The sequence below is a fragment of the Cygnus atratus genome, chromosome 3 (genome assembly GCF_013377495.2).
Source record: "Cygnus atratus isolate AKBS03 ecotype Queensland, Australia chromosome 3, CAtr_DNAZoo_HiC_assembly, whole genome shotgun sequence".
Taxonomy (NCBI): domain Eukaryota; kingdom Metazoa; phylum Chordata; class Aves; order Anseriformes; family Anatidae; genus Cygnus; species Cygnus atratus.
Genome location: NC_066364.1, coordinates 75,177,357 through 75,249,445, shown reverse-complemented (window position 1 = coordinate 75,249,445; position 72,089 = coordinate 75,177,357). Strand labels below are relative to the sequence as shown.

At 42.3% G+C, this 72,089-nt stretch overlaps 2 protein-coding genes and 2 long non-coding RNA genes across 4 annotated transcripts; 3 read left to right on the top strand and 1 right to left on the bottom strand.

Moving 5' to 3' along the window:
• Positions 1-6,142: 6,142 nt before the first annotated feature.
• Positions 6,143-7,525, bottom strand: LOC118244081 (uncharacterized). Its single transcript, XR_004777444.1, has 3 exons — positions 7,415-7,525; positions 6,945-6,988; positions 6,143-6,374 (listed from the first exon to the last, which is right to left on the bottom strand). It is a non-coding gene; the product is annotated as an uncharacterized LOC118244081 (long non-coding RNA).
• A 15,299-nt stretch (positions 7,526-22,824) lies between these two features.
• On the top strand, positions 22,825-32,497 carry LOC118244080 (uncharacterized). Its single transcript, XR_004777443.2, has 3 exons — positions 22,825-22,994; positions 23,737-23,834; positions 32,178-32,497. It is a non-coding gene; the product is annotated as an uncharacterized LOC118244080 (long non-coding RNA).
• Positions 32,498-45,077: 12,580 nt separating this feature from the next.
• Positions 45,078-62,083, top strand: UNC93A (unc-93 homolog A). Its single transcript, XM_035538799.1, has 8 exons — positions 45,078-45,164; positions 47,224-47,405; positions 48,191-48,420; positions 51,404-51,529; positions 54,095-54,312; positions 55,455-55,590; positions 57,109-57,240; positions 61,818-62,083. Exons 1-8 carry the CDS (start codon positions 45,078-45,080, stop codon positions 62,081-62,083), a joined length of 1,377 nt encoding a protein of 458 aa, XP_035394692.1.
• A 2,332-nt stretch (positions 62,084-64,415) lies between these two features.
• TTLL2 (tubulin tyrosine ligase like 2) lies at positions 64,416-68,447 on the top strand. The gene is made up of 4 exons (XM_035538722.1): positions 64,416-64,451; positions 64,833-64,877; positions 65,271-65,456; positions 66,784-68,447. The coding sequence occupies exon 4, from the start codon at positions 66,792-66,794 to the stop codon at positions 68,445-68,447; it is 1,656 nt and encodes a 551-aa protein (XP_035394615.1). The 5' UTR covers positions 64,416-64,451; positions 64,833-64,877; positions 65,271-65,456; positions 66,784-66,791.
• Positions 68,448-72,089: the final 3,642 nt, after the last annotated feature.

Genomic DNA, 72,089 nt, shown 5'->3' with positions numbered 1-72,089 from the left:
TTTTCATTAACATACTTTTTCATATGGACATCAGTGTATCCACTTAAGAAACTTTGGTTTTCTATTTTTGATTGCTTTGGTTTATCTTTCCAGGCAATGCAATACAAATAAACCAAAAATGAGTTTGTGTCCCTCCCTTCAGAGCACAGCTATGACTCATGAAGTTTGTGCATTCACTTGGAAATACAGTGCTGCATCATTCTCACTAGTTAACAGCAATAACATACAGAAACCCCACTGATGCTCCAGGCACCAAATAACCCATTTACCGGCAGGGAGGCATTATACGTGCACTGTGTTTTCTCTTGCTCCTGACTCAGAATACAACAGGGACCAACAGCAGACTCGGGAACCACTTAAATGTTTATTACCCTGGTCAAACCCATTATTTATGTTCTTTTCTCTTCATTAAAGAAAATGACAATGCCAGAAGTGCATTAACATCATTAGATACACAACACTCTATGAAATGCCTGGGAAACCACTTACAACATCCCTCGAGATCCTGTACTTGGGTCATCATGACAATATCCAAAATAATGCAGTTGCTGGTACCAGCAAGAACTTTCTACCATAGACCTTGTAGGAACAGATATTGATACAAAAAGTAATTTTTCTGAGGTACTAACATCCCTGTAATTCAAGAACCAAATATTGCTTTTTCCTTCAGATTATTCCATGTCAAAGTCAGGTGCATGCTTCTCTATGTGTGGTCACCTTTTTGCCTATGATACAATCTGAGCATAAAGCTACCTCACCAGGAACATGAGCAAGTTTTCATGAGAAAAGCCATTGGGTACAAAGAACAATATGGAATGAGTATTTCTACCCTAATCTACACTACTTTGGAGAAGAAAGCTGTAAAATTTCAAATATCAGCACAGGCTGGTGCTTTATTCCAGGCCTGACCACTAACTCAATTTTGCAAAGAAAAAGAGCCTAAGATAGGTCAGAAACTGCACTGTAAGTTATAGCCAAACTGTCAGTGGAATGGGTTATTCTCTACCTTCTTTTGGTGGCAGGCAGTTTGTTTTGTCCTAGCTGTTTGCATTTGGATTGCATTTCCAGACATATGAAAGTTATGTGGGAATAAGGCAGCTGAACAGGTGGTCCTCTTTAAAACTCTTTTCTATTTCGATGGTATTTCAAAGTAGAGATGAGCATGGAGCACTGGTTGAGGTAGCATCTCTTGCTGTAGCTCACCATCTGCCATTGCACAGTGCATTACAACATTTATTGGCTTTACTTAACTGTTAATGAAAAACTACCATCAACAGCTGCCATCACTCCCACTACAGATTGTAATAAATAATAGTCTCTTTGGCTCACAGCCCTCTTTCTCATGCTGTAGAGAAATAAGAGCTAGGGAGTCCACAAAGTTTCAGTAGAACCAGGGGCAAGGAAAGATGGTTGGAACTCTGTGATCAATTTGATTTTTATTGAAATTGTGTTTTGCCCAGCCTTGACAACCATTTAAAAATATACATATGCTTATAAATGGGTAATTAAGAGGATCCCAATTCTGCTTTTCCCCAAGGTCTTTTGCATTGATTACAGTGGGAGAAGAGATAATCCACTGGCCTATTACAGCAAATCCACTGGTCTGTTAAAAATGTTAACAGTTATAATTGGTTATGCACTCCATATCAGACTCCAGAATTTTGTCTTGTTTTGATGTTTTTTCATAAATTGGCTTTGTTTTGCCCCATTTTTAATTAAGTTAAGAAATCCTCTGCTTCATTATCTCTGGGGTTTATTGACTAGATTTTGAAAAGACCTCTACTTCTCTTTGAGTGTCTCAAAAAAAGTCGCTAGGATCCCAAGGGTTCTCCAGAATTTCTACTGGAAATTTGGTTGACCAATATCAATTTGGCTGGTCTCATTTTCAGACTGAGGAAATCCAACTTTTGAAAATATGTCTCCAAACATCTGCTTATAGGTGTTGTTTCTAATCCTAAACTGGAGTCCTTTGTTATTCACACTTAGAAAAGTAATATAAGTGAGTGGGTCATGGTCAGTGTATTAAAATAATAGTATTTAGTTACATATGAAGTCACCATAAGATTAGCAATAGAGACATATTCATGGCTCAACATCTCCTCCAAGTGAAAAGCTCCACCTATGTTCTCTACAGATCAGTGAAAAGATGAGAGATTGGATAACTGGAACAACCAGCAGCAGTGAAGTGACATGCATGTAAGTATAAATCCCAATGAAGATGGAGACACAGAAAGCACAGAGCTGACTGGTACCCTGCAGTAGGAGCACATTGTAGACTTCACTTAGACTTCCCTTAAGGAAGAAAGGGTTGAGAGAAGTACACTATGAGTTCATCCAGTAAAAAGCCAGCCTAAGAATAAGTTTAGAGATATGGGAAATGAGCTATTTCGCGGCTATTCTAGAACAGGTGACTATTTTCAGACTCTCATCTTATTTTCTTTACCTATCAAGTATTATATTTTCATTTTCTACTATGATAAATCCACACCATGTAATTCCAAACAATTAGCTATATTTGGAGTTAGAAAAAAAAATAAAAATTTCACTTTCATTTCCATGGCTCTTGACACTACAAGAAGAGAGCAGTATCTAAACAGAGGAGGAGTGAGCAGATGAACAATTTTATCAGCGTATGCGAGACTGGCAAGATCAATGCTGGAACACCACAGACAAATCTGTTATCTAAGTTGTGAAAAAGATACTTAAAATTGAAAGATAATCAGAAACAATGAAGAAGTATTTTCCATGGGCCAGAGAAAACGTGCTACAGTAGGAGAATGAAGAAGCTCATCCTGCTTAGAACAGGGAATTCAAGAAAAGGGCAAATATCAAGAACTGACTTGACAAAGTACATACATATAAATGATTTTCCGGGGATAAACAAGCAGCTAATAAACCTCTAGACTAAATTACATCTTTTCAAAGATATAAATAAACCTTATTTCTTCTCCTTTACCTTACTGGGCTCATCCCCACCCCCTCCAGTAAGAGAGTATTGGTATTTTACTCATGCAGTAAAATACCAACAGCAATGGTGACTCCATCTCTGACATCATCAAACCAGGATCAAATTTTTATTGGCCAAGCAGAAGTTACTGAAATCAGTACACAGATACCATGATGAATTTAGTGGCCACTAAGGGGGAGGAAGTCAAAAACAGGATATTTCATGTTTTTTTTTTTTTTAAATAATTATTTTATTTTTATTTTTTTTATTTTTTTTAATTAAATATAATTAAGTGCTTTATTGATAACCTGAAATGATAAACATATTTCTTTCCAAATTTCCTTCTTTTGGCACAGAAGGGGCTTCCAATAGGTAGCAGGGAAACAAGCTGATTACATCACTGTCTCCAGCTCATTTGCCACCCTGCATCTGCTCTCCTAAGCTTGGGACATCCTTAGATACAGTGAACATGGGATCGGATCCTATTCCCACCTCTTCCAGCCCTCTCTTCAGCCAATTCTAGTATGTCTGTCCTGGCTTTACACCTCTCACTTTTGTGAGAATAGGGAAGGAATATCTTCTCACCTTTGTAATATACTTGGAGAAATTCAAGTGAGGGTTGATATTCAGTTGCCACACATCCATACTTAAAAAAAAAAAAAGAGAGAGAGAGAGAGAGAGAAGTAATCTGTGTTGAACATCAGAAACACCCAAGGCAGGAACAGATTTAATAGGAAAATTACTTCTCCCTTCATCCAGACCAGACCATCTGGTTAAAGGCATGAACTACTTCATGTAACACAGTCCTAGATCCACAGCTGGGTCACATCTGCCCACAGCACTAAGGAAACTTCTTATTTCTGTGAAGTTATTCTGAGTGAAAGCACCCACACATTTGCTTTCACAACACTACAGATGAGTAGCACTACTCTAGAAATGCAGCCACCATCCACACACTCCCCCGTGTGATGCTGGGCTCAGACAGTAGGTCTGTAAACGGTTGGACCCCTAGTTATCTAACATAAAATGGGCTCTTTCAAATATGTTTGAGATATCACTCATTACTAGAAAGACTATTGACACCTGTCTTTCCTTGGTATTTCAGTCACAGATTTGGCATCAGAACTGCCAGAGCATGTTGCAATGACTCAGATGACTAATGCATTAAGGTATTTTTGTGGCAGAGAGCTGGAATACTTCCCACATTTCCCCTTTTGTCTTTCAATAGAGACAGATTATCCCTTCCTTTGTCATTTCCCATTAAGTCCCTATAAACATATACTTCATCAAATCACAATGTCTGAGGATGTTAAAAGCTATGTACTCTCCACCCTATACTGGCCACTCTATGTAATCTCCTTTTCTGAGGGTTCATTGTCTGAGGATGAACCAGGAATCAGCTTATAGGAACCAGGTTCTGTATGTTTGATGCTCCAAGACCAGCACTGTTTGAGCTCTTCATCTGCAAAACAAGAAGCTGAGGCCAGAGGGCTTTGAGGTCTCAAAGCTCAGAGGCCAGGGGCCCTTCAGGTTTGCAACACACAGAACAGGGGGCTTGTGAGATTTCTCCACTCCAGGAAAAACGCCCAGTTTCCTATATAGAATTCAGATTGGTGTAATCTCAGAAGCAACAAAACGTATCTCCATGAAAACAGATTCCTAGAGGGACATTAGAGATGTAATTTTTTACCCATGTGAGAATCAAGTTTCAAAGCTGTGCCTAGGAAACCAAAATTCCAATTCTAAAATAGTCAAAATTTCCAAATAGTGAAAATTCTCTCTTATATCTTTTCCCCCAGATCATCAATGACCTTTGAGGATGGGACATGTGTAAGTTGTCCTGAAACAGGCAAGCCATCTTTATTTTAAAGCCTGCACAACCCTCCATTTGGTATGAGCTGTAAGCACATAAATCAATGACCATTTCAATTGTCTGAGGACTTGTCCCTGTCTGCAAGGTAGTTCAGCTCCTACACCTCCTCTCAAGGATGAAGGCCTGCACCAACCTCCCGGCAGGTCCCCTCCCCACCAAGAGAGCTGCTGCCTCTCTAGTTGTGGAGGACATGGGCTTTGTAGGGTGAACAGGGAGGTCCGTGGTTTATATAGCTTACACAAATGCAATTGAACCAACTGGGATAAAACCTTAAATCAGTCTTGGGCTTGCTTCCAGGATCCACAAGTTTTTGGATTTTTGGATTATGGTTTAAGACTTTTAAGGATTGTGTTGTGATGAACAGAAGAGAAAATCTGTTCGTGCACATTCTTCTGTGGTTTCTTTCTGCTACTTCTCCAACAGCTTTCTCTAAAATACCTCACAAGCTGTTGCTTTCCTCTCCTCACCTTTCAACAGGACATGGGCAAAGCTATCTTTCATTTTATGGAGCCACGTAAGGCCACACAAATCCCTGTGTTTTCCGTGTTACATAATGAAACCTATGATAGTTGAAAAGTCTTTGGCATGAGTTACACAATTTCTGTCTATTCAGAGTGTCAATCATTTCTAAGGATTTGGTACTCTGCATGGACTTCACTGTTTGTGGTGATAGGACTATTTTTCATTCCCTTGCTTCTACATACCAAAGTTCCAATTTCACAGCCCTTCTGCACTCACTCAGGTGTGTGATCTTATCGACTTCTGCTGCAGTAAAGACAGTCATATGAACGAACATGCCAGGGCTTTACACTCATCTGACGTATTTTGGGCACAATGCTATCTCCTTTTGATATAAATCCAGAGTGAATCAGTTTAAAATAATAGATTTTTCCTTCTGTGTGAAGACAATGGAGATGGAAATAGTAAGTGGAATAATAAATAGCAGAGTACTAACTAATGCTGTTTAGCTATAAACACTTTACTTTGTAACACAGTGATTGATGTTTTTATTAGCAGCTTCAAATATAAATATTCCCCCTTTACTGTGATCAACAGCTTCAGAGACTTTTGATTATTACTATTTTGTATCCTCTCTGTTTTAATTATAATGTGCTTTGCACTTCTCTAGCAATTTTCATCTGAAATGTTAAATTACTTTGCAAGCATGAATTCATTAAACCTTACAACATCCCTCTGAGGAAGTTGTTTAATTAATACACCCAAGTTATGGATGGGAAAATTCAGGCACACAGATAGTAAGCAATTTTCCCAAGTCACAGAGTAAATCATCAAAAAGAACAGGAAGAGAATTTAAGGACCACATGCTGATAGGCCACATGGAGATGAAGCTGGAGAGATGTTCTGTAAAACTAACACTGACCTTGCAGGTTCCCACTGACCAGAAACCAGCTCAGGGTCCCCCCCTTCCCTGCTGCCAGACCACAGACTAGTGCACCATCCCTGTCTGCTTCAACCAAACTGGGCTCGAAGGCATCCTGGGATAACCATAGCTTGGCATCACTGAGGAGTGTCTTTGACCAAAGAAGAATAGGGCTGAAAAATAATAGAAATGAATGGTCACTGCCAAAGCCTCTGTCACCCCAGTGGAAATACTGCCACTACATGATCATCTGGTACGATGACAGGTTTTGGGGGACCTTGCTTTTGCTCAGAGATCTTTGTGTTTTAGGAATGGAACCCCACAAGCCAGGCAGCAAGGCAGGGGTCAGTGCCCATGCAGCATCACAAGTGCTGCACGTGCATGGTGCATGCAGCTCTGATATTCCTTACCCACAGCTCAATGGGTCCTAAAGGAGCTGGGTATCTTTCCAAACTGGATGAACATTGACAGCTAACTGCTTCAGGAATAATTGCAGCTATGTTAACAACGCTCCAAGCACTTTCAGGACTGGATTCATTCTCTTTATTTGAACCCTATTCTGAATTAAAAAAATAATTTACCTCAGTCCAACCCTCCCCCCTCCTTCCCCCCCCCCCCCACCTTATTTTCCTCTTAAATGCTACAGAAATTGCTTTCTTGGGACATGAAAACTAATGTATGCAAATTGTTACACAGCATTACCACTGACATGGTTCCACTATATTGCTGAGATAGTTAATTACCAGGATAATGCAGTTTGTCTGCTCTCTATCCCCTTGTGCTGCTCCTAAAAGGAAACAAAGAAAACAACATCAGAGAGACAAAGGAGGAGAGAATTCAGTCCCCTATTAGTATCTGCCGTAAAGGAAATAAGGATTAAAGGCCATTCACAGAACACATGGCATACAGCTTTGTATGGCACAGATGCTGAAGACCCTTGGAAACGGGTCTGCACCTGGCCATGTTATTCGCCAAGAGATAAACCTTGAGATCTTTTCTTAATTTACATAGAATTATTTTTATGCCAAAGGGTATTTCACAGGAATGGGATCTAAGAGAATAAAAACAAGGCCAGGGGCAAAAGCGTTGCTTGGATTCACACAACACCTCCGGTCTCAATTATGCCACTTCTGTCCAGACATCACAAGAGCAGGTGACTTGCACTGCTGTTGCCTTCCTTGCCTTCTACCCCAGAAAGTATTGTGGGATTTACCTTAGCATTGAAATTGTAATTCCCTGGTGTCTCCCAACAGGGCAATACGTTCTCAGCAGCCGTGAGAAGCCAGGTCCTCACAAGAGGTAAGTGATATTGTCATCACCATGCTTTTCATGCTCTTTGCAATCAGTGATGTCTTTTCTGAAAGCCAGCGACAGAGGGTGGTCCTGAAAAAAAATTACATGATTTGGCCTTAGGAAGCACACAGAGACTTAGCAAAATAAAAATCAAGAAGCCTTATGGATTCTAATGATCTCATCATTTTTAGAGCTGTTCTGTGGGATTTAATGGCAGTTTTAAAAGGATGGTTAAAATCGCCGTATCGAATACACAATTGTTTATTGCATTTATAGAGTTATTTATTTTTAAATTGTTTCTATTGATCCCATTTAATCTCTTTATGATCACATTTGTGCTGTTCCTCCCCGGTTGTATACGGTTGTATACGACACTTCCACAAAGGAGGGCTGTCCCTGTAGATGACATCCATTAAAAGGGTCAGCTGGTTTGAAAGAAAGAGAGAGAGATAATGAGAAAATCCGGCACTCAACAAGCGGGTAGGCAATAACACCCCACCTCCAGCTATCTCCAGCCAATAACACTATGTGGCGATGAGGTAATGCTTGCATTTGTTACCCTATGGCTGTGCTTGGGTGGTTTGTAATTCTCCTTAAACCAGACAAAACCGGGAAGCTTCTCTCTTTATTGTGCTGGTACAAATGAGCATCTGAATTCATATCTTCACAGCTACAGGGAAAGAGGGTGGTGGGAAGCATGCCAGTGCTCCAGCTCCTCTTCCCTTCCCTCTTTTGTAACATATAAGCAAGTTTGAAGTCTTTTACTCGCATAAGTTAAAGGAAATCTAAATTGGTGTTTCGGGTTGTGATACTGGCAAAACCCAGCATGGGCTGGTTCTGAAGGCTTCCAAATATATTTAGAAAACTGCCCTTTTTGTGTCACTCACATACCAGCTTACTCTCCTTTCATCATCCCAGTGCACCCAAGGGAAGAAAAAAAAAAAGATTTTGCAACTCAGTATTTAAAATATATCAGTAGGGGAAAAGACCAGAGAAATGGCTTTGTTTTCCTCTGCTGCTGTATTCCACATGCACTTCAGTCACGCCTGTGCACTTTCTGTGACAGGAGGACCAGCTTCTCCTGGTGAGGCCAGTGCTGCCAGGCAGCAGTTGGTAGGCAAGGGCTCCCCTAACAAGGCAACATGGTCAGCTATAGACCTCAAAAGCAGCTTGCCTGTTATGGGCAGCACCTGGGGATGGAGTGAATAATTCCCTTCTTCACTCCCAGGCCCAGGCTACCACTGTAGAGTTTGTGAGGCAGGAGAAACACCTTGCTACTGAGTGCATGTGGTGGGAAGTCACAGTGAGGAAGAGAGCAGCCGTGCATGGCAAACCCGGTCCAGGTATCACAGAAACCTTCCTGCCTGCACCCAGACCATGAGCCAGCCTGGTTGCATTTCCCAGTCACTCTCCTGACTGCAAGAGCAATTTAAAATGGATTAGCTGCCCTCTGTGCTTGTGCATCACCGGCTGGATAATTGTCCTCGGCTGGCCGAACATTTTTAAGTGCTTATTTTTCTGCTAGAAAAAGTATGTCTCCTTTCAATCAAGCACAATTACCCCAACCATCTCTTTTAATTGTCTTTCCAGAAGATATATTCGTTCCTTAGGGGCTTTCTTGCCAATACCAGTGGATGTTTTATTAGGGAATTATATTGAGCTGCTGGTGCTGGTGGCCATCTTTCATCTGCAGCGAGCCAGTGTTAAAACTGTATGGATATGGATACTGGGATGGCTTGTGGGCACGGGGGGATGGGGCAGGAACAGAAACCTAGGCACACACATGTGAGTAGCAGTTGTGCCTCTTGAATTAGAGCCAAAACGCCACAAATGCCCAGCTGGGAGAGTCCATATGGAGCCTCTGGGGCTGGGAGCCATGGGGATGTTACTTATTTTTGAGATGTCTTCCAATTTTAATTGCTGAAGTGGCCCCTTTTCTTTATCTCAACAGGACTTACAGTGGGAGACCAGAGATGCACAGCTTGGCTGTTATTCTAATATAAATCCACCTTGACAAGGGCACTGGGAATTCAAAATCCACTGCCACTTTACACAGCTCTCAGCTCCAGCCCATTTGGTTAGAAACAAAAGGAGAAATGGGAGCATGTTCTCTATTTGCAGTGCATCTGCTTCAGTGGACCAAGAAACATAGATGTTAAGTCCAGTGAGAAGAATGAACATTTCACCCTAAATGTTGGGTCCAATGAACCTTCTTCCTAAATGCAGGAATTACACTGGCTTTGTACAACATATTGGGAGAAGATTTAAATGCAAGGGACAAAAGCCTTTATAAAGAAAAAAAAGAAGGAAGGGAAAAAATATATTCATTTAACCTTGAAAAATTATTTAGAACTTAAAATATTTGTCATATGTACATTACAGTAGTCATTTTAATTTGTCTTCTCTCTATTTTAATTACCAGCATGTTAAAATATGTCATTGTTTGCACAGGTTTCTTCTTTGCCTCTTCCCTTTCTCCACAGCCAATAGAAAAGGCATTTTGAACAGATTTCCTTACTCATCTCCACGGCAGTTGTTTTGCAACATGAATGAAGCACCACTCTTGGCAATGACAGCTTGCCCTAGTTCTTCATCACTAAGCAATGCACAACAGATGAGCAAAGATGTGATGAGGATGCTCTTCAAGATGTTCATGGATATCTAAGTAGCATCATTTCAAATTGGTGAAAACACTTGTCCATCTACTTACTCCTTGTGGCCGTTATATTAAAGGACTCTGCCTTTGTGTGGATACTGGCTATGCAGGTGCTGCCATTTGCTAGTTCAGGATTGCTCTAGCATATCTGAGCTACGGGAGGCTGTAGGAAGCTGCCTGAAAGAGAGCAAGCAAGTACTGGAGAATACAAGAAGAGTTGGCCAAGACTGTCTCAATGCAGAAGAAAACTGGGAAACTTTGATATATAAAATAGCTTCCTCATGTCTGATGGAAAACACAACTTGATGCTGGGCAGTGCAGCTTCTAAAAATGGGACTTCGGGGAGGTTGAAGAGCTGTGTGCAGGCAGGGATGGCATGGAAAAGAACCACCAATATTTTTTAGCAGGGGAATGTTATGAGGCTACTGACAGGGAGACTACAGATATCACAGTGAGAAGGAGAAATAACAAGTCCTAATCCTAGCCATCAGTTGCTTGGTACATGAGTGTAAGGGCCTCCCTCACCCCATTACCCTACAACAAGTGTCTCTCCCACTAGACACAGCCCCACATGTCTGCCATGTGAGGTGGAAACAGCCATACCTCATCTCAGCTGTGTCACACCTGCATTCAACAACAAAATAAGACCTCTCCAAAAGGTGTCCTAGCATGTCACAATCTGGAACTAAGCTACAAGAAAATCTAAGCATTTTAGCTCTGTGTTTACAGCATTGCATCCAGCTGTCCTTATATAACTTCTTTTGCCACTGATGAAAATATTTTATCTTTTTCCCTAGCCCTTCAGCCTCCAAGTGCTGATTTAAATGCAGCTTTTCAGAGTCTGTTCATTAAGTGCTAAACTTTGTGTGTGCCTTTCCTTCAGCAAAACAATCCACCTTCTGAGAGCCTTTGCTCTGCAGAGGTGACTCTTGTATCCTTGAAAGATGAGGAGACAATACTACCAGAAAAGCTAATAAGCAACAAGGGGAAACTTGGTGACCGCAGAAATTGGACCTCTGTAATGAGATACAAACTGTAAATGAGACAGCACTGACACCACATTCTTCTACGCATAGAGACAACATCATTCACCTTGCCTAATAATCAGTGTGCCACAAAAACAGGCAAAAACTGGGGTTTAGCTACACTGCATAATCTCTAGTGCAAGCTGAACTAAAAGGTAAGCTTCATCTAGAGGAGGGTGAACATGCTAAGCAAGAACTGCAGAAGGAGCCCACAATTATTACTACAGGAAGTGGGAAGGGGGGGACAACACACAACTACATCACATTTATTCAAAGGGACATAGATAAAGAATCTTTTGAAATTCTTAAAATAACCATCTCTGTTCACTGCTTTTAGGAGTCACTTCATGGAAGACTGAAACTGGAGCACGGTTCTCTAAGAACTTCTCCACTCCCCATCCCACAGCCCTCACTTTGCTTGCTGGGCCCTGCCAGCACAGATCGCTTCATGATCAGGGGGATACATTTGTGCTTTGCACAAGCAGATTTTTTTTTTTTTTAAACAGGATATGTTTTAGTGGCACAACTTCATGGCCACATAAACATCTCAGGGGGAAAAGATTAGTCACTTATGGAGAAAACATGCAGGGCCAGAAACATTCATCCTCCAAATCAGCAGGGGAGTTTTAGAAGATGCGTACATCTACAAGTTTCAGTGCACAGCAGCTATTAAATATAGGAAGAAGGTATTGCTGGCAGCAATTATTCATTAACAACCTAGCTTGGTTCAATGGGGTTTTTTGCACCTTTCTTTGAGGTGAGTTGTTCTGGTCACTCTTGGATACACGGTATTGGACAACAGAAGCTGCTGAGCTGGCTATGTACAACAATTACATTTATCTTCCTATTTTTATAGTACTGAGCTGCACATCTATAGTACCTTTCACATCAAATCCCTGAAATTAAGCAAGTCTAAGGACAGGACCTTCAAAAGCTATTATGTGTCTCACTCCAGTGCTTTTCAACAGAAGTTAGGTGCCTGCTTTCGCCTGACTCTGGGGAGGCTTTGTGCCATTTGGTCCTCCTGAAAATCAGCAGGAATCCAGGATCTGCAGCAGCATACCAGAAGAATACTGAATTTCCATTGGTGTTAATGAAAAGGCTTTTATTAGTTTTAGTAGTATGGAGAGGCTGATAGCTGATTCATCTTTGCTAGGCTCTGCGAGGCAGGCAAACCCGAAATGTAATGACTTAAAGCACTGCTTGGATGCAGCATGTAAAACAAGGCATAGTGCTGGGTGTGGAGGGCTGGCAAACAGCACATCAGATTTAATCCACAGGGACAGGTAAACACAATGCAATACTTAAGCCACAAATTGGCCAGACAGGTAGCAATCTTTCCTGCAAGGGATAAAATGCCCATCTGAGATTCAGATTAGTTAGCAGTAAAAGGCATGAGCAACATGGTCCTGTTTATCACGACTGTTTCATTCATTCCTGATCCACAGGAAGGAAATAACAACATCCGATAATGTTTAGCATTTCTGTGTCACTGCTTATTTCAAATCACAAAACAGTCATTTAAGCATTTTGGTACAAAGGATAGTTTATATATGGGTCACTGAACCACTGAAATGAAGCCTCTGGAAGAATAACATAATTTGCAGTAGCAGTGGGAAAAGGTGGTTTAGGTGGAAGATGATGAAACAAATAGCCGTTCCTGTTCACAATGTCAGGAAATGCTCTGTGACCACATGGGGCTGGAAGACCCTCGATGCCAAAGGCAGCATCCAGAGGACACCTGTGCTGTGCAGCACCTGGCACACTTCAGCTTCCGCAGGAAGAAGGGAGGCTGAGTTACAAAAAGTGAAGGGCATTTTGTTCCAAAAATAGTTCCTGGCTGCTGATAAGCCCCCTGAACACTAGAAGAAAACGAAGGAGAGACAGGCTTAGAAGGCACACGGGTATGGATTTGATGTTGCTGAGCCAATATTGGTAGCCCTTAAGGGACCCTGATGCATAGCCAAGGCCTGCTGTGCTGCCTATGTGCACAACAAAAAGACAGAAATCACTTCTTTCTTAACAAGTGCCACATTACTCTTATTGGAAATGGTTTTTATCTTCAGAAGAAGAAAAAAAAGCTTTCAGCTCCCCACTCCTCAGCATTAGTGTTGCCTGCAAGACCCTTGGCTCCAGCAGTGAAGTTACCAAGTCACTGCCTGACACCTCTGGGTCAGGGCTTCTACACATGGAGATGGGTGCATGGGTGGGGAGGGCACCTATTTTCTCATTTGTCTTCGGGCTATGTAGCATTTATACAGCCTTTTTTTTCCCTAAAGTACATGCCAGGGGAACAAAAAAAGCAGCAGTACTACATGGAGACCATGCAATGTGAGTAAAGAGGTTTGATTTTCCAGGATATCTTTGAAGGACAAAGCAGAGAACAGGAAGAATGACTTCACAGTAGAGAATGAAGTCCTAACATCATTTAAATGAAACAGGTTTCTCCTCATTTATGCTGTCAGGATATTAATGGCTTTTAGAACAGGTTAATCCGAGAAGTAACCAAATGAAACAAGAGGACTGTCATTGATGATACGCCTTTTATCCTCCTATTTCTGCTTCTCTTACTACAAGCCATTTCCTCCCAGATGGAGGAGGCAGTGACAGCTGGTGCTGGCCCATGACTCATGCCTGCAATGGGCTGGGTAAGGCCTCAGTGGCCTCAGAGGCCAAGTTAAAATTCTTCTGTCACAGGAGAGGAAAGGAGCTGGAAGACATCCCTGACCAAGGCATTCCTCCACCCTTCCCCTGCCTGAACTACCACAGGAGATGAACCCAGGGGAAATAGAAAAACCTGAGGATCCCTTGGCAGAAACCTTGCCATGGGATTGTTCACTGTAGGGGATGGGACCTCCTTGTGCACAACATGGAGAGCAGGCACTGAAAAAGGACCAGCACAAGTTTCAGGCAGAAGGGGATGTGCAAGGCCCACACAGCTCCTTCCCAGTCTCTGAGGAGCTTTTTCCAGGCACATTTGTGGCATCAGCAAACCCCACAGAAACACGTTGGTGCCTAGTGCAGCACAGAGCAGAGGCAGCTGTCACAGGCCAGGCACTTGGCAAAAATGCATCAGGAATTCATCGTAAGTAGTGCCCTACCCTAGGAGATCTTTTGGAAAAGGCTCTCTGCTTTGAGAGTTTGACTGAGGAATAACAACAATGTGTGTGTGTGTGTGTGTGTGTGTGTGTGTATATATATATATATATTTTATACCAGATTGGGTCAAACCCTGGGGGCAAAATATTTTGCATATGTTCAATAAGTATTTTATGTATGCCTCCTGCAGCTGCCTTCTCACCCAGCTGGTGATGTTGTCCCATTAGAAAGCCGTTTGTTCTCCAGCACTGAAGACCAGTGTAATGCTGTTTAATGACTATTTGCCACCAGACAACAGGGATGTCCAAGTCCTTTTTTTCTGCTAGAGTCCCTCAGCCTCAGTTATTTTAATTATATGAAGTTATTTTTAAATGTTTTTGGCACTTAAAAATAAAAAAAAACACTATACAACTAAAGAAGTATTTGCACACATAGATGTGTCAGCTAGATTGTTTTGCTTCATTTTCTCCCAGTTTCAAAATTTAAGCCTCTGGAAAATATTGGCAACTCTTACATGAAATTTGAGTTAAAAAAACACAACACACCCAACAGTGATTTTGATAATAGGATGATTATTGTGTGACTCACCCCGTAAGTATAACAACTGAGAGCTTATGAAGTATGCACTTGGGCTCTGGGCTGCCCACCTACACTCAATTTCCTTTGACTGTGGAATGTCCTTTGGCAGCTTTGCAGCTAACCGATACCCAGGAGTCTAAGGAAAACACTACAACTTGTACAGTATTATTGGTCTAAATGCTGTGGGCTCATATTTCAGCCAGCCAGCACAAGGTTACTTGTAAAACATAACCACACCTTGTGAGAGACAATAATTCATAGGGCCACGGTTGGAAATTCTGTGCTCAGATAGTACATAGATAAAAACATTAAAACCGCTAGGTAGATATTACACCAAAACACAACTGCAATTTTTTCCCCTTTCTGCCACAACCTTTTGGCTCACAAGCCAAGCCATGTGCTACTTAAAGAGGAGCCTGAATGGCTATACACCCTGTATACAGTGATGTATGAGCGTTGATGGAAATATTGCTCCTTAACACAGCCACCCATCTGCATTACTTGAGTGCCGTGCCTAATGCACATTCATCGCTCCCATATCATGCTTCCCAGTGGAGCTGTGACCACCTCTGTAGAAATCCCTCAGTGGACATTCAACATGCTTCTGTTGCATGTTAAGCTTCCTGTGAGAGTGAGTGGAGGCTGCTGTAACAGTATTTTCCTTCACTTCTGGTGTATGTGCCATTCTGGATGACATACCAGTGTTCAGTCTGCTTACAGCCCTCCGGAGGTCAGAGGTGGCCCTCACAGTTCTTCAAAACAAACATAGCCTCAGTGAGCACTGAAGAAGACTGAGAAATGCATGCAGCTATCTCATAACCATTTAAGCAATTCAGTCCCTATTCTACATGTGATTTTCCTCAGAAGCAGAGACTTTTCAGGGAAAAGGAGACCGTCCTCTCTGGAGGCAAAGGTTTCTCTTGTCCTCCCAGTCCAGTGCTGCCCTTAGCCTGCCTCAGAGCACAACATTAACCCTAGAAGCTTCTGTTTGTTCTTTCACTTCTTACGTAGCGAGACAAAAGCGTGTTCTGCTCAACTTGCTATAAGCTCAGTACTCCATCAACAACAGTTCCATATTCATCACTCTGAAGCACTAAGAAGCGACCACTTTTAGGCCCCCCAGTACAAGAGACATCGACATACTGGGAGAGTCTAACAGCAGGACTATCAAGATGGTCACAGGACTGGAGCATCTCTCCTATGAGGAGAGGCTGAGAGAGCCAGGACTGCTCAGCCTGTGGAAGAGGAGCTCAGGGGACATCTTATCAGTGCGTCTGAATACCTGAAAGGAGGGTGCAAGTAGGATGGAGCCAGGCTGTTTTCAGTGGTGCCCAGTGCCAGGACAAGAGGCAGTGGGCACAAACTGGAACACAGGACATTGCCTCTGAACATCTAGGAACACTTCTTTACTGTGCGGGTGACTAAGCACTGGCACAGGTTGCCCAGAGAGGCTGTGGGGTCTCCTCCTAGGAGATCTTCAAAAGCTGCCTGGACATGGCCCTGGGCAGCCTGTTCTGGGTGGCCCTGCTTAAGGAGTAGGGTTGGGCCAGGGGACCTCCATAGGTCCCTTCCAACCTCAACTATTCTGTGAAGTCAAAGCAGGTTTCACCAGTTGTGAGCTTTGTCAGAGCTGTGAGTCCATCCAAAGATAAATAGTCTTTTTACTTCAGTGGCTGCTGGACTGGCCTGAACCCAGGAGAATCCAGTAAAATCCCCAGTAAGAGTATCTGAGAAAGGACACACAGAAATATCAGCATGAAAAATTCTAAACTAGGAATGTTGCAAAGCCAGAACAAGCAATTTGCAGAAATTGTAGCAGCATGCTTCAACACCAGAGAGCCTGGAGCAGAAGGTCAGCAACACCCAGCTGGCACACCCAGCACCTTAGTTGACTTTAAGGAAAGACAAAGGCTCACTTATAAGTTTGAGGGTATTAAAGTGCTGTCCGATTCCACATTTAGATAGCCATCGATCTCACTTCTTTTTTAGCCATTAACAAAAACTCACTTGTTATTTTTATTTTTTTTTTCCTCATGAAGAAGAGTTAATATGATTCTAATACTCTTCCCCCCCAACCCTTCCCCAGTACTTATAATCATAAAGGCCTGTTTGTACTTATACATCTATGTACTTATAATCATAAAGGTCTTATAATGTTTCTTTTTGCTGGAGAGTTGTGATCTCTAAGCTAACAACTTCAACCTGCTCCCCAAACCATACAAAACCACCCAATTGTCTGCTCCACAGAGAGCAGAGCCACATACTAAAGCTGTTGCATGCTGAAAAGGGACCTGTACCATGACGGGGCAAGGCTGGGGCATGCCTCTGCTCACACATCAGAGCAGCCCTTGCTCAGCAGGATGGGCTGCTCCTGCCTGGGATCCAGTTTCCAGAGGACTGTGTCACTGCCACTTCCTCTGCACAGATCCCTTTGCTGAAATAAACTCAAACCCAACACATGCACATAAATGCTGGGCTGCTGGGTTCACCCAATCACTTCACTGTGCATTAACATTTGTACCACAGCTGTGCAGCTACAACACGTTATGTGCTTTCCAAGCCGTTAGGGGAAACTGATGCTCCTGAGCAGCCAGTCCTAGGCCACAGCAGCACATTTCTTGAAAGCGACAGGTAAGGGCCAGATATATGTCAGCAGCACAGACAGTTGGATGGTTCTGATCCAAAATCCTGTGAAAGCAGTGGCAAGACTCCCACAGACTTCAAAAAGGCCCTGCCTGAACAGGAAAGGAGCAAAGAGAAATGTCATAGGGGAAGGTAAACATCTTAGTTTATTTCCATTATGGAACTGAGTTCCACCTTCTTCACACAAACTTTTCCACAGACCCATCTTTTTTCCTTATCTCTTCCCTCCCTGCTTAGAGAGCAGGCTGATATCACCAGGTTAATTTACGGCGCTGTAGCTTAGTCTTGACAACCAGTTGCTCCCTGAGAGCAAACCAGAGAGTCCTCACCTCTCCTGGGACCCTCCATGACAGTCACACCATGGGGAGGAGCAGGCTACCGAGTCTCATAGTGAGACTTGTGCGCTCCTGGCACTGCACACACACTTGCTCCACCAGCATGAGAAGTCACTGAGAGGCTACAGGGAAGCCTCCTCGTTCATGGCAAGACAGCCCACCTAGCCCTCAGCATCTGCACAGACTTTGTGTTACTTTGGTTTTGCATGAAAATCAAGCTTTCCTGTTTAACTTTTTAACAATGCTTTGTATTTGGGGACTACAAAACCATGTACCAGGACACTCACACACTTTCTTTATAAAAGGAAAAAATTCCAGAGTTCTCACTTCTCAGCTTAATTTCTTAGGTCCCAGACCAGGTTGTCATTTCCCTTCTCCATAAGCTATATGGCAAAGGGCTTGACAAATCCAGTAATGGCCTTAACATCTGTACCTATGACATTGGGATGGAGCTACAAAGCTCAGCAGGAACTGAACAAATAACCTTCTCCTGTCCCAGCCTTTGAGCAGTGAGCTCAGAGACAGTCAATAGGCTGTACACTATCTCTTGTGTTTCATTCAGTACTAAACACAAGGCTAGTACCTTAAAATGTAGAAAGTAACAGTAATAGATTATCATAGCATTGTTCTGCTTCACTGGAGCCAACCACACTTGTTTCAGAACAAGCAACACAATTTTGCACAGCAATTATTTTTTGAAGGCCTTAAATGCTGTGGGTAAAAAAAAAAATAAAAAAAAAAAATCACAGAATCACCTACAAAGAGAACAACTGTAATAATCTAGGAGCTGCTTCCCCACTTCACAATGAATAAAATATTTTTTATTTCTTTCAAAAAGAGAAGATCACCAAACGGTTGTCATGCATGTGTGTGCAAATGCTCATGTGCATGCACATGCATACACTGCATGTAGGCTGATTCAGCAGTGGGGCATATGGTGCTGTGCAAGCCATTACAAATTCTGCAGTGTGAAGGTCATCCCATTGACTGGCAGCAATGTGAGAAGCCAGGAATTCAGTTCTCAGAAGCCTTTTGCCTTCTGGAAAGCTTTAAATAAAATGGGAGCTATCATCTTTTGCCTAAAGATTGTGGTACTGTGATAAACAAAAAATCCAATTAATCAGTAGCATTATGTCTGATTTGTTCAAACTTGTGGCTGAGCAGCTATAAATTATATCGCCATATTCAATTACTGGAAACAACATTTCCTGCATAAGCCAACCTCTGCAGCCTGTAGGGAGATCTCCCAATTTCAGATGTACGTTTGTTAATCACAGTTTTAATTTTTCACTTGAAAGGAAAGAATAGAAACGGTGCAGAGCAGGAAGTTCAAAAAGTCTTTGAATCTGGAGTGTTAAAGTGTTTGAACATCATAATCTCTAAACTCGTAAGAACAAATACACAGTGTAAATGGGCATTTTAAAGACGCCTCTACTGATGTGCCAAACTAATACGGACATTTTCAGTTAAAAGCAATTCCATAACAGCACTGATTAAGTCAAAGCCAAAATAGTTCACCAAGATACACTTATTTTGATGAAGCTTTTTAACAGGTCTCAAAGCTCTAAGGTAGACTCTGGTCATTTCTTGAGAGACAACCTGAAGTGAATACCATATTTTTTTTTTCCATTGAAAGGTTTTGAAGTTATTCCAAAGTAGACTGCAAACAAAATCTAACATTTTATAAGTTGTTCCAAAAAAAATTAGTTCTTGTAGTTCAACAGTGAACTACTGTTCACTAGTACCCAAGTTCACCTTCAATGTATTTTACCACCAGGAATTCTCTCAGGTTTGCATATACACAGAGACAGGCTCATATTTAAGTGTGGGAAATGTTAGGCCTAGTGAAAGGAGCCAAATGGTCATCCCTTGAGACTACTTTATAGAGAAAGCTATTATATATCTGGCCAACAGTTGAAGAATATCACTATACCACTGGTGCAAGAAGTGACTACGTTGTAAGTTAACACCTCAATACAATCAATGCTCCAAAAGATACCAGCAGATTCAGGAAAATCAGATACCCGAAAGTCAACCCCAAACACCTCCATAATTATACCTGGGAATTTGGCATTCCTACATGCTGGACATGAGCATCTCTACCTTGAACCTTGCTGCATTGCATGAGCCTTTGCTCCAACTCCACATCTCAAACTAGCAGAATCCTTTCACATCCCAGCACTTCATAGGTATTCACAGCACTAAGGCAAGTGAGACAACGAAGGCAACGGACACATGGTCCAAAAAGATGACAAAGACTTTGTGAACAGAAGAGTCCTAGGCAACTTTCTTCTCTCATACTGCTTGCCCTATCTGTAACCCCAGTGATTTATATTAACTTACTCTTGGCAAGTAACTCAAGTAGGTCCTCTTGGTTTAACTTAGTATAAAATACTGATTGCTCTTGCCTACTTTCAATTTATCTTCTTCAAAATTCCTAACATTACATCAACAGCATTGTCAAGAAGCAAAAGTAGTGTAGAGAAGACACTGGCTGCTATTGTATTTCCAAAAGCCACCTTGAACAAGAGTAATGGGAAGAGGTGGTTGAAAAAATGGCAGCCGGGTATCACAGTATACTTGTGCTTTCATTATTGCTGACTCTAGAATAGATTTTATGGCAGTGAGTTTCAGTGGTCAGACCCCTCATACTGTCATATGAAGAAGAGCTATCAGAATACAGTGCCTGGGCAGAGAGTTGGAGTTGGCTACTCCATGCCCAGAGAAGCACCCAGACATCTGGCTCTTCAAAGTCAGAGCATTGAGTTGATTTTCAGTGCCTATACCACCATCACTACTGCTACACTAATCTTAAGATTTCTCCTAAACTGAGTATGAACAAGCCTTAGCTCAAGACTCCTACCCAAGAATCACAGAAAAATCTCCAGGGAGAACTACTGCAGCCTACACCAGCCTTAGGCAGCCCCTTTGCAATCTCACACCCCTGCCACTCACTCTAGGCTTTCTCTCTCATTCAGTGTTCTCCCATGATATTTGCCTAGGCCACAGAAGCCCTATGCCAAGAAATTTATCTAGAGCACACAATAAAAAACTGTTAGGGGAGAAGATTTTGTAGTCTATACCATGCTGTGGCAGCTGTCTGCAGCCTCACACCTGATGCAGCTGTAGACTTTGTTCCTCGCTAACCCTAGGCTCTGGCCTTGGCCTCAGCTGATCCTTATGCTATGACACCAGTGTAAACAAGCTCTGTGGAGAAATCTTTTTTCATCCTTCATCATCCTTTGGGGTACTGCATAGCAGCCCCATGCCAAATGGGGTTTAAGGCTTTACCTGTCTCCTGTCCTAACCCTTACCACAAGTATTGACCATAACTAAGCCAAAGCCCTATTCTCCCAGTCATGCCTCCCCTGAACAAGATCCCCTTGGAGAACTGTTTTTGCAACATACACCATCTTTTGGCAGACCCTTTGCAGCTCTATGCCAGATGGAGCTCTAGGCTTTGTCTCTCACCCAGCCCTAATCCTAACGCTAGCCTTAGGTTCATCCCCTCCCCAAGACTCCCTCATGGGGAACTCATCTGAAAAAGAGAACTCTTTTTGCGGCCTACTCATCCCTCCAGCCAGTCTCTTTTCAGGGACTCTCTGGTCAGAGCTCCATACTTTGCCTTTTACTAACCTTAACCCTCACTATCTGCTGATCCCCTATTTATCAGCAGCTGTTCCTGTGGGCAGAGCCATCAGAATTATCCGTGTTTCCCCCAGGTGAGGTTTAACAAGCAATTCTGATATCCTTTCCAGCTCTTACATTTATAACTGCTAAACTACTTCAAGCAGATATAGCTTTTTCTCTAAATACAGTTTCAAATAATTTAAGTTGAAGTGGCAGATCTTCAGCTAGCATAAATGGACCATGGTGCTGTCTCTAAAAAGGCATTAAAGTTTGTGCTGTTTTAAACAAAGCTGGGGACCACTTCTGTGCATGCTGCCTATAATGGTTACTCTCACTAAAGGAAATGGTTGTAAAAAATGTTGAAGAAAGGATTAATTATCAATAACTGGTATCTCAGTCTTCTAATAAATGGTATTCTCAGACCTCTGTGAAGTGTAAATAAACATAGCTTTACTGGGGTCTTTCTAGACCAGTAGTTCGGAAGCATCAGTCTCATCTCTTCATTGAGATCCTTCGACATTCCTTCAAATAGCCTACCATCTGTTGTTGGTAAAGCACAAACGACTTCTTTGGGTGTCTTTGGGGACCACTTGTGTTCACACACATAGCAAAACCCCATTTGAACACTGGGTAACTCTACCCATTTTGATCATATTAATCTATTAAATCATATTAAATCATATCATATAAATGAAATCATATAAATCATATTAATCTATTAAATCATATAAATCATATTAAAAATCATATTAAACTAGCTTGCCCCTTACACATAAATGGAGGGCTGGAAGGCCAACCACCTACAATTACATTAGTGCCTCTCATCATGGGAATGTCTTAAAGAGATGTGGAGAGAAGAAGGGGTTGTGCTTTCCCCTCAGCTGTAAGAGGGTGAAGACAGTCCTTGAGGAAGTGAAGGACAGGTCACTAACTGGAGTGAAATGTTTCATCCAACACAGATTTGGGAAGTAAGGCTCTAGCTATATCAAGAAAAACACACAATAAATAGTCAGTTTCCCGTCCAATATTCTGAGATTTATCAGCAGACCTTCAGATGAGTAAGCAAGTAAATAGAGGGACTTTTTATGGCTAATGAGTACCTCACCCTCAGCTACTGTCCTGTCCTTCCCAGAGAGTCCCTCACCAAGCAGACTTCCAGAGGACCAGCCTCCCAAAATACAGCACCTGAGCACTGGCACTCTCCTCTCCTGTCTGTCCTATACACTCCCTGGAAGTAGATAGAAAAACTGACAGCACTGTTTACTGTCAGGAGAGATGATGCAGTACATCAGGAATGAAGCAATAACCAGGAAGCAGCACAGTTATGCAGATTTCAGCTTCCTAGCTGCACTCTTCAGCTGTGCTGAGAACTCTTCCAGAGGTAGATGCTTAGAGCGGACTCCTTCCCACACAAGCTTCTTCAAAAGAGCAGCTATGGAGCCCACCTTGTGCTAAAGTTACAAAAGATTTGCTGGAAGAACTTGCTGTGTGTAGTGGGACTGCAACATGATCTTCTTCCAGTCATGACTGAAGGTCAGGATGACCGTTTCTAGGGCTCTAGCTGACTGTAGTGTGGCATCGGTGATCGTTACACAAATACTCTCTATTACAGATGAGTGCATGATGGGCTCTTATATAAGGTACTCTGATATGTGGAAAGAGACAGTCGGAATTAGCCTCTCTTGTCAATCACTGCCTATGACAAGCCTGATTTTCTCTCTGATACTCAAAGGACTTCTGTTACCAACCCCATACAGCCTTACAATTTAGGGGTGAAAAGAGAGTGGTTATAGTTACCCTGTAAACTTTAGCCCTTAATAACCTCAATAGCAGATTTCTTTATGAAGGGAATATTTGCTACACCTTTTAAATAAGGAAAGAAAAAGAAAAAATCCCACAGAAACAAGAGAAGCAAAACCACTAGACCTACTTAAGGAAACAGCCTGGACACAAGACAAGATGCAAAAGTTGACCTCTGAAAGAAAAATGAAAGGCTTTAAAAATATGATTGGCATAATTAACAATTAATTGTAATTAATTATAATGAATCCAATGATGATAATTAATTATCATTACTAAAGTCCCTGAGGTAAGAACCACAATTTGGAGCTGGAGCTGTATGGCTTTGATGGGACAATGCAGAGTTGGCAGCATTTTTTACATCCTCTGTTATAAACTAACCTTCCCACCCTTCAGAAAATGCCATGCTGTGAGCAGGGAAAATGAATAGGCCTTCCGGTTATTTATCCTTTTGGCTTCTGATATTTGTATTTAGAGCTGCCTGTGGTATGCCTGATGGCTGCTGACACGTATGACAGAGTGTCTGATTACAGGAACGTTATCAGTTGAAGTACTGCCATCAAATGCTGCACAGTAAGTACCCACGTTTGGCTGCCCTTCTAAGACCCTCTGTCTCTTATTTCTCTCTCTCTCTTTTAGTGATTTACCTTTCAGGCTGATTTCAGCATCACCATTCCTCCCTTTTCCTCCCTGAAAAGGATATTTTGGAAGTATAGCTGATCACTGTCAGCTGTAATTGCTCAAAAATGTGAACGTGCTGCAGAGAAGAGGAAATACGGTATCCATGACTCATCCATACTTTAGGCAAATTCTCTAGTTCAAGGGAAAAATGAAAAGACAGGTCCTAAAAAAAGGCAGGAGGCCGGAATAACAAAGTTAAACAGGAAGAGATATTGAATACAGTCAGCCGGCCTTAGAAGCAGCAAACTTCTGATCCACAAGAAAGCAACAATAGGCTTAGAAATTAATTATTCCAGATGCACTGTATATCCTGCACACAAGTGGAACACCAGACCACTGCTCACAGAAATGCACGGACTATCTCAGTTTGCATGTGGAGAGGCCGGCTTTTGCCACAGGCCCCACGCACAGCTCCTGACCCCGAGCAGCTCCACGACTTAAGACTTACGTGTGAGTCCGGGTATCAGCACCTGGCTCTCCACCAGGAACCTGCTCGCCTGGAAACAATTGTGTCATGCTCTGGCATTTCCTTTCCCTTTTGCTGATGTCCCTCATGTTGAGTCACTGAGGTCACAAAGGATGGCTTTAAAGGGCCACGCACTGCATGAAAAAGCAGAGGGACAAATCTTTGTCATCCTTCCGTTATGGCTCATGACAAAGACTTTCAGCCCGATGAAACAATGCTGCTGTGTCCCCACCAGCCGTGCGGTGACAGCTCGTGCACATCACCCCCTATTCCTGGCATCACGAGGGCAGCAGTTCATGCAGCATGCTCACCCTGGGCTTCTGGGCAGCACTGTGTTGCCTTGTGCAGCACTTACCGCTGTTTTTCGTGAAAGTGACCAATTATTAAAGTTGGGGTTCAGGTATACGGATCTACCTGTTGTTGCATACACAAATTCTCAAATGATACAAAGGAACTTATGCCAGACTCCACTGGCATAAACAAGACCGACGGCAGTCTAATCTCAAAGCAAAGCAGTACTTATTTCATGCTTCATGTTGCAACGCATACATCTGCAACCTGTGTTTTAACATCTCTGTAATGACCTAATGAAATTGCAGTTGCTGGTGGGCTGGAGGTGTTTCCATGGTAGATTGGCTTTACAACAAAAATGCATAATAGGTGGTTGCCCAGGGCAGCAAAATATTAGGAGCTGCAAAATGTCAGTGCAGCGTGTGAACGGCAGCAGGTCCAGAAAGGCTGGATGTTTTCCAGTAATGGTGCCGACCTCAGCATTGGATGCTCCACTCATACTCACCTATCCTCAGTGCAAAAGGTGCAGTGTCAGTAATGAGCCATCACAGCAAAGATATGGTCAGTAAATACACAGAAGGACACATATCATTGACCTTATACATGCTTAAGGTGGAATTATTGCTTTAATGGATATGTAAGCAATAATATTTTTCCAGACAACTAAAAAAGGCCTGTCCCCAGGGCATCCTGTCACTGTCCCTTCCACTGAATGCCTAAGTAGAAGACAAGTGTATTACTTAAATAAAACTGATTTATTGCAGAGAAAAATTCAAGCCACAAAGTTCCCATGTGCATTTAGATGCAAGTTTTCACTGAGTCATGATCTAATATTCATTGTGCTCCTTCAAGGTAGGTGCCAGTCTAAGCATCCAGCTCAAATCTTCCCAAATTAGTGTCCAGGCATGTTTTTTCAATATAAATCCATCTCCAGGCTTTGCATTACTATTTAATTTTATTTTATATTTTATTTTTCTCTGGAAAACTGCAAGCATGATGTCCCAGTACTGTGAATTGTATAGCCAAGTTTCCTAGGTTTGGGGAATTCAGAGAAGAGCTGACGGTGGGAAGGAGGAGGCTTCCTCTAGACACAACCCCACTCCTCCCACCCCTGATCACGGTGTCTTTCATACCACTGCTGATAACACACCAAGTAGTGGACTCCCTACCGAGTCACTACTCTGATCTGGCATGGGGGATTAGCAGTCTTTAGAAAAACCCCAGACTTGAGGAACACTAATAAGTGTGGTTCCAGACAAGCACAGGGCTTGTCTGCAGCTCAGCATAGACCTTTCCATGCTATTCCAAAAATGCATGGTGTCCTTTGTTCTTCTTTGTTCTTCACAGCTCCGTTAGCTGTGCTGAAACTACTGAAACTACAGAAAAACCTCCAGTTTTGGTTCACTTGGAAAGACTCCTGTTGCCCTCAAAGGGCACTGGGTGGCAGTCTTTGTACTGAGTGTAAATGAGTACAGCCTTACTCCTCATCCTTTTCATGAAAGTCAAATCAGGCAATTCATGTAGCTGGAACAAAAGGCCTGAGGATTTCTGCCCTCCCTTCCCCGCCAGCACTGTGGAACTGTCAGCAAAACCCCTACCTCCGCAAAACCCAGGCAACAGTGCAAACTGGGGAAAACTAGTGCGCAGTGTAATCCTGCAGCAGTACTACCACATGCTGTAGTATATATGTATGGATATACATATTCATGTATCACAGTTTTTACACTCATATATACATACACTGCACATTTACATATATACATATGCACAGTAATAGTACTGTATTACTGTAATGCTCATGACTGGTGAAGTTTTTATGCATTCCCCTACTGGCAGAAGGGGAACTGAGTGGAATTTTGTCCGTACCCTGTGACACAGCAGGGAAATCAGCTTCAAGTGGCTGTTTTTTTTTTTTTTTTTCCCCAAATTTAAAGATGACTGCTTGCCACTTAGAGCAATCTCCAAAAAGGCACTGCTTGCTGCTACTTGAAGAGCTAACTGAGGTAGCAGTTTATGCCTACTTTAGCCAATATCTGAATGTAAAGATTTACCCTTTGGGGTGGTGTTTGGGAGCTGATTAATATCTGTGTTTCCAGTCCAGACTCTTGGTTGCAAAATCCTTCCAGGAAGCAAAAGGGCAGCAGCTTTTATCCCCTTCCTCCATGAAGTGGTATAGGTGGATGAAAAGCCTGACTGGAGAAATAGCTGTTTGGGTGAATTATGTGTAAGCTGTCTGTGGAGCAGAACATTTCACAGAGACAATGTAGCAGTAATTGGTGTGCATTTTGCTTTTCAGCACTAACATCCTGAGAATGCTGATGGTACAGAAACTAATTGCCAATTCTGCTAGATTCACTTGAAACCTATTAAAAAAATAAAATAAATAACAATCAGCAACAAAAATGCAGGCAGCCTGCTCACTTGCCAGGCAAGGTTTGGCTCCAGGGGAGAAAATTGCCTGCTCCATGGGCAAACCAAAACTCATATGGCACCAGTGGAGGAGGACCAACAATAACAATTTGCTGTTTGCTCTGAAGCCCTCGTAGGCACTTGTATGACTGACAGCCTGGTTTATTCTTGGGCTTTCATCTCGTTCCTTTCTTAAAACCTTCAGCCTGTGACAGGCCTGGGTATACCAGAAGGCCCCATGCTGCCGGGCCTGCACTGCTGCGTCCAAACTGCCACAGGGAACCTGGCCACAGCGACTATCTCCAGAGGAAACAGCAACAGCTATTGCAGAGGGACATACAGGTCAAGGTGAGAAAAAAAAAATACAGGCCTCAGGAGCCATTGCTACTTGGGGGCCAGATGTATTGGCAGCTTCAGGCAGGTGTGGGACAGGGTGTCATGCGCAGGCCAGGAAGAGTTCAGGTATAAATACGGAGGCTTCCTGCCATTGCTGGACATGCTGCCAGCACACAGCAACAGCCAGAGATGTGGGCCAGACCAAAGATCCTCTGCATTTCACTCTTCTTCCTCAGAGTCTTCAGCCCTTTCATTTGTCCCATTTTTCAACCATGTATTCAGCACTATGGGAAAGCTTGAAGGAGGACCAGGGGACTTCAAAGGACTTGATGATAAAAAGTTGTGCCACCCATATATGAGATTTCTACCACACATATTTTTGCTTACGTGGTACATGTCAGATCATGGTTCCACATACAAAAAGCTGGGCTTTAAGCTGGTAACGTACTTGAGAGTGAGGTCCTGAGGTTACAACAGTTGGATGAACACATGGCTGTGTATTGAGGTAGTAGTCAGAAAAGTAAATTGGATATTAGTATTAATTAGGAAAAAAATAGAATGAAACAGAAAAAATATAACATCATTATGTTGATAACAGTTTTGGGAGCAAACCCCATAGTACTTGAAGATAAGATCAGCTGAAGGCTGCCAAAGAGCTACACCACATCAAATTCAGGAAACTAACCTGAAAAGAAAACTAGGAAAACAAGAAAAAAAATAGAAAACTAGATATTGGAAACTAGTTATATGAAAACTAGATATTGGAAGACTACATGAGAGAAGTATCACATGCTCTTGCACCAACCTGATTCCTCCCCATGTCTTTGCCTACGGCATAGTCAGAAACCAAATATTGAGGCAGAGAGGCCCTCAGCCTGAACCAGTACAGCTATCCGTATGTCCTTACTTCTCTGCATTAGTCCTGCAGTGAACATTCATTTAATAACCCAGCTGGAGCAGGCACTTGTCAGAGATACACTGAGAGACACACATTTCTCAGCATAAAATGGGGATATAACACCATTCTTCTAATTCACACAAGCAGAAGTGACAGAGCAGGTTGTGCAGGATTCTGCTCTCACTGCTGGAAATCTGCTGACACTCACAAATTGCTCTGCTAGGAGGCCAGAGATGAAGCTGAAGGTGCAAGGCATTGGCAGATTACACCCAGAGGGTTTCTGAATTACTTGTTCTGCTTCATTCCTACACTTTCCTGTTTGGCAAATTCATTCCAGTTTTGAAAGGTCAAGAAGTCTTGCAATGTTATGTTTGACTAATTGACCACGTAACTTTGTGTTCAGCCTCCTCAATTGTTTGGACATGGTCAAAAGTGCCAGCCTGATTTTTGTTAACTGGAACATGATGTTTGGATCTGGGGGTTTCTTTTGTAGCTTCTTCTAGAGCTGCAAGAAGCTGGGGAGTGTCAGCCTGACCTGGCTTGCTCTCAAGTACAAACGCTCGTTTGCAGGCCGCACTGGTGGTAGTTGTGCCTGGTTTCCTAAAACAAGTATTTAAAGTCATAGGTAGTTCCTAAAAAGTTCTTTGCTTCCTGCTGCTACTTCCAGGAGCCAGGTGTTTAGCTTCAAGGACAGTCCCTTTTCTTCTGCCTGTCTGGGCAAAGCCAGATCTGGGTACCTCCAGGAGTGATGACTATGCAGAAGAACCTTCTCGCCCTTCTGCCCTTCCAGATCTCTGCTCCCACAATAAACTGGTATTCCTCTCACATTGCACTTCCTTGTTGCTGCTTGTTCCTCCAGACCCATTGCTAGGAAGGATGGCTTATAAAAATACCCATGCCACCAGCATACTTTCTGGAGAGATTGTTTTGCTGTATGTTTTTTATCTGGAAAAATAAATACTTGTCTGAGGAAGGCTTCTCTCTCTCGCATGTTATTTGGTATTTTTGTGAAGTCCCAGTTTCTAGAATCATGTACAAGGATCTCAGCTCTCATTTAAAAAATGACAGCTGTTATTCTTGTAACTATAAAAAATGAAGCTTTTATCTCTAAAACCAGGTGGCAAATGACAACTTAGAGTTCTGGTTCTTGAAATTCTTACTATCTTGATATCTTGAACACAAAATGAGGATGTTATCTGTTACAGCAACTATTCTAGTTATAATTTAGAATATTTAGAACCGGTAGTACTGTCTTTGTGATTTCATGAGCACAGGGAATAGAGGACAGTGAAAAATCATTTCAAACAGCCTGGGGCTGAAAGCAGTACAGCCTCTCCTCCGGCTCATCAGCTGCTAGAACAGTGTCCTCCTGCATGAACATGCACTCCTCTGCGAATAGAATAAACTGAACCTAAATATTTTAGTTTGCACCTGGAACAACAACCAGAATGCATATTTTGTAACCCATTTCCAGCACAGGAGGAAATAAACCTCCTAGAAAGTTAACAAAAACCAACCCTTTTACTGAAAGATAAACATAGGACATGGGACTAAACAGGACATCCTGGGTTACTGATTTCAGACTGACAGGTGTCATTTGTCACTTTCATAAACTGATACTTTTTTTTTTATTTATTTAATTGGGTTTCCCTCAGGTCACTTTTTTCTGATAGGGACCCCAGAATCTCATTCCTCTGACAGTTTGTCAGCTTTCTTTCATGCAGCTCTATTTAACTCTGGCTACTTCACAGCTATTTGATCTTGCACTATCTTTGTCCTTTAACCTACATAAATCTCTTTTTGTAGCATGTTTATTTGCAGATAGCAAGCATATTGCTTCTGATCCTTTGTTTAGCTCTCCACGTCTCTTCCTATCTACCAGACCCTCTTTCCTCCCCTACCCCTAATCTTGCCTCTTTCTTCAGCAGTGTTGACTGGGATTGCATGTGATGTCTCCAAAGGAGGGGTTTGTGTTTTGTTTTTTCTTTGTGATGACTTCAGTATTCTTCTAATTCAGCTCATTAAGGTTTTTAGGAAGGAAACGGTAATTCCAGTTCACAACACTCAAATATAGGATAGCTCAGCACTTAAATCTGAAGTAGTCAAACAAAAGAGAAGAAGCTCTCATTGAGGATTCCAAATAACCCAGACATAAAGGGATGCCAGGAACCTTTAAAACCTAAGGGTCATACAACAGCCAATGAAGTTTATGGATGATTGAGCACAGTCCATGTAAACCAGGATAGTGCTTCATTTTACACAGCATCTTCCAGAGCTAGAGAGTCTTGAAGTTCTTCAAATAGCATCACTTCCCAGATGGCTGCAGTTAGTGGATTACACCTATACTTAGCAATTAGAGGCTAGGGAATGCTTCCTGTAGCACCTGTCTCCTCAGAGATAGGACTTTACCCAAGTATCTCAAGATGTACCAAATACAACTCTGTAGGACTGTCTGCCAGAAACAGATTAAATTCTTTCTTCTTTCATAAGAGATTCACGCACATTTCTCTCACCTCCTGCAAGCAGGGTGCCCAACCTGCTAGCCTATGGGCTGTATGTGTTACATGATCCACCTCTGCCTCTCCCACTTTACAAAAAGACTGGAAGATTCGTTAAGCAGAAAACAAGGCACAAGTTGTAATCCAGCAATGCAGGTATCCACTCACTGGGTTAAGAGGAAACGGGCAGACTGGGCACTGGATCTTGTACTTTATCTGATGTACTGGTAAATACGAAGTAGCAAAACATGCAACAGGGACCAACTCTATGTCTCCTTTCCTAGAAGTGATGCATTGAGAGTTATAAAGCCTTATTTTCTTCTGAGGATCTGCCTAAATTCCACAGCAGTAAAAAAATAATGGGGGGTTCATAATATGTTGTTTCTCTTATTCCGTGTTTCCCTGGCCAATATAAGAGGAGAAATCTGTTTAAGAATCATTTTGGTTAGACTAACAACATGGTATTCCTACACACTCGTCAGCAAGGCAGAAGCTTCTGAGAAGATAGGTCTGCCTTTACAGGCAATTCATACAGTCCTATTAATGTACTTTGGCTTTCAATGGGTGCCAAGTCATGCAGAATAAAAAAGAAAACACACACAAAAACGCAGATTAATTACATACAGGCAGTAATGCTCAGCTATTGTGAATGGGCCTAGACTCATTGACTTTAGTGAAAGTACATAGGTTTACATCAGTACATATTTGACCTTTGAGACTGAAACAGTCCTAGATTTCTCTCCTCTTATTATGAACTTACTGGAATCTCTACGATTTCATGCTAACAATAGTGCCTCTGCTCAGACGGTAAGAGCTCATCTGCCAGCAACAAAGCTTCCTGTCAATTTGCTTTTAAGAGGAACAGAGAGAAAGTGCCATGCACAGCTCTGTGTGTTTGGTGATTGATGTTCAACCCACTTAATTCAAACTCACTAGATATACTGGACTCCATATCAAAAACACGCCAAATATGTTGTGCAGGTTTGTGCACGTGAACTTTCTAGGTAATTAGTAAAAATTCACACTGAGGGCATCTGAGTAAGCATAAGAGAAATATCACAGTGTATATTTCCCAGAAGGCTTTAATATATTTATATGTGGGATGAAGAGATCATTTGTATTTTATTTGCTTATAAAGTAATTCTAGGTGTCTGCTTGACTAGGAAATTTGAGTAAAGTAGATCTTGAGTACGGATGGGTGCAATTATCTGTGAGCATTCACTCACTGTTTTGTGGGAAAACAAGGATAAGCAGAAGTAGTCATACAATAAATTATGTCCTTTAGCGCTGGGCATTAAACACTCCTTTGAGTGTTGAAGTTCTCTATTCCTCTGCAGCAATTCCCTGCAGCTCTCCTGGAAGGTGGCTATGTGGTGCCCACGCATGGTAACATCTGAAAGACTACACGGTGCAGAAAACAAGGGGGCAAGAGGATAACTGTCGTATGCCAAGGAGGAAGAGAGACATACTTCAACATGCTTCCTGTCAAAGTGTGAATTACAGGGAGCCTGAGTATGCTTTCAATGCAGACAAGATTGCTTTTCTGAGGTTCACCTCAGTGCACAGTGCTAAGTAGACCTGGTCAGAGGTTTCTGAAATTTGGTCTTCCTGATGAGAAGAGTTAAATTATACTTAAATAAACAACAATTAAATCCTGTTTTCCTGCATGAAGTGTTTTTTTTTTTTTAAACCAACATCAAGAACTTCTCTATTCATAATTCAGCACTGATATGTCATGACACATAGTACTGTTAGTACTTCTTTGCATGCTCCAATATGCAGGTCTGTTAAGTGATTTTCTAATAACCATTATTTCAGATAGTTTTTTCTACTAAGCCAGCTCTTTCCACCCATGCATTTAATTACTTGTCCTAAGACTTGTGCATTTCCATCCCTCTTTCCAATGTAAAAGGTAGTGTTCTTTTTTTTTTTTTTTTTTAAATTAAAATCCACTTTCTGCCTTGGGAGCAACAGAATCAAAAAATGTTATCTGATTGCCTCATTTCTAAACACAGTGCAATTTTAGCAGCCACACATGAACAAAGTAGTATTTCATGTTACCAAATCATCAGATTACAGCATTGGTTTTTAAACTCAATAGTTTACCTAAGATCAAAATTAGATCACTTGATTGGACAAGTTCAGTTTATAAAGGATTTTGCTGTGTTGCTAAAAGTAGTAAGTACATATGAACAGAATGCCATGACACAGTACCTATGCATTAACAACCCCCCCCCCCCCCCCCCCAATCCTTTTGAAGCTGCTTTGACCCATATGGAACTTCACACTGACTTTGCAGCATTTAATGTGACGTCTGGCTTCCATTTTCATGAGGCCTCTGCTAACACGCTTCTAAGGTCAAGCCTTTGAGCCTTTGGAAGACAGCTTTGTTTGTCATTTTATATGCTTCATGATACTAAATAGATTTTCACAGAATGTTCTTAGGGAAAAGCAGAAAGCCAGAGGCAGAACTCCCTTTGATAATTCACCATGTCCAGGCTTAGTTAAACGGAGTCAGATGCTGGAGGAACAGGTTTCCAGGTACAAGCTGGCAGGTCGCCTATAACTGCTATGTTCAGCTTCTCTCTTTATCAACTCATGGTTCACAGACTGGAGGGGGCAGATGATATGATAAGCAGGATAAAAGAAAGATTGGCCATGACATAAGTGAGAATCTCAGCTTCTGAATAAATATGGAAGAATCACTGAGGAAAATTGGTATGCTGAGCAAGTCCAGTGAAGTAACTGAGGCAGGAGGTCAAATAAGTTCAATACCTGAGAATTGATCAAATGGAAATTGTTCAACCAGACTGGAAGAGTGCATCAAACCTGAGCAGCAAGTTAAGAAGTGCTTCTGAATTCTTACAGGAAGTTCATAAAATCCCATAGCATTTGGAGCATGAGAATGCTCCACTCAAGAAAAAAAGACCGAGGCAACTCTACAGGAAATGCATATAAAACCCACGACAAACTGACAATAGGCTTTTGCCATAAGAAATATCCTAACCCTAGATCTAAATCTGAATTCCCAGTCCTCCAAAAAACGAGCTACTTAAGCCCAGTGATATGCACCAGCCCATTACCTGAAAAAAGACTCAAAGTATAAGTTTAAAATGAAGACTAAGGCAAGATTTGTGACTATAAGCCTAATTTTGCCCTACAGTCATTTCTAACAAGTGCTTATATTACCACCTACTTGTCATAAATTTCTAAATGGATTCTGTAGACCATCCACTTCTTTCTCTATGAAGCCTGTCTACTACTTACTGTTAAAGGCTATGTAAGGTATCCAAGAAGTATGAGAAACTGCAAGCCTTCTCTATATGCACCTAGCAGCTGAACATGTTGCTCATGTATGTGTGTTTCTGGGAAAAGCCTCAGCAACAGGGCTTCCTGCCTTAGGAGTAGGATTGATTCATCAACAAAACCATCCACAGGAAACTCCCACTACCCAGCATTATTTCACAGGAGCTAAATATTGCAGTGGTCCATAGTATGGGAACATTAACTTCAGCCCAGGTTACATTGTTCCAGGCATCCTATCATGTTTTTTAGCTCATTTCAAAAATATTCCAAGCTGTTGCACACAATGAGCAGAAAACATCCTGACTTGATTCCAGCTGACTTCATAGAGAATTACACCACCTTTAGTGATGAAATAGCATTTTGGACAGCTGTAAGTAGCGTGGTTCCTCTGGATCTCCACCTAAAAGTGCCACTGTTTCTCCATTAGCAAGGCATTTAGAGACCCTAGCTGATTAATTGAGTTGAAGAGCTGAGGTGCCCGATATGTGACATTGGAAAGGAGATTTCCCCTATTACCCTGAAGTCTGTGCAGGTGGGACTTTTTTTTTCCTCCTAAGAGGAAAAATATTAGCATAAAACTGAAAATTGACAAGTAGAAAACATGAATAATTACTTTTGCATTATAGAAAGGAAAACATTTTCCTACTGGGAGGGTAGTGTTGCAAGCATTCTTTTACTCTTTACAAGTCAAGGCCCTGATATGGGCTTTTAGTTAATTATGCTTTAAACAGCACAGGAACATGTTACCAGAAAGGTTGTGTGGTCTTGTTCTCTGAAAGTTTTTCAGGACTTGATCTAAACAAATTCATAGCTGATCTGACTTAGTGCTGGTGACAGCACTTGTTGGGGTGGAAGGCTGGAGCAGGTGACACCCAGTGATCTCTTCCAACAAAATTTTATGTGATTCTGGGGCTTTTATCCAAAAGGATCAACTTTTCTTTCAGTCCTGCAACAAACATACAATATAATGTAGCTTGATTTTTGTTTTCCTCACGTATACATACATTTTCAGCAGTCTCTCAATTATAAAAGTCAATTTCACAGTCAGTAAATGGTTCATTTATTGATTCTCATCTACTAAATCCAAGCAGTTCCACAAACAACAATATACTGGTGATGTACTGAGGGCTAAGAGAAATTACTCACATTTACAGGGAGAAAAAATACAAAGCTACAAATTGACAGCCTCTCTTCAGTACAAGAGCTATAATTTCAAATGTCAAAAACCTTTGACATGCTTCATAGATTACATCTTTAGGAGAGATGTACTTCTGTTTAAATGCTGAAATGAAAGGACTTCTACCCATTTCAAATTGTAATTTCAGCAAACTACTTAGGCTGCAATATTTTATCTGTTTTTCTGAGGTTTAAGATACTCCACATGCTGCCAAGGAGCTCTCTCTTAGCAAAAGTTGAACTCCATTGGAATTCTGCTTAAATAGAAAGGCAGAAAATTTAAAAGTATAATTAATTAAAATCCCATATCAGGACCTTGACACGTAAAGTGTAAAAGGATGTTTGCAACCCAAAACACAGGCTTAAGCTCCACTCATTGCAGAACCAAGCCCTGAATGCTTTCAGCTGCTAAAGTCAATGCTCTCTCGTGGTTCTCCATGAGAAATGCAAAGGACGAGAAATAGATGAGCCTTCCTGCCTGTGTTTTTGTCTCTACAGAGGGACTCTGCATGGCTGACAGCTAAGTTACAGCCTGCACCATTACATACCAAACAGTCACTACAGCCCTGATTCCCTCAAAAGCTACCACGAACAACTAGATTCATACTGAATTCCCACTTGGGAAATAGCCTGTGCATATTGTGGCGTAGTTTAAAACAGTCTCAAGGCTCAACACAGGCTCAGCTTAAGGGAGCTGTAAGTATCTCTTCTACAGATCTTTGCCCTCTGCCCTCATCCAGCCACTATTCTTAACACTTGCACAATCCTGAGGTTTTTGTGTAAACAAATATATTCTCAGCTTCTAGTCCCACTGATAGAGGATACTTTGTAGTTTACATATCTTTAAGTTTTGAAATTTCTCAATGGCTGTCTAAACTCATGTATATCTAGCCATCGTGGGGAAACGCAAATACTGCTACGTGACAAATCTGGTGCTGCCAGTTCCCTGCTCTCCAAATGCACACAACTCTGCTAGCCACACTAAGCACATTCACACAGATTCACCAGCGAGATCCCAGCTCCACAGCTTTCCCTGTGGCAGCCTGCTCAGTGCAACCTCTTGGCATCAAGTGCAGGAGCTTCCTGGTCTTTCCAGCACCGTCCTGCACGATCAGCATAAATTGCCTGCAAGAAGAGAGCTTTGGCCCTTCATGCCTCCTTTGGGAATCTCCAGGTAAAAGGCTGAGCCCTTTACAAGGCCTTAGGAGCCTTCTTGTAAGTTGCTTATCTAAACTGACCTCACGTTGTAGGTCCTAGATGCCGGTTCTTAGTGCTGCAACACCCTTGATACCAGCAGAAGGACAGACAGAGACAGTCCAGCTGGGATGTCTAACCCTCCTAGGTGAGCACCAGGAAGCCTGGTGCTGCTTTGGCTGCTGCTTTCTGCAGGCCCATATATACAAAAAGGGCTCAGCTTGTGTTATTAACAGTGTTCAGTCAGTTTGTACAGTGCTGGGGAAGATAAAAGCCAAGGGTCTTCAGTCCAGTGTATAAGAAACAGGTGCGGTTTCCAAGAGGGCTGCAGCCCCACCTTGCATCGCGCAGTAAGTACCTCAGGGGACAGCAGTCCTGAGTCACGGCCAGATTTGGCCAGTGAAAAAGACAGGCCAGAGGGAAGTGGGTGTATTTATACACAAAGCCAGAATCATTTGTGCTGAAAATCAAAATTAATTACCGTTCATTACAGGTTTTTGTAGCATGGGTTTTATATGGTCATTGAAAACCTCGTCACGTGTGTTCTGCTCCTTTAACAGACAGAGAGCTGTGCATGTCTGCCTTCTGCCTCTGATCATTAAAGGAAGATGTGGAGAGTTGGATTGTTTAAGGGTCTGCTAATCAGGAAAACAGGTCAGCAGTTTGTCTTCTGGTCCCTAACTGCTCCAGTAAACTCCCTGGCACTCCTCCATGTGATGTCGCTTTACTCCTTAATTTTCTTCTCCTGCCTTGCAGAGCAGAAATCTCACAATTAAAAGACACCAAGGTTTTCTGTAGTATACTCTGGATTTATTTCTATTGGTCTAAGAAAAACACTCTCAGTCACTTAAAAAGCTAACTCTGGAAGAGGATGTTTAAGAAAAAACTCAATTAATTCAGTCTTTAATGATGAATAATTAAAGCTACCATACCTCCAGAGGGCTGGCAGGGAGGAATCCATGTTTAGCATCATTTTTATAATTTCTGACATTTAAGTATATCGAGATGTCTTTTTAAAGTACCTACAGACTTATTTAGTCCATTGTGGTCTGCTTGTTGGCCTTAGGGAATCTAGCAAACAGAAAAGAAATACCTTTTCTCACAGAGAGTCTATTGAAGCCAGTAGCCTGTTAGGAACTAGATTTTGCTTCTAGATTTCCTGCCTGCTGCTCTGACAGTTTTTCCAACACATTTCTCCTGACTTGTCCTACAATGCTCGGAAGTCCTTAGCCTCCTGCTTAGACTGACATCACCAAGCTTTAACTCTCTCACGTGGGAAAGCCAAGGGTATCCATCCACAGGCACACGAAGGACTGAAGGTACTGACACCAAGGTCAGCATTGCACTGGGTCCTGGAACAGACTCTGTGAGTGACTCTTAATAGGAAAAAAACAACAAGGATGGTTTTCCAGAGATACAATCCAGGCTGAAACTATTTGTATGCGGTGACCATTCCTGGGGTACTGCTAAATGATTAAGGAACTGGTGGTAGTAGACTGACACTTTTCACCTTCAGGTCCCCATTAAGCACTCTCCATATTGTGTGGGGAGCAACTGCTAATTCCCTCCATCTGCAGTCACTGAACAGCCTCTGTGAAGGGACAGAGTGATCATGATGAGCAGTCTCTGCACTTCTCTGGAGGCAGGAGAACTTCAGTGGAATATTAACAGTTCTTAAGAAATGAATATGCAATCAAGAATGCAAGCAGAATAGTAACTACTCATTTCAGATGATAAGCAAGAGGTGGAGTTGTATGTGCCCTATCTTCCTAAATATACTCTTTGCTTCTTAGTTGAAGTCTCACATCAGTAGCTGACAAAATGAAGAGAAATTTCCAGGAAAGCATGGGATAGTAGTTTTGCAGCCCTTATGGGGCTGTTTCTGGGAAGATCTATAGAAGGTTAGAGAGACACAGAAGGCTTCCTGATCTCCATAAAAGACACAGGAGATGTGGAGCTTGTTCAGAGGATCAACCATCAAGACATTCCCAGCTGGACTCTGGTACCTGTTTCCAGAGAGGTATCTATCATAGCTTCATAATTTGAATGTACACAGGAAGCTGTTTGAAAAGGTAATTTGATTTGATTGAACACAAGGAGCCACAGACTAATAAGCCTGCGGTTAGAGGAACATGTGTGGGAGAAGGCAAGACTGCAGAGGGCAAGAAAAGGGTCAGGGATGGCTGGTAGGGAACCAGCTGTGCTGGATGGCTGCATAATTTACTAATAATGGTGCAAGGGAAGGACCCTGCTGCTGAGGGCTGGGAGACACTCTGTCGCCCTAGGGGAAGGTTATGGACCTTCTCTGTGTGTTGTGTCACAGAAAAGGACAGGTACACCCTATGGTGATATCTACTGGGAAAGGGAAGAAGTTGTATCATCAAAATTTACTGCAGGAAAGAAAACAACAAAATCACCTATTCTGATTAATTCTATCAGATGTGATTGTTTGCCTATAACAACCCTTTTCTCTAATGCCTAACTCTACATCAGCCTGTACAGAACAGCCATTTTAATGTTTCGCTCTCAGGAGCCCCTGCCTGCAATTCTGCAGCTTGGTAGCTCCTGCTCCTGTGTGTGGTTATACTACATCCAGTTACAGAAAGCACAGGCGAGTGGCAGCCAAACTGTTTGAGGAAGAGACTCATGCTACTTACGCTTTTTATCTGACAAGGGTATTTACATTGATGGCAAGTGGGTTGTAAATAGGTGGTACATTTTTTTATTATTATTGTTTATTTTTTTGCTAGCCATTAGTGGACTTTTAATAACATGGTAGTTATTAACATTAACAATATGAGTGGCCACGTGAACCAAAAGGAAAGCCGAAAGTACATGCCTGGCAAATGGTATGGGCTGCTGACAGCGCCCCGTCCTCCCAGCCTGCTCCATGGGTGTGTGCAGGGAATTTCTGATGCGTGCTCCTATGAACAGCTAATGTGCAGTTGAGCACTTTCCGGTAAATGGCTCTTAAGACTTTAGAGCTGCTGCCATACAAAAGTCTATTGTTCATATGCGGGATCGGCCTCCCTACCCTTTCATTAGAAAAGCACAGATCACAACAGTGGCATGTTTATCTTAGCAGGGTGTTAAATCCTACCAAGTGAGTCACGGCCACTGGTTTAGGATTAGAAATAGGTTTACCCTGGCTATTCCAAAACATGCCAAATGCAGAGCAAGGCACATGTATGTTGTCAGTGCTCAGGCAACAGTTTTAAGAAGGTTATATGTGGCAGTCTGAATCAGATGAGAGCGCCTTTATATATATAATAATGAGCACAAGATGGTTCCAGTAGAGAAAAAGGGGCTGTCCACTGGCAACTGCTAGCCTGGAGGGGCTGATCTCCCTCCCTAGCTGTCCTCTGCAGAGAGATCGGCTGCTGCATGGGGCGGGGGCTCAACTTCAAAATGCCTGAATCTCTCCCTGGTCTAGGACTGGTATCTGTGAACGCCCTCATAGACTTGTTGATGCGTTGAAAGCTCCAGCCAAGAGGGATGAAAATCTCAGGAGGCTGGTAACATCTATTAGGTTGAAAACTTAAAGGAACTGTTTCTCCAGCTTATAAAAATGGATCAGTGAGCCTGGGCTGTCATCACATCGTCCTATCCCAAACTGACTCCTGCGTATACTACAGAGACAATACTGGTGATTTTGGCAGCTGGATTTGACAGTGCAGACAAGTGTCCCATGAGGAAGGGCTCCTGCAGAGTCCTACTGATAGAAATGTTTAACAGCATTGAAGCCTATGGCCTGCATCCTCTCTGCTCTTTTTCTGTTTCTCCTCCCTATTTTATCATGAGTTGGCTCCCAGTGCAGAAGACAAGACATATCTCCTCCTCTTCCTTGATGAAGCGATATTCAAATTGCAAAGGGTCCTAGTGAGTTATTGAGAACAGTTTTGAGGGAGGAGGGAGAGCGACCTTAAAGCCTAAAATGAGTGTGACAACCAGTAATTTTCAGGTGACTCCCTTAAGAAGCAGAAAGTCTGATGGCACTCAGGAGGTGAGGTAAGGAGGGAAAAGCAGGGACATTAAGGTGGGGTGATGGCCAGGGAACACCAAAGCAGTAAAGGAGAACAGGATACATCAAGGACAGAAGGGAAGATTGAGGTAGATAATTTGGCATCTCCAGAGAAAGACAGAGGACATCATCAGGTAGGATTCAGACAGAATAGGTATGCTGATGCCTATGCAGCCATGCACGTAGCAAGGGCTTGGGAGAACAGATAAAAGCCAATATCTGTGGATACATTGCATGGTGGAAAAGGATCTGAAGAGAAAGAAGGAAAATGCAGGAAATTTGGACATGAGAACCGAAATCTTGGAGGGGGGGGGGATGTTTGGGCCTTTGGAAGAGCACAGGAGCAACTCATACTGCTGGCACCTTTGGTGCCACAAAAATCATATTGCTCTGACTTGGTGGGCAAAATGAGTTCACTGACTGGCAGCCCCCTTCAGTCCTACCTCTGGGAGAAAACAGCTTTTATGTCTCGATTTGGTCAGCTCAGTATTACGAATCTCACCTCTGAGCTGTGCCTCTCTCTCAGCATTTAACAGCCTGTGTTTTCAAAGGCCTCCGACCACCTTAGCCCTTCTAGCTCCCAGCCAGCGCTCACCCTCATGGTAGAGCCTCACAAACACGGAGAGTGAGCTTAACCCTCGGGGAGGTAAACACCTAAAATCAAGACCCCCAGGCCAGAAATGGCTGGGCTTCACAAGGCATGCACCTCATGTGCAACCGGTCCTGTCTCAGCTCCAAAATCAGCAGGACACCAAAGGAGGTGAAGGAGGAGGGGAGAACAGAGCAACATGGCTAGCCTTTCACAGCAAGAAAGGAAATGCTGTGCAGGCAGCCTGGGCCAAGCAGCCCTGAATTTTAATCAGCCCCTTTTCTTCTGAACAGAGAAACTGGGACATTGGTCCGGTGGGTGGGAAGACCGCAGGCATTTCAGGACAGGCTCATTTCCCAGGAGAGCAGGGCTTTGGAAAAAGGACTGGTTGCTGCAATTAGACTTGCATGGGCATCTCCTAGGAATCAGCAATGCTCTCCTATGCCAGCTGAAAACTGTGAAAGACTTCTCCTACCTGGATCACTTAATGTTGCCCCATGCGTCGGCCTTATGATTCACAGGTACCCCACTCTCTGGAGGAGTAATTTCTTTCCTCAAGACACTCACACTGCTACAGTCCATGAAGAGTGTCTTCTGCCTGACAGCCTCAGGTGAGTGTTTGGGGTGGTGGTAGCTTAGTCAAAGGAGGGTCCTGACTGCCCCACAGAAGTTTCTAGGTAGAGAGGCTCTTGTGTCTACCAGACTGGATTAAATAGCAGCAGCACAGGTTCAGCCTGCTGGGAATGTTATCCAGGTAGCTCTCTGTAACCTGCCAAGTAGGACCATGCAATCTGCTGGCTGTGCCACCCTTAATATCTCCAGCACAAGCCAATATACTAAGGGCTTTGCAGTAATGCTACAGCTTGGAACAACAGGCTCTGTCCTGGGGATTCCCTCCAGTGCATCTGCAATGACTTCACCATGGAAAAAGGGCAGGAATCAGCTTCCTTTCTCCAGGTGGGAATATGCAGGCTGTCTCCCCTCACCCCTCTCCCCACCCTTGTGTTTGGAGACATCCACGGGCAAGCACTTGTCCTCGGCACCAGCTCCTCGGAGACCAGTGCCAATTACGGCCAGCTGAGAGCAGCTCTTGCAACACTTGTCCAATTACAGGGGTGGCCAAACCATTGTCCAGGCAGCATAAAAAATATATATATATATATATTCATCCTTTCTGCAGATAGACTCAAGGGACTAGGAGCTAATCAATTAACAGCCTCCCAAGACAGAGATTCCTACGGTGAGTATTCTGGGTTTGGGGTTGTTGTGGTGGTTAAAATAATTGCTTCAACAATACATCTAACCAGCAAAGAGATGAAATAGGGAAATGAAAAATAATTATGAAGGTAAAAATGAAGATATTCATAAATTACAAGAAAGACAAAACCAAAAACAACATAAAGATTACCTTCTGCTGATATGATCTTTTAAGCAAAGCCTGCACTCATTTACACTCAGAAAATAAACACAGGAAAATAAACATGATGGGCTGTGGGACAGAGCCATGAATTTAACTAGCCTCTTCTATCTCTGTGTTTGTGATCGTGCTCTGTGGGATTCTGTGGATCGTGCTCTGTTTCAGTTTGGTGACTGCAGTCTGCCATGCGAAAGCTAAGCCCAAAGTGCAGCACACAGCTCCCGAGGCTCACTTAATCTTGGTTAGACTGACAGAAAGAATGAAAGAGGTGTCAAGGGTGATGCACAGCAGGCCTGCTGGAGACACTGCTGCCTGGTACCTAGGAAGAGCTCCTCAGCCTTATCAGATTTCTGTGGTAGAGACTGTGCATTCCTAGGGAGAGGCTCAGGAGCAGGCAGCTGGGTAACCTAAAGCTCTGGGCAAGGGAGATGGAACGGGAATAAATGTCTTTGATCAGTTGAAAGGGGAAAAAAGAAAACCCAAAGCCACCATCCCCCATAAGCTCTCCAACATGGTGGTGCTAAGAGGATGTGACAGAGCTAGGAGTTCAGAATTCCTCAAGGAGAGAAGTGCTGATCAGATAATCTATCCAACAAAACATTTTTAAAATAGTGTCAAGTTAATATTTGTTTTTGCCTTTTTTTTTTTTTAAGCTGTGCTGTCATTATTGCTAATGCCAAGAAAGAGCAGTGAAAATAAAGGCTTTTAGAACTAAGTGTGCTTTGCACTATCCTTGGTTCTTGTATCTGCAGGAGCAGGTTATAACTATGCTTTAGCTTAGGATAACTGTTGTTCTTGCATTTTCTCATTCACTTTTTCAGGAAATGTGACCTCAGCTCCCTAGAATTTTGCAGAGTATTTCTAAGGTGTCCAAAAAAGAAACAAAAGAAACATCACTGGGTGTAAATTCATTATGCAGGCATCTGGATTGGAAGATTGCAAGGGTCCGTAAACCTAAAAAGATGGGAAAACAGGAGGCCAAAGTAGCACCAGTTTGGTTTATAAGCTTTATAGAGGATTAAAACCACTGCAAAACAGGAGTCACATTGTGATCTAATTGAAACTGTTTGCATGCTGAGCATGGCCGTCTGTAAAATAAAAAGCCAGTATTTCACTTTCTAGACTTGCAATGTAGAAGTACCATTAACAAAAGAGAATTAAAAGATTATGTTTTCTGCATTATTTCATTCCAGAAGATTGTAAGACAAAAGAAGAAAATGAAAAGGCATATACTGGAATTTTCTCCAAAGGCGAAACTAGCCGTGACCTCTTTAATGTATTAAATGAATTAATGCATTACAACTTCCTCCCCTCACCCTCGAGTGTCCCTCTGGGAAGCAAAATTCTGCCATCTAGTGGGATTTGGAGCAAGCCAGTTAAACTCTGTATTCTCGCTGGACGCTATGGACCCATGTCCTACCACCTCCGCTTGAACATGTTCGTGGTATGGCATGGGTCTTGGATCCCATTTTGCTCCTAGGTTCAAATCCCTCCCCTGCTAAAGCTGCAGGAAGCATTTGGAGGGGGTCTGCTCACCCTGCCTGGCTTAGGGGCAGGGGAACCTGGTGTGTTCAGAAGGGGAGTATCCAAAAAGTGGCCAGAGCATCCAGTGTGTCACTAACAAACAGAAAATAGGGAGAATAGGGAAAAACAGGGGCAAACATAGCAGGACAGGCTGGAGAGGGAGGAACTTCTCACCCCTTGAGCCAGGCAGCACTGGGAAGGTAAAATACATCCCAAAATGGATGCTTTTTTTCCAGGGGCTAGAGAAGGGGAAGGTAAATTGCTTTTTAATTTATTTGCTAGGTCTATGTTTCTTCTTGTTGATGGGAAAGATGAGAAAAAAAAATGATTTTAATGACTACAACTTGGTAAATTTGAAACATCAAAGCCATGTGATGTGGTTCCCCTGTGGATGAAGGAGCTGCCATTTGCCAGGCAGCCAGCAACGTGTTTTGATACACTGCACAGCGATGGAGCTGCTGTATGCAGATGAGACTTTAACACAAACAATCTCATTTCCTAGTACTCTTCTCTAACCTTAGTTAAGCAATAGGCCTAATATAGATTTCCACATGATCTTTTAATCTTTGCCCTTTATGGATTGGTGTATCGTTATGCCAGACAGGCATTAAACTGCTTGCAATTTTTTTCTCCCGTGCTAGTGATAAGGGAGAGATATATCATGTATGGCTGCAATATTAAAATCAGTCTGAGTATCACAAATGACTTATATAGCTGAGTATCAAACACAAATCTAATAAAACCTGATAGATGTCCCTTGGGAACAGTCCTTATTGCCTCACAGGCACAACAGGTGAATGAGTAACAGCTCCATGAGGACTTTTCAGTACCGGAAAAAGTAAAGTTCATTGGCCGATCCTCAAATAATTAACAACTCTTTCCTTTACAAATACAGTGAGAAGTGATCTTTTCCAACAAAACATAATCTGTTTTTCTCCATCTCAAAGCATCCCCTGGAATAATTGGATCGATTCTGTGATCTGGGAGAGCTTTGTCTTGTTTGAATCAACATGGAAAGGAATCTTAAGAACGTTTTGGTCATTTCTTTTGGATTTTTACTTCTCTTCACTGCTTATGGAGGGCTCCAGAGTCTGCAGGTAAGTGGAGCATCTCCCATTAGCTGGCAGGACAGCTGGCCTGGAAGTGCACCAGCCCAGCTGGTGGTGTGAAATCCCTCAGTCTTTCCATGGCTTCTGTGAGGAAGGTATGCACTTTTTTTTTTTTTTTTTCCCTGAATTACATAGGGTAGGACATCAGCTTGGCACAGGTTAGAATCCCTCACCCAGACCCATAGCATCTACTAAATAGATGATTCTAATACTTCTCAAATAGATTGAATGCTTGCATCAGAGTACTTTGTTTGATCCATATAAGCTGTCTGAATGAAAACCTGAATGAAAACTTCTCTGAGATATTTCTCAGAATATATTGCAAAATTGAAAACAAATTACTTTTCTGGAAAAGGGTTTCTTATGAATACTTCTAAATTCCTGTAATTTCAATATTATTATAATACAGTGATGTTAAATAAAAATATATGCCCACCTTATTAAATAATTTGAACATAAAATAATATAGTTTAATGATGTAACATTGTAATAAAAAAATCTTATTTTATATCAAAGGCAGCCCCAGCTTGTATTTACATTAACATCCTAAAACACAGTACAGAGGTTTGTAAATGACTTGAACACTCAGCATAGCGTACCTCAGAGCTGGCTTGTTTAGTATAGTAAAGAAAAATAAAACGCAGAGGGGATACCATTGCTTTCTATGAATACTTCAGGTTAGGTAAATGCAAGGAGTTTTCCAGACTAGAAGACTGCTGGTCTAATTACAAACAAATGTATATAAGCCATCCATGACCAGGATTAGGCAGGATATTAAAAGATATCCCTGAGCAATTAAGTTCTTGTAGGATTTTCCAACTGGTGTAGGAATCTCTATGCTTTAAAGGTGGAGCCTGATATGTTTATTAAGGCTCCTTTTCTGTATAATATGATACATATATAATACGATACAGTTGTTTGCAGTAACAAGGAGCTCAGCTCATTTCAGGGGAGGTCCCCCCTAGCTCTGCACACCTGTCTCTTCTCTCCGAGATCAGTTTATATTTGCTAACACTCAAATTCCAAGCCCAAGAAAGTTCTGCAAAAACAGTCCCAAAATGGATGGAGATGTTACGAGCTGGGCAGACTAATGAGAGGGGCAATGATAAACACAAGACATCACAGTCAAGAAACTCATCTGAAGCCATGCATGTTCAGGTGAAGTGCTGGAACACCGATGTTCCCTTTCCTGCAGCACGGAGTGGTGCCAACTTACAAAGTAGACCTCTTCTCCCTCCATTTTATCTTGGTGGTTAAAGACAACTTGTTGAGACACAATCAAAAGTAGGTTATTTTATTGATTTGTAGCCTGCAGGATAGGTATTGAAAACAGGCACCATTTATTTCAATGTTTCTCCCCCCCCCAAAAAAAAAAACAAACACAGCAAACCCTCTTAACAACTAAGCTAACCATATGATTTGGAAAGCCTGGCTCCTAATTTTGGGAAGTTGTAGCTGACAAAAGCAGACACCTGATGTGTTAGAAATGAGACCTCTGTGATCAGGAAGTCTCTTTGCCTGTTGGCAAAACAACTCTTCCAGTCCCCAAATGCACTGACACTGCTCAACAGAGGAAATCCCCTCCTCAGCTCCTTGTCCTGATGGCTGAAGAATTCAGACAGTATCAGACCTGCAGTTTGAAGTAAAGAATCTTTCACTGTGGCGAAGTCAGCTCTTGCAATACAGAGCTAAGGATATTCTTGCTTGGGGCAAAGAGAGAAGGACAAAAAAAAAAGAGATTATCCTTCATTCAGCTTGCTTTCAACAAGAAACTCAAACAAATTACATTAAATAATCTAAGACAGTACTGACCAACACTTTGGATCTGAGCAATCCTCACGTGGTTCAGTACTGTATTTTTATAAAAGGGCTATCACTGTGAGAAAATAAGCATTAATGCACAAGCAAAATGCTCTGGGGAAAGGAGTTGGAGACGGGGGAAGCTAGGGCTGGATATTACTATATCTGCATGAAGCCACCCTCTGTACACCATAGCAGCATACACCTGTGGTAAAATCTGTCTCACCCGCTGTTTTTGTCCTTGCAGAGCAGTCTCAACTCAGAGGAAGGCCTGGGTGTTGCTTCCCTAAGTGTTCTCTATGCTGCTCTTATCATCTCGTCCATGTTTCTCCCTCCAGTCCTCATCAAGAAGCTGGGTTGCAAGTGGACCATCGCAGGCTCTATGTGCTGCTACATTGCCTTCTCCTTGGGGAACTTCTATGCTAGCTGGTACTAGTGCTCAGTTTAAGTACTTGAACCCTCTCTACTGTCTCTGGACTAGATAACAGTTAGGGCAAAACTCTCTTTCATCTCAACCCCTACCCTAGCTCCATGTTGTGGATGTAAAAGTTAAATGCCAAAGGTATTGCCTGCAAGGAGTAGGGATAAATAAATCCAGTAACAGCTGGAGCAGAAGTGAAAAGCTGCAAAAAGCCAGAATGAATACATCCACCTACCCACCTGATGCTGCTTCTCTAGCTCATACATGTAGCAGAGATTTCCCTTAAAAAAAAAAAAAAAAAAAAAAGGTTAATTGAAAATCCAAATGACTGTTTGGACTATTTTTGGAAGTACTGAAGGGAAAGCTGTTTTCTAGTCAGCGGCTCTGTGAGCAGAGGACCACATGAGGAGGCACGTTCCTGCCTCACCCTCTCAGAGGTGGATGAACAATTTGCTTCTGCTCTCTGGTGACAGGGGATGGAAATCTGCAGAGAAAAGGTGTTGTGATCCATCTTCCAAGGGGCAGGTGCAATGTAATTCTCAAGTACAAGGGGATAGGGCACACACAGACCTAGCCAGCCTAGGCTAGACCTAGCCCCTGGACACAGCTGGGAGTGCTTTCAGATCCTAAGATTCAGAAGACTGGCCCTTTCTTGGTTTCACATCATAGATTTGTTGAATCACACACAGGATAAATCTATTTCTTTGATGTCTATTTTTGCCTCTGGAACTTTGGGCAAATGATTGTTACACTAATGGATGATAACCATGCTAAATAAAGTGTTCTTTGGCAGGTACACACTAATCCCTACCTCTGTGATCCTGGGCTTAGGAGGAGCACCACTCTGGTCTGCCAAATGCACTTACCTCACCATTGCTGGCAATTCATATGCTGAGAAAGCAGGAAAAAATGGGAAAGACATTATCAACCAATACTTTGGGGTCTTCTTTCTGATATTTCAGTCCTCTGGAATCTGGGGAAATCTTATCTCATCCCTGATATTTAGCCAGTCTTCCAACAAAGGTAAAATAACTTAAATTCTTGGCACTTCTTTCTACTATATACATCAGCTAGTTTTAGATAGCTAAAAGATAGATTTCTGTAGTTGAGCTGCTGACCCTCAATTCTCATCCTAGGCAGTGAAAACAAATACTTCAGATGTGAGTTTGCTCATCTGAAGGCAGATGTCTGAAGTAGATTGGCTAAATTGCTCTCTGGAATTGTCTATTTTCTATCAACTCTTTATCAGCTATAAACAGAGTTCAGACAACTAGCTCAAAAATAGACATCTATTGAGTTCCTTTTGAATTCCACCCCTGTCTTGTAAAGCACAGATAGGCTGCTGGCAGTGACAGTCTTTCGGATCTGACTTCTATTTAAAGTGGATTAACACAAAAGGCACTGGAGCAGCCTTTTCGCAAAGCTTGTAGTATTGAATTAATTTGCTGCTAAACATTCACGATTAGTCAAGCTGATGTTGGTGCTTACTGAAAATTAGTGCTTTTCAGAAATGTCAAGAAGAAACAGAAGTAGCTATTGGCAGGAGTCTGCATGCCAGGGCTCCTCCAGCATGTTTCAGGTTCAGGCAGCAGATGTTGATGTAGCTTGAAGAAATCACTCACCAGCACTGCCCTCATTTCCCAAGCTTGTAATTGGCATAAGCTTTAAATGGGCAGTTGTGAAGATAAATTAATACTTGGACACCACCTTAGAGATTCAAAGTGCTATGGTGTATTATAATTATTGCAGTCTCCCAGGCTTTCCCTATTCTGTCAAAGTCAGAACAGGATGCACATGGAAGGAGTTTTCTATATCCACTGCTGCTATGAATAGCAAGAAGTTACCTCTCTTCCCTGACTCAGTTAAACTGTACGTCCTCTGGGGGATATTCACATAGGGATTAGGTTGAACCTAAATGTCAGGGAGTTGGCATCAGGATTTAATCTTTGAATCCTTGGCTATATGGCAAGGTAGTTGTGACACTTATGGAGAATCAGGCTTCCTTTAAACCCAAACACCATCAAAGCAGAATGCTGAAGGACTTTATCACTTGCAACAGAGCCTTGCTGACCTGATTACTGAGCCACACGATGTCTCAGGAGGGACCAGATGCTCTGATTTCATTTGCAGGCCAGAGGATTTGGTGCAGCTGTGGGGTCTCCAAAACATTTTACTCTTCCTTGCCTCACAGTACGCATCACATTAAGTGATGTTAATAAGAGGATTAAAATGCTGTCTGTCTTGTAAATCCCCTCCTAGTTTTACATCCAGGGATGTTCCTTAAAGTCCAAAGAAACTCTAAATTTTACTTACTTTTTGTCAGCTACGTGGGATTTCAGGGATGGCTGTGCTCCTGAGAGGTGTGCAATGACCAGCACATCTCAGTGATGAGCAGCCATGCTACAAGTCATACTTCCCAACCATGCCTTGTCAGTGTGACTCGGCTTTAATCTAGAGAGAACTTCTGGCTGGGGTAAGGGTCTTCAGGCATTCAGTTCTTTGCCTCTCCTCTGACAACGCAGCAAAGGCACCTACCTATACTGCCCACTTCAAATGTGCTTAAAAATTCATTGAGCAGTAAGAAAGATACAGTATGCACCCACAGAATCAGAATGTGTTGACATATTGCCTGCATCACTGCATCCAGACTCAGCAAGGCAAGCTGCTTTGTGATGCAATGCTACATCGGGAGACAGCAATCAATGTAAGTTGCAAGAGTCATCGTCTCTCATTCGTTGATATTGTAGCCTTATTTCCAAAAGAACAGAGCATACCCAGCCTGGCACCTTCTATACCTCTAATTACAACTTCATCTTCATCTTCAGATGATATATGTACAGATAAAATACTTGTTTTATGCTCTTCCATGCTTTACTAGTGTGAGTCACTTTTTGCATATCATAACTTGGCTGAGGATCTGTTTGTCCAAAACCACATAGAAGTAGCCATTGGCAATAATAATAATTTTCTTTATGTTATTAAGTTTAATCTGGTATTGAATCTAAAGCTGTTTATGAAACTGGTGAACAGCTGCTTCACATCACAGCAGAACTGATTGGAAGCAATGGGGGAAAGCACACTAAAAGTAGTTACTCAGTAACTCGACTGAAAAATTACAGATCAGGCCCTGTTTAAGGAACCAGCCAAGGTACACCATATTGCCCTTTATTATGCTTGGGCCAATGACAAATTCTACAACAAAAGTACTGAAATTATGGGGTTTTGATCATCAATTCCCACTGCACAGATTATCTGGGACGATGTTTAGGGTCAGTATTTTGCCTTTACAGACAGGGTCCCGGAGGAAGTGGGCACAGTGTCACGGGGACGCACAGGGTGTGTGAGTGTGCGCACATGTGCCGCTTTGGCACGTGCCCAGCACAAGGCTGAAGGGATTAAACAAAGCAAAGGTCTTACTCCAAACTCTGCCAAGCTGGTCTGGTTTCAAGTATGTTCTCAAATAGTAATAAAGCCCATAACAAAGCCAGGAAAAGCCGGATTCTTGGAAGACTGCATTAACAGGTAATCATAATTTGAATTAATAAAGCAGGAAGATGTCTCAAGGTGGTTTCCATTGCTATAACTTATACAGAAATTACCTGGAGAGGGACAGTATGTTCTGGCTGTAAGAGCTGAGGTCCAGCCGTTTGATGCTGTTGTGAACTGAGGGACCTTTCCGGTGGTGTATTATGATTAAGAGGTACTGATACACACCGGAACTTTAAATGCTGCAATCTGAGATGGCATTCAGATTTAAGCCTCTGGCTTTAGTCCACATCTCCAAATAACTGCCAATTCAGTGCTCTGCCTTAAGCAACTGTTTCTGTTAAACCAAATTTTTGTGTTAAGCTTGGATTCTGAAGTTAAACGCCTCTAACTGGGAAGGATTTGAAACCATGATTAATCACTGAGTGCTGGATTCCCTTCTCATTATGTCCTTATATCCAGTGTGCACTCACCTCATGTCTTCTCTGTCCTGCTTTTCTTTTGGTTCTTACTGAAACAGTGGAAATCTCAGAAGAAAGCCTAGCGTGCTGCGGAGCACATGATTGCATGAGCGAGACCACTAACACCACTGCGTCAGCAGGACCCTCCGAGTCCTTAAAATACACTCTGCTAGGGATCTACACCGGTAAGTAATCCACGCAATCTGTAATGAATATCGCTGATGAGGAACCCACTATTTGTGAAACCAAGCATCATTGTGCAGATTAAGTTTCCAACTTCCTCCTTCAACCCAATTTGCTAAAAAGAAATATGATATGTGAGAGCTGTAAACAACTCCTTCCTGAAGAGTTTCAAATGCTGTGTGCCGGTGCCACATCATTTTTGCCTAAAGGAGCAAGCCACTTTTCACCTGGAGTAAAGCTGTAGCCCGGTATGGTGACCCCCATAGGACTGTACTGTAATTAGAGGTGGATCTGTACCATGGCTCCCAGAACATGCAGTCATTTAGGGGGGAGGTTTTTGGATCCCTGCTGAGATTTTACAGCTTCAGTCAATTCTCAGCTGTGATGCTTGAATTATAATACATTTGTGCGAAAGGCGAAGATAAAAAGCAGCGCTAGGCGAATTGGCACGTCTGTCATTTAGTAACGACAGCTCCAATAGACCTTCCTTGCATAAGGCTAGAAAGAAATCAAAGACGGGGAAGGTTGATGCCATCAAAAACTGGAATGACAAAAATAGATATGTAAAGATTCATACAGTGACATCTTGTAGCAATGAAGAAAGTTCAAAATGCATCTGGCTCAGAACAGGTTCATCTCTAGATAACGGGGAAGTATCTAGCAAGGCAATATGTCACCTTACCTCTGTTAAAATATCTTCGCAGTCTCTGCACACATATATGCTCACTATTCTGGGACAGATGGATAGAATTTGTCATATGCTCATACAGAGCGTATGCAACCCAGTCAGAGCCAGCACTCACCAGACGAGTCCATCACAGCAAATCCTCTCTCCTTCCCAAGCCTCCATTCCTTATCGGTGAGAAAACGCAAAGAGTATTCCCCAATTTCCCTTACAGAGTGTGCTGGAGCTGATGCCTTTCTGTTAAAGGCAGGTTTGGCTCGCAAGTTCTAATTTAAATTTGACGACTAACATATACAGCACTCCCTTAGGCTTTGCTCATGCAAAATGAATGCAACCCCACTGTCTACTGACCTTGCGTCAGTAGGGTTTCATTTTTCTTTTAAGCTTTTAATAAAAGATATGTCTTTTCCTACCTCAGGGGAAGCCATATAGCTAGATATTTAATTTAGAGACATTTTTAAAACGTCTCCCCTGTTTGGTTGCTGAATACGTATTTTGCCAGCTTGGGTAGAGCCAATAATGGATGTCTCCTGTTGTTTATTTTGTGCATGTTTCTATTTATGTTCATACCAATCACTATTAAGCCATGCAGTTATTTATCTCCTGTAGTCACTCTTGGTTCATTTGACATATTTGTTAGAATATTTGTTCTGTAAATGTGCACGTCCTGCTCTCATCCATTTAAGTCCTGCCATCAGCCCATACACACTAATGAACACCCTGGCAGAATACACACCTCTTAATGGCTTACAGTCCAGCCACAGTGGAGAAACAGTACGCTGGAGAATATATTTTCATTCTAGAAGACATTGGTGAGAAATAATAAACAATTAGAAATTGAGGCAATTTAATATAAATCTGCTAATGTATTTGGACAGTAAAAGTCATCAGAAAGTAGCACAAATATAGTAACATAGGAGGACATTAAACAAGCCACGTGGATGAGAAGAGGGGCCTGGTTCTCCTCTTATTCTCTAAGTCCACTTGTTTGCATGGATGGATTTCTAGGCTACATCAGTAAGAGAGAAAACACAGACATGCCTTGTATCTGCCATAAAGCAATCAGTTGCCAGTCTGTGGCTTCGTGTATATTATTAGCTACAATTACCTTCCTGATAACATGAACAAAATTGTATTGATTCACTCCACAAGCAACAAATGTAGACTGATACATACACATTCATTTTTTAATTAACTACGCTATGTATTCTTTTATATGCTGCTTCTGCTAGGAAATTATAGGTTCAAAGCTGTAACCTGTGTCTTTTTCAAGTCACCCACAGTTGTTCACTGTCATTTTTAAAACAGCACATATTCTGTACTCAAAGTCCTGCTCAGAGCTGACCAAATAGCTAACCAAATAAAAGGGCTACATGTACTGGGATCCAAGGCAGCGGTTCTACTCCTAGTGCTTTATTTTTCTTTCCGTGTAGTTGAAGGAAGATCCGCCCGCAACCATGAATGCCTTGGCACTGAAAGTGAATATTCCTTGCTTGTGTTGATTTAAAGCCTTTTGATAGATCCAAAGGGAGCTCTTTCTGGCCAGCTCCCCAGCCCCGTGACCCCTGGCCTGCCCTGGAAGGGTGAGCCATCACCCTCAGTGGCCATGCAGCTGGCCTGGCGGCTGTCACAACAGGCGAGTCACAGCTAAGCAGAGGGGATTTGCGAGGTGCACAGTTGTATGCTGAAGATGCAAATGTAGATCAGGCCTCCTTGTTTACACAGAAATGGCCTTTACACTGAAGCGGAATCATATTCATCTGCCAAAACATCCCATAGAGAGCTAAGCACTAAGTCAGAACAATAACAGCAACAAGCGATTTCCCATCCTTCTTCCAGTGTTCCTCATTTTTTTCATGAACTTTTTGTTTTGTTTTTGCAGCTAGTGGTGTGCTAGCTGTGTTGCTGATTGTTATATTTCTGGACCAGATCAAATCTGACCAAGCAGAGACTGAGAAAGAAATACAAAAGACACCATCCCTTTGGTCTACGTTCCTAGCAACTTTCCAGCACCTTAAAGATAAAAGACAATGCCTTCTAATCCCTCTGACAATGTACAGTGGGTTTGAACAGGGATTTCTTGCTGGTGACTACACAAAGGTGTGGATGACAACACAAATCTATTTCTGTCTGATTGGGTTTTTGTGCCTTTGTGACTTACTGTTGCATCTGATCTATATTTACTTGTTAAATGAAGATGTTCTCAATGGTGATTTGTGGCTAGCTAAATTACTGCTTACTTCTACTTGAATGAACTCTGGGTGACATCCTCAAACAGAATAGGCCAGCCGTAAACATGTCCCTTGGAACAGCCTTAAAAAGAGCACAGTGGAGAGCTTAACTCATCAGTGGAGGCCACAGAAGAGAGCTACAGGTTCAAACTCTTTGGCTTGTTGAAATAACAAACTGGGAGAAAAGCCAGAAGTTTGCAAAGCTTTTGTATCTTCCTTCCTTCTGGTTTCCCTAGAGTTTCTGTAAGTGCAAGTCAGCACACATACCACATATTTTATTTTATGAACCTTTACAGTATGAGGGCAAGCCATCAACATTGCTGGCTGAAAGCCCTCACCAGTCGCTAGTGTAGCAGGTCCAAACCCTGACATCAAAACGATCAAAACCTCCTCTGCTCCTCCAATTCCTCTCCAAACCTGGACATGTAGCAGGTGTGCTCTCCACACATTTGTTGAGAAAGCCTCCAGAGAAAGGGGGCAAACTTCCTGAGCTGCTTATTTGAAATTTAAGCTTTCAAACCTTGCATATAAGCAGATGGAAGAGTGCACCTGCTGCTGTGTTTGAATGCATTGAGAGGGGCACTCCATGGCCACGTCCAGAGGCTGCATGCTCTTGCAGGTGAGGTCCTCTTCATTTCCCGGGCCATGCTCAGTGATAACCATAGTGCCGATTGTTGATCTTCAGATCTTGAGGTACAAAGGGAAGGGCAGAAAACTCTTAGTGCCACTGCCAGGAGTTTTATTTGCATAGTGAGCAGTGCCCCAGTGCTTTCCCCTGCTTGTTACTGCTCTGTTTGCATAGCATAGGTCTGACTGGGAACCAGGTTAGGGATATCACTGCTGAAGGCCAACTATGTCAGTACTCCAGAGACCTGTCAGCAAACTCCGTAGCTGTGCTCCTTTGACCTTGTCTATGCTGGCTATTTACTAAATACACAGGCTAAGACCCTTGAACCTTAGCTGCATATTTTCCCTGAAGCCAGTGTGTCACCACCGTCTGTTCTCTTGCAGACATATGTGACCTGTGCCCTGGGGATACACTATGTTGGTTACGTGATGATCTGCTTTTCAGCTGTGAATTCCCTCTGCTCTCTGCTCTTTGGAAAGATCTCTCAGTTCACGGGTAGAAAACTCCTTTTTGCATTAGGTATGTAAAGGTCACTTGAAGGACTGATCACCTCATGTAAAATATCAAATCCAGTGCTCCCCTCTTCGTGTGCACTACAAAGGGAGAGCTCCCTGTCAGCTCTCAGTTAAAACCAAAGTCAATTGGGGGGAAAACTTAACTCATGAGAAGAGAAGCAGCACAGCCAACCACTGTGTTCAAGTCACTGCCTTACACCACTTTGCTGGTGTAGTTAACCCTGCTTTTATCTACTCAGAAAGCATCTTACAGCTTTGATGCTTTATAGCTCTAATGCAACCGGTGATAAATGATCTTACAATGCAGAAGTTGAGGTCTACACTGTACCTGAGAAGGACTTCTCCATTGGGGTGAAACTTCCTCACCTTTACGGAGCAAAAGCCACCGAGAACCTAGTAGGATACACTGCTGATTTGAGTCTCGGGGGTGGTGAACCAAGGACTGTCAATAACCAATCTAGGAATTTTAGGAAAATTTAAAAGGCTGGCCTAGTGTCCTTTTCACTCCTTGTTCTAAAGGGTGAAAAATAAAGGAAAGGGTCATATGCTAATGTGTCAGGCTAAAATAACTTGAGGGCCTGTATATGGAACAGCAATGTTCAGATTGCCATGAGAAGAGATTTGTATATTTAAGAACCTCTCCATCTCCAGAGAATGCTGTTACAGGAAGTAATGGAGGCAGAAGAACACCAAGAAATATTTAATTTCTGTCCTAGTATCCACTGAAGTATCTACGCTGAGGTGTATTGATACTTTACTTCCATTACACAGACCTCTATTATTAGAGACCTCCACAGGAATTTTTAAACCTGGGCAAGGAAGAAGAAATTTAGTGTCCTTTATATTACTGTCACTATTCAGTGATTGTTCTACATGCATTTCATTCTGTGAACCTAACTTTAGATGTAAAAAAAAAAAAAAAAAAAAGCAAATTAAAATACATAAAAAAAATAGCATTAGTAATGCAAGACCTCTAACCTCTCAGTTCTGTTTAATAGTCTTTGTACTCAGACTCTAAATGTGTGCCCGTGACAGAGAACAGCCAGTTACTCATTTACGTGCTGCTTTTAAAAAGAAAGACAGAAAGACAGCAGTCACTCTAGACATCCTTAATTGCCTCCTTTAGACCTGAAACAAAATCTGTGTTTAAGGGCTACCTAAGGAGAGGCGACCAGTGCTTCCTCTCCCGTGCCACATGCATCGCATTTGGATTGCAGGGCTTTCAGTAGCCTCTTCTGCTGGTGAGTGGCAGTTCTCATCCTCTGGGATATAAGACACACCAGCTTCCAGGATCTCTCAGTTTAGGACACTCCTCAGAATTATTAACTGAAGACTGCAAAAGGATCGCATTGTCTTGTATTTCATGTGATATCAACCCAGTCAGTGCAAATCTCAATGAACCAGAAAGATTTTAAGATTGCCTTGTGCTTTAGTTGGGAGTAGAATTTTAAAGTGCATCTACCACTATCTGTCCTGCTTATAATAACATTTATATTTCACTTCTTTCTTTCTAAATTGACAGCCACAGTTACAAACATTGCCTGCATAATAGCACTACTGCTGTGGAAACCTCATCCTAACCAGCTTGTTGTGTTCTTCATATTCCCTGCTCTTTGGGGCATATCTGATGCCATTTGGCAGACACAAACTAATGGTAAGTCCTGGTGACAATGAAATGAATTCTCCTGAGATATAAAAATTTACATTTGTATTTATAAACAATCTGGTTTAGAACGTGCATAATAATTGTGATGGGACTAAGACAACATCTGAAAGAAATATGTTAGCTCTTTGGAGACCTGAAGAAATAAGAACAAGTTAGGAATAAGAAAATAGAATACTCAATAAACATTTTTTTTTCCAAAATGAAGAGAGATTTAGAATAAATATTCTGGATGAGTGCAAGTTTTTCACAGAAAATTAGAAAATTCAGAAAAATGATATATTTAGTCTGTCTTTTGTAATAAAGGAGAGCACTGAAAAAAAGGATCAACTCAAAGATCATTAACAAAAGAAGCAGCAAATTGGCTGTTAGGAATTATTAGAAAAAAAAAACAAACAAGGGAGAAAACCACAGAGAGCAATATTATGCAACCATGTAAATCCATAATTCATGCAGTTCTGATTTGTTCCATTTAAAAATCATAATCAAATGTGATAAGGTACAAGAAGGCAACAAAAAGGAGCAGAGCCTTTGGAGACTTCCATGTGAAGGAAGACTAACAAACTAGAATGCTTCAGCCCACACAAGTGATAAGTATGGAAAGCAGCCAGTGAGATTATGAATAGTATGGAAAAGGTGGTTAGGAAAAAATGATTTATTCAGTATTTCACTCAATAACAGAGAAAGTGTTAACAAATAAAGTTATCCTGCAGCAGCCTTCATAAAAAATGAAGGAAATGCTTTTATTCACACATTACATAATTGAACTGTGGTATTCATTGACAAAGGATTTACAAAAGTCCCAAAACGTAAACAGTTTTAGGCTGGAATTACATCATTTCAGGGGAAAATGCTCTTGGGGTTTACTAAGCCTGGTGATCCAGAGGAAACCTCCAACACAGAAAGTTCCTTTGCCTTTGATTGCCAGAGTCAGGAGAGCATCAGAGGGGAAAGATCATTCTGTACTTGCCTCATTTCTTACCCTAGGAGTCTGTTACTGGAAGGCTATGGTTGAACTTCTTGTCTGATACATAGCAGTTGTCCTTATAATCTTTGTGTTCTTCTGCTTTGTGATACAGTGAAATTATTATACACTGACAGTTCAGATACTGAGCTGATACAAACTGACTTCTGTAAGGGATCCTTTAAACTTATCCCTCACCAAAACTAGAGGAATTGCTCTTCTAGAGACTGAAGAAAGACTACAAAATGCTGGAGGGGGCAAGAAAGAGCCATAGTCTCTGATGCCTTGAAGTACAGCCTGCTAATGACTGTCAGTCGCAGTCTTTTTAAGTCAATGCCGTAGCTTGTGTCCGCAAGATACAGTTAAATGTTCTCCCACCTGCTCCCATATTTTGATTCTTTATTCATGAGTATTATTTTCCTCCACCTCAGATTCATATTTGGCAGATACCGTAGGAATACGCATGTTACAGAACTAGCTTGCTTGGGCCCACATCAGCACGTGTGTCTGGGCCTTCCTCCCTCTGGTTGCTTCAGTAGATGATGAGATGATTTTGCTCACTGGATAAATCAGTATGTTCCTCCTACAGAGCCAGAGGGAAATCACCACAGCCCTTTGCCCGGCACTTACAGCAATCTCCTTCCCAGTGTGTGTAGCAAACAAGGAACTGACCAGTCTGACTTCTTCCGTCTTTCCAGCAGCTCCAGGTCATATTCCTTGGAGCAGAGCTGGTACATGAATCAACTGACACCCTCTCAGCTTCTCTTATCTCAACCCACAGCCTTGTGCCTTTGACTTTGGCACAATTTAAAATCAATGCTCTCATTATTTAGGTTCATGAAAAGAGAGCATCAGTTATCACCTGCCCTCTCTGAAGAAAAGCTGTTCATTCATTTCCTGCTGCTTCTGGCCATAGTCTCCCTGGCTGTTCATCTATCTCCTTCCCAACACTCTTGAGAACCAGAATTTTAAGTCTCCCACTATGATAAGCGATCTTCTCAGAAAGCCTTGCCCTCAGACACTTGATTATCTTGAGGACACCTCAGTAAGGACACCTCTGTATGCCTGAGGAAGGGGCACCTGGTGCCCTCACTAGGAAAAGGGGTAGTGCAGAGGACCTCAGTGTTGGAGACCAAGGCTGGGAGATGGCTGCAGTTCCCAACCCCCTGACATGGCACAAATGGTGGATGACTCTTCATTGCTAGTGAGCTCTGCAGTGCTGAGACAAGTCTGACCCCTATTACAGCACTGTAATAGGTCATCTACATTCCCAGATTTCTGTTGGATGCTTACAAAAATTTCAGACTTGTTGCTAACTGGGGAAAAAAAAAGTTCTTATGTTTGCACAGTTTTTTTTTTTGTTTGTTTGTTTTTACCTTCCTCACATATCCTGCAGTTTCTAGTAACGTAAGTGCACAAGGTTTGCGTTGTCACAGTGATGACAGCAGACCGTGCAGTGACAGTACTGCATTATGCTGCATGCCAGAACAGGATCTGCAGTTTGACATGCCCATTTAGGACAAAATCCCTTTGCCCCTTCATTAGTTTTATACAGGGAAAACAGCATTAACATCATACGAGAAATTTGTGACTCCAAAGGCTATGAGGTGAGACTAAGACCTCTAAAATAGCATTAGGGACTAAGATCTGTGGTGCTTCCTTAGACAAGATCCCATGAATGCCCCTTCCGTCTCAGTAGATTAACCACTGAATACATACAATGGCATTGTGCCGCATACTTTGGGCATTTTATGGTAATCAGAGATGGTTTACTTTGGCCTGCTGTGGATAGTTAATGCTGGAGTTCCCCCTAGAGGATATATAGGCAAACAATAGATGAGTCACTTCATCTTGTAAAGCTTTCCTAATATGTTTGTGTACATGTGTGCACTCATTTATTTCCAGTGAAAGCTGCTTCGTTTCAGAGTGTGTAGTGCCCTCTCTTATCTAAACTGAACACAGCTGCTATTATCACCTTCCTGGCAGTAACTGCACTGTGGGCACAAACAACTGTGCAGCGCAGATCTATCAGGTAGACCACAGAAAAATAAAACTCTCCAGCCTGACGCGTGCCTTTAGAAAGGATGTGAATCAGTCTGGAAAGTTTACAAACCTGGACTCAAATGATTTCCAGCAGTCCTCTTACACATCCATGCCTACCAGTACCAGAGGAAGGGGAAGATGCTGTAGGAGTGGGAAAGCAGGCAGTGGCAAGCAGGATGGATATTTCCATGAAAATAGGGGCCTGTGGCTGCCAGCAAGAATTCAGACCTAGCAGCCTCTGCACTCAGCCAGCCCAGCGGGTCCTTCCACAGCTTCAGCCAGGCAACTCGTGCCATGCTGCCCTCAGCAGCGTTTGTGGTACACATAGATGTTTAGGTTCAAGAAAAAACACCGTTGTGCTCCTTGATAACTGCTAGCTGATAGCTTATATGCATCCTGGAAACTAGAACCTTCCTGCCAAGTCGACACTTCCCACAGTTGAACGTCAGACTATAGCTTCCCACTCAGTTCTCCGATTACCTTGATCCAAAATGAAGGCTTCATAAGAAGGGAAAAGAGGTGCCAGCTGAAACCCAGAATCTTTACATGTAGAAATGTCATGGTACCAGAAACATTCCTATATTAAACCCTTTTCACTAATCTGCCGTTTCCATGTATGCATAAATCCCTTTTCAGAAGAAAACACAGGATATATTCGCAAAGTCTCTGTTACATGAACAACTTGTACTTGCTCATTTATTAGGCAAAACTATGAAGGATTATCAAATAATTCACAGACAGTTTAATGAACTAAGTACCTCTTACGATGCACTTATCCAACTTTTCCATCACATGTAAATTGAAACAATCAGTTAATGTCATCTTGTAGCCATCAGGAAGCAGTGAGTTTTTGCATACAGATGATGTCTCCCCCAGGGTAGCAAAGCTGAAAGGTTAGTTAAGCCTACCCAGAATTCTAGAGAACTTTGTACTCTTTGTCTATTGGCTGAATGTGCATATTTCAAACATATGTGTTGTTAGATACAGAAGTGGATGAGAAGAGTCAAGGTTCATCATATTCCTCCCTGCTCACCACAGCTGAGTCAGTGGAATTGCTTGCTTCTTTATCACCAGTGATGCTAGCTCAGCACCCAGAGGAAAACAAGTCCTCTCCCCTTCCCTGGGTGCCTGACCAGTCAGATCTGGAGGCGGGAATCCCTGCCTGAATCCCAGCTGCGGGTGTGCAGCTGACTGAGCTCAGTGGGAGCCTTCCAGGGAATATGAAAGTATTTAAGGACTTGGTCTACGAACCTTGCCTTTCTGGCTGACGATTTGAAAAATAAACTTCCTGCTACCTCACTTCAATAGCACACATCCTTTCTTCCTTCCTCTCATTTTCTTTCCCCCTTTTCTCTGATTTTTGCTACTATATCATTTTTGCTCTTTCACTTATTACATTTCATATGAGTGAAAAAAATGTTCCAAGACAAAGCCTCTGTTTTCCTTCTTCTGACATTCCTGAGGGAGGGTCTATTTTCCCTCTCATGGTCTATTTATCTCTGTTGCAGAAAATACCTTGTTTCAAATTTAACCTTCACAAGCGTCATCTCCTTGATTTCAGGACTCTATGGTGTTTTATTTGAGAAACACAAGGAGGCTGCCTTTGCAAATTACCGTCTCTGGGAATCATGTGGATTTGTTATTGCCTTTGGTTACAGCACCACATTGCAAGTCTACATCAAACTATACATTTTACTGGCTGTGCTTGTGTTGTCTATGGTCACATATGGAGTGGTTGAATACATGGAAGTTAAGAGCTCCCCTGGGACACCTGCTGCTACAAAAAAGGAAAATGTAGGACCTCACACCCAGGAAACAACTATGTAACCCAATGGCATCAGAGTAATCGAGGTCATCTCCTACAGGCATGTCTCCATGGGTGTTCCAACAGGTACTGTTGGAAAGAGGATAAAGGAGCAGATGTCAAAGCCAGTATACTACAAATGTCTTCGATTTTTTTTTTTTTTTGACATTTCAGCCTTATAAAGGAGGATTATCTGACTTCATCCTTTCATACAGGTGACCAACTAAATGTCTTTTTTTTTTTTTTTTTAATTAATAAAGTCTTAATAAATGTAAAAAAGACTCTTGAAGTCTTCATGTTTTTGTATTTGTGGATTGGACCTGGTACCACAGGTTTATAACCAAACCTGCAAATCCCACATGCAGCATCAGAAGATGACAGCACCTGGAGTTACTCAGCTGATTGCAAAGAACATGTATAATACCATAATATCTATGATCTGTGATCATGGAACCACTATTTATAAAGATGTGTATTGTTCTCATCCTGTGTTTTGTGAACACTTGCTGTAAATAGCATTATGCTATAAGCTGGATATATCTACAGTTTTTATCTGAACACCACAAAATGCACGAAGTTCATCAGCTTGTCTTAGTTGTGTCTGCAGTAAAAGTTTAGCAATGTATCACAGAAAAAACCTGCCACAGGGATTTTGCTGCAGGGTGTTCCAAACCAACTTCAGGCACAAGTTCAGCTACGAACACCTCTACACTTAAACGCTAGACACAAAACGATGGTCAGGGTTGTGGGGGCATGAGGCCTCTGCCTTCCTGGCTCAGGGGGACTGCCTGAGCCCCAAGCAGGGCACAGGTGGATTCACCTTTCTTCACCCCATGTTGCACTACCACACATGCTCTGATCTCTCCCACAGCCACAGCGGTGTTCAGCCCGTAATAAAACAATAGCTTTTAACTGTCTGCCTCTGGCTGTGTGAGGCTAGTGGCAGCAGGCGTAGCCGACTCAGTGGACATGGACACTGGGGTTTGAACCTGCTCCAAGATGGGTCCCTCCCCAGCCACTTGGCTGAAACCTTCAGGAGCTCTACAGCTGGCAAGGGGTGACAAAGGCCAGTGATCGCCATCTCCTGAAGGTGCTCCCCGGTGCCCCCAGTCCAAAGTGCGGTTCCCTAGAGGTGTAGGAGGAGGGTCAATGGGACAACGAGGACATGGAGTGAGAGACCAGACAGGTGACAAGGTCTGGAGAACGGACAGCCGAGCCTGGCCATTCCTCCCAGAGAGCTCACAGCCTGAGGCTGGGTCACACCCCAACATCTGCTGAGGAGGCAGGTGTTGGGCAACCCATGCCTTACGGCACCACCTGGCACCTAAGACAGTCAGATTCAAGCAATTAATATCGATACATTAATTGGCTTCCTCGCGCCGGGACAAAAGCCGGGGGCGGGCGGGAGGACATGCCTCCGCCAGGATCCCGACATGGCCGCGGGGCCGTTGTCCGCCCTTCCCCATTGCCAAGCAACGGCCGCAGCCGCCCGCCGGCCCTTCCTGTCCCGGCCCCGCCGCCACGGAGCGGCAGGGAGGCAGGGAGGGGTCCCGGGGCGGCCGGAGCCGACCGAGGTGGGTGACCAGCTCAGGGCAGAGGGCGGGGAGCCCCGGGGCCCGGCCGGCCGCGGGGAGAGGCGAGGCGAGGCTGGCAGGGAGCGCTGCCGCACCCCCGGGCGGTCAGCAGAGCCCACGGCTTTAAACATTACAGCGATGTAGCCAGGCGTGGTGCGTGTCCCTCTGTCGTGTGCCTGTGCACCGACGGTGGGATCACCACTGGCAGATTTTGTGCCATCAGGGTGCCTGGGTGTAGGGAACATGACCTTGTCAGCCCGACACTTGTGGTCTGTAAAGGGATGAGATGCGTAGCTAGGGTCGGACAGGATGAAGCTGGAAGGGCTGGCATCCTTTCTGGCCTGGAAGTACATGGCTGCTTACCAAAAACTGTGACCAGTAAGAATAATTATAATGGTTGTTTCCGAATCGAAAGCCTAAGGCAGGCAGCTCCCAGGCCCATGTTATGGTCTGTGACCCTGAGGATTCAAAGACTTTAATACAGCCTTTAATGCCGCGCAGTCTGCTGAGCTTAATTACGCAGAGACATTCCACATTAACTCCGCAAACAAACAGTTTTAATGCCTAACCATTAAGGATCATGTTTCCAAAAAAATCTGCCTCCCATAGGTATAAAGATGAGCAACGGTGACACATAAATTGTTGGAAGGAGCCAGGGCAAACACGAAGCCTTGGTTTATACACGTGTGTGTACTGGGGCTGCCCTGCAGCGCTGGGGCCACCACACGCCTCTGCTGGAACGGTGAGGTCACAGCGGCAAACCCTGGTTCTGAGGGGAGCACCATCATTCCTGGGTGCCCCTCTGCAACAACACTAGGTAGGTATTAAACTTTGGTGTGGCCACAGCAATATCTGCTTTCTGGAAGAACGTCTGCAAACACACAGGTGGATTTCCAAGTTATTAAAGACTGGGCCAAAAATAGAGCCCTCTGGGAATACAGGCAGCGCTCCACTGAATGAAGAGACGGGCTTTCATCCAGGCACACATCTGTATAGAGCACAGGAGTGAAATTTGCATTTGTTCATTTAGATCAATGCGTAATCTTAGAGTTAATTTTATAATATTACTTCAAGAGCTTCTGTTTATAAGTGATACAACTTTTTTAAAGGCAGATAAATGTTCTTTGTTGGTTAAAATATCTTGTTTTCTTTGTACTTAATTACCTGGAAATCTGAGGCTTACATTTGTTATATCCAGGCTTGGTGAGACAATTTCCGGCAAACTGCTCTCTGAACACCAGAGGTATGTAAGATGTGCCATTAATACAAGCTGACATGAAAAATCACCAAAGAAGGTTTCGTTGTTCAGACACTGCTAACAGCCTAATTTGTAATTACCTAGCACAGACCAGGATAGCACAGTTTACCTTGTACGGGATTCATGTACAACAGTATCTTTCACTGAAACACTGCTAATAGCAACACTTAGCAATGCAGAGAAGACAAAGCTAACTGCAGTCCTAAGCTGACTCATCCAAATGCTTAGCACGGCTACTTTCAGTTACATATTTTTTTTTAATTTAATAACCTTTTCCAAATGATTTGAACCAACTAGTAGAAAACTTGCTTAGTTTTGCATATATATATACATACATACACACATTTGGTATGTAACATACTGCTGTTTAATACGCAGGAAGCAAAGAAATCTCCGAGGAAAGAAAGTGAAAGCAAAGACAGCAAAGTTTTCCTGGGACCACCGTGACACCTCATTAGGTTTGTGTGCAAGCTTAGCAGCAAACCCCCAACTTTGTGGGATCTGAAACAAAGCACTGACTGTAAGAGACGCAGCAAGACTACTTTTCCTTTTGTGATGTTTTATGTAAGTTCTATTGCATTGTGACTGCACTGCAGTACTTACCATGTTTTACTTTCCTGTTCTCTACAAACACCTCACCCAAGAAAAGCTCTCACTAAACATTTGACTATGGTCTGCCCAGAACTCTCAAATCTGGCTTCTTAAAAAATGGGAATGAGATATTCTGACAACTTGAAAGAAAATTCAGATTATATATATCTATATCTCTCGATATATCTATATATATCTGGCAAAGATTACTTTTCTTCAGGGGGAAAAAGCTCTCATTTTTGACAAATTGAAAATTTTCCACAGGAAAAGCATCCGTGGCCAACTCAGCTCTATATTGCATTGAATACTTCCAGGTGTGACATGTGCCCTTAGTGTCTGTAGTGGTTTGGAAGGCAGAGGATATTTTCTTTCTGGAGTCTAGATCTCCAGGCTGAAGATTCTCAACCTGAAAAGAAAGAGTAAGGATGTCACCCCTGATAATATGATGTGAAGGAGGTTTGTTTAGGATATGTCCAACTGATTTGGTATTTCTGTTGTTTGCTACTTTCTGAGTGAAGGGAAAGGTCAGTATGTTAATGCCGTGCCAGAATGGTTCTCAACACAAACACTCTGCTGTTATCCAAGACATCCTCCCCTTCAAACATAGAGGCTAATTTTTAGGGAGCAGCTTAGTAGGGTTTCAGGAAATTAAACCAGCAACACTCAAATCTACAGGTCCATAGGACCAGGTCTTCAGGAACTGGGGAGCACCTCTCTGTAGGAATAGCAGAAGATTATCAGCAAGTTAGATCTGCATATTCCAAAAGAGGGAAAAAAAGCATTTGAAGTTTGAAGCATTTGAAGGAAGTTTTCCCTACTGCTTCCTGATAGTTTGCATTTGGCTTTGTAATCCTTACAAAGGGAAGCTTGTTCAGGGCAACATGATGCATTAGTAGGAAGGTTCAGCAGTGCAGCAGTGCAAAACAAGTCTTGCTAGGCATAGTTATGGCCATTAGACTGAAGGCAGTTGAAAAAAAAAACCATCCATGAATTACAACAGTTTTAGGACAACTACTACTGTAGTAGGCTACCTCTAAGAAGGAGTAAATACAAGAGTGGAGACATACAACTTTTCAGCAGTCAGTGCTTTGTGCTCTCTTACCAGCTATCTGGAATTGATGCCCTTCTAATATGTTTCAGCTTAAACACAGCTGACTTCTCATTAGTGGACCATGGAAACACAGGGGTAACATGCTTTGAGAACACACAGAGTGACATGTATTAAGAATGCAGTGAGGCTGATGACTGCTAGCACAATCTGTGGCATTGCTTCCTTCCTGACAATTCTGTTTTCTTTCAGCTAGTAAGATGGAAGTGATGGCAGATGACTATGATACACGAGATATCTTGAAGCCTCTTGTGTTCCGTCTCCATGAGAATGCCCCTGCAATAGTCCGTGAGGTTTTACTGGAACGTGGTTGGACTGAATTTGATCAAAAGGAGCAAGATGACACAGACTGGAACTTGTACTGGCGGAACTCACCTTTTCGTATGACAGACCACCACAGCATCAAACCGTGGCAGAGACTCAACCACTACCCAGAAGCTGTCAGAATAACCAGAAAAGACTATTTGGCAAGGCATCTGAAACGTATGAAAGGAGCATACGGATCAGCTCTGTATGAATTTAGTCCAGTGGCATTCATTATGCCCAATGACTATGTCAAATTTATAGCTGAATACAGCAAGGAGAGACAGTCAGTAGGCAGAAGACCTAGCTACTGGATTTGCAAGCCTGTGGATCTCTCCCGTGGAAGGGGCATACTCATTTTCCAAGACATTAAAGACTTGGTATATGACTGTACAGTCATTGTGCAGAAGTACATTAGCAACCCCTTACTCATTTCAGGTTATAAATTGGATCTTCGCCTCTATGTGTGTGTCACCAGTTTTTGTCCCCTTACCATTTACACTTACGAAGAAGGACTGGTGAGGTTTGCGACTGAGAAGTTTGACCTCGGTTCTCTGGACAATGTCTATGCCCACCTAACGAACACCAGCATCAACAAATATGGAGCTTCCTATAAAAAATATAAAGAAGGGATTGGCTGTGGCTGCAAATGGACATTCAGCAAATTTCGTTCTTACCTTCGAATTTTTGGGGTCGATGACTTGCTTCTGTGGCAGAAGATCAATAACATAGTGATTCTCACCTTGCTTGCTGTAACCCCTTTACCAGTGGCTTCCAATTGCTTTGAGCTCTTTGGCTTTGACATCCTGATTGATGACAAATTCAAGCCGTGGCTTTTAGAAGTCAACTACAATCCGGCCTTGTGCTTAGACTGTTCCATTGATGACACTGTGAAAAGACGACTTCTTCATGATATTGTTGAACTGCTGAACTACAAGGAGATTGACACTCTCAGGCAGAATGAAATGACTGGGTCAAAAGCTGTCAGAAGGCGGGTGCCCTGGAGAACAGTGGGTCTGAGCACCCCAGAGGAGGATCCTGGCTTACTCACTCGCTGGAAAGTGGCTACATCTAATTCTGCTTCTCCAGTACAACCTGCCCTGCAGACTGCAAGAGGATCAATTCATAAGGTGGCTTTCCTGACCAAGAAAACTGTCAGAGCACATCCAAGGAAAACACTGACTTCCCAGCTGCGGGAAAAGATGAACAGGCCAAAAACATCCTCACAAGCAAAAACTGAAGATAAAAAACTCCCAGCTGTACATTACCCATGCAGTTCTGCCCAGCTCAGTCACTGGTTACCTACACCCGATTTCCGCAACTGCAAGATAAGCACACATCCCTATTTCCTCTCAGATAAAGACCAGAGGCCTATCCGCCGGGTAGGAGACTTTGTCCTTATTTTTCCTTTCAATGAAGCTGCACTTCAAGCTTCAAGGGATAGAACAGATGTAAAGAGCATCATAAAGGAAATAAACAAATTAGTGAGCAAACAGTTGCTGTCAAAACAGCAGAATACAAAGAAGGGGGTAGGCTATTTAACTTCTGTTTAATTTCATGACATTAGGTTATATAGACATACCATGAATGACATCTTTAGCCTGAAGGAGGTAGATATATACTGAAATTGTTTTAGAAAGAGAGAGATCTCAAAACCACACAGAATTTAAAAATTGTAATTTAGCAATTACCATCAGAGATTATTTTGAAAATGAAAGCACTGAATAATTCTTTAAAGTAATCCACAAATAAAAATGGAGAACTGCATTTCTCAAAACATCCTCAGAGACGCCAGTGTTTGTTTATTATTATATCAGAGATCTTTGCTTCTTTTCTTTTCTTGACTAAGAGGGCCTTATGATTTGAAAAAGCTGGTCAGCTTACACCGGGGGGGCATTCAACATGCCCTCAGTTTACAAAGGTGCAGGCGATATGAATGACACAAAACTATCACATTTTTGAACAACCCAGTGAGCTTCCTGACATTCATTTCCATGGGTTAACTTTGTATTGTATGAAACAACTTTCATTTTATGACCTGTAGGACTCTGTAGAAATTCTTATGGAAAGTAAGTTTAAATATATAGTGCTCCAGTATTTTTTTCAGATAAACTCTTGATAAACAAGGCCTTGTAGACTGCATGAGTAAGAAAAAAAATAGGCTTCACAAGGTAAGAGAGAAATTTGATAATGGAGGGCAGGATATAAACTGCAAGTATATTGTTTAGAGGACCAGCTCAAATCTCTGTCTCACAGACTCAGAATTAGCCACTTGAGGGGTACAGCAGTTAGGCTGCTTTGTTTTGCTTGCAATAAAACTGATCAACTGAGCATGGAAAAATACTAACATTGAACTGAAGCATTTGAAATTGTCAAATTACTATGCTTCCCTTGTACACCTTTGCTGCCCCCAGCTGTCTGAAAGGGAAGTAACTGTTCAGAAGTTACCTACAGTATATTATAAATTTGTCTCAAAACTGAGGCCAAATAGTGGCTATAGCATGCTTCATCTAATGACAGAAAACCTATGGAGAGAAGTGGGGTTTCCCAACCGTGTTCCGTCTTCCTGAAGGTTTCATAAAAGTGTGCTCACCTTCCAGAACAAAAATCATAGTAAGCTGGCTTTTATGAAGTAGGCAAGTGTAAAACAAACAAGAGTAGGCAAATAACAAGGCAAGTTTTTGTACTACTATAGAAACAAAGAGTATGTCAGCAATATTAAGTGGAGAACAGGGATCTTTTGTTAAAAGAAATTCCTGGGAATAAAAGCAGTTGTCCTTTAGAAACATGTATTTTCCCAACCAATCTGAAAACATTAATCACATTCACTGTTTTCATGATTGTTAATTGAGAAAAAAAAGACAAAACACAAAAATGTGTATTTTTTTAGTCAGAATAAAGCAGCACTGAACTAAAATTCATAGTGAAACACAGAGAAGATTGATCTCTTGGATTTTTTTAATTAAGTCTTTCCTTTTACAAAACACAAAATGAAGTTTCAGTAGTAAAAAGCACAAGTTTATAAATTGCTCCTTTGTTATAAAGGAGTAAAGGAAAAACTGCAATTTCATTATAACACCAGCTGACATCAAACTACATGGAAGTTTAGAACTCATAATTCCTAAACTACAGCATGTGTATGATCAATACTAACAACACTGCCTTCTCTATTCAATCTATTTCTTCCAAAGATGATCTGTAGTTTGAATGGTGATTTGTTGGTAGTCTGGTCCACTGGAAACTGAAGAGAAGAAAGAGCAACTCCATAATCTTGCAATTATTTTGCACTATAGGTATGAGAAGAGGCTAAAGCAGCATGCTTTGAAAGTGTTTTTGTTGCTGCAGGAATTTGAAGGGCATGAGGAGATAATTGGTCTTCTCAGTCACTGGGCAGGTAATGAGCTGAGCTCTACGGGGGAAATGCTTCAGTGCTTTGTAAGAATTCAAGACAGATGATGGACAGGCAGTCTACTGGGAAGGCAGTTGAAAGCAGCATCTGATAAATGATTAATCCCTCTAGGAATTAAGTTTAATCCAAAGAGCCTTGAAGCTGTAGAGATTCACTGACCAGAAATATTTTTACTCTACTGGAAAAATAGAGGCGGTAGTGGGAGAGGTTAATTAAAAAACAAAGCAACACAAAGGAGGTCTGAGGAAAGACTTCTAGAGAAAGAAACAGCATCCGTTTCATCTGGAATAATGACCAGGATGGAATAAACATTACAATTTGTTTTCAAGTGTGCTAGGCAGAATTCTTAGATTAGGATCATATCATTACTCAATAATTTAGGTTGGGAGGGAGATCTAGAGGGACGACTGTTCACTCAACTGCTCGGGTTTTGGCCTAACACACAGCTCCTGCTAAGGTTTGATGCATGCTGGAATGTTTTACTCCAAAGAAGCTTTGTAGTGGGGGTTCCTATGCTGTGATCCCTACTTGAAGTCACTTCTGTAACTAACAGGAAATCAAGGGAAAGTATGATCAGTATCATGAAACAAACACTTTGATGAGAGGTACTGTGGGCATTTATTTTAATGTTGCAAAAAGACAGCATGACTGCATTTCTTTCAAGTCTTGCTCAGGAGGCATTTCATCCAGGTAAGGTTATTTCCAAAATAAGCACCAGTCACTGAGACAAATTAAATTTCAACTGTACAGATTCCACACATTTTCACAAGCTCTATATCTAGGCATAATAACCTTATGTTCAGCCTTTTAATCACAGAATTGCTGAGGATCTCCTTCTTTATTCCCTCCCATCAGGTATTTATACACATTGATAAGACCTACTGAGCCTTCTCTAGGTCTGAGAGCCCCAGCTTTCTTGCCTCTCCTGATATTACAGCTACTTTAGTCTCTTGATCATTGTCATGGCCCTTCTAATCCTTCCTCTTCCTCCATAACCCCAGGACACAGAGATAAGTTAGTCTCCAGCTATTAAGCTATTTATATATTTTTATTGGTGGCATATGATAGTAATTCATATAGAACACAGTTTAGGAGTACTGTCCTTAGATTATTTCAATAGAAATAGTGGTTTTCACTATTGCACGTGTTCTAATCTTAATTAACAGGAACAGAAAAGCATCAGAGGCATAAGAAAGGAGTCTTATAAACTGACATACATGTTTAGAGGAGAAAGAGATTAAATACCCCACAGAAAATGGGTTGAACCACTTACGTACAGTGCAGCCCTTACAGGGGAGGAATCACTTCTTATCTAGGATATTACCCTCTTCATCTTTGATTCAAATCCGTCCAGAGGAGTACTTGGTTTCCTGTCTGCCATTGCAGTACATGGTCTTTACAGTTCCACCTGGGTACTCCCTCCTCTTGAACTGCGCAGTGTGAATCTCCTTCTGGCCGTTACTGAATACCACTGTTTTATCTCCGTTCCTGAAAGCAATAGCCACAAGTAAATCGATCAGAAGGCATTGCCTGTTATTAATCTATTTTACTAAGCTGCTGCCTAATATGACACAATGAAAGTGGAAACTTCCACAGGTTACAATTCACTTCAGAATTTACATGGTGTATCATTGGAGATCAATTATCACAATATGATTCCAATACAAAGGTGCTTTTGTACATAGGATAATACCTAATGGTATTATCCACCCTATGGATGATGGGATCTGCATTTTACATGAATTCTTCATGCAGGGATCTTAAGCCATTTTGCAAACAGGAAACC

What these genes read in the sequence shown, in the direction of transcription:
- UNC93A (XM_035538799.1), top strand. Translation starts at nt 45,078, where the DNA reads ATGGAAAGGAATCTTAAGAACGTTTTGGTCATTTCTTTTGGATTTTTA. An exon ending in TAGCCAGTCTTCCAACAAAG is followed by an intron (nt 48,421 to 51,403) that starts GTAAAATAACTT and finishes TTACTGAAACAG; the next exon opens with TGGAAATCTCAGAAGAAAGC. An exon ending in TTGGCAGACACAAACTAATG is followed by an intron (nt 57,241 to 61,817) that starts GTAAGTCCTGGT and finishes CCTTGATTTCAG; the next exon opens with GACTCTATGGTGTTTTATTT.
- TTLL2 (XM_035538722.1), top strand. Translation starts at nt 66,792, where the DNA reads ATGGAAGTGATGGCAGATGACTATGATACACGAGATATCTTGAAGCCT.